This window comes from Procambarus clarkii, chromosome 72 (assembly GCF_040958095.1).
Source record: "Procambarus clarkii isolate CNS0578487 chromosome 72, FALCON_Pclarkii_2.0, whole genome shotgun sequence".
In the NCBI taxonomy this organism is placed as follows: domain Eukaryota; kingdom Metazoa; phylum Arthropoda; class Malacostraca; order Decapoda; family Cambaridae; genus Procambarus; species Procambarus clarkii.
This window is the reverse complement of record NC_091221.1, coordinates 26998145-27070233: the sequence shown is the minus strand read 5'-3', so window position 1 is coordinate 27070233 and position 72089 is coordinate 26998145. Positions and strand designations below refer to the sequence as shown.

General features: G+C 34.8%; 1 protein-coding gene and 1 pseudogene across 1 annotated transcript; one reads left to right on the top strand and one right to left on the bottom strand.

Moving 5' to 3' along the window:
• The first annotated feature begins 16762 nt into the window (after positions 1 to 16762).
• Positions 16763 to 17921, top strand: LOC138356470 (S-adenosylmethionine synthase-like; annotated as a pseudogene).
• A 17850-nt stretch (positions 17922 to 35771) lies between these two features.
• Positions 35772 to 42173, bottom strand: LOC138356469 (integumentary mucin A.1-like). The gene is made up of 2 exons (XM_069312632.1): positions 42068 to 42173; positions 35772 to 36442 (listed from the first exon to the last, which is right to left on the bottom strand). Exons 1-2 carry the CDS (start codon positions 42171 to 42173, stop codon positions 35772 to 35774), a joined length of 777 nt encoding a protein of 258 aa, XP_069168733.1.
• Between the last annotated feature and the right edge of the window lie 29916 nt (positions 42174 to 72089).

Here is a 72089-nt window from a genome sequence, read left to right as displayed (position 1 = left end):
TCGATCTCACAATCGACTTGAGAATGGTCCAGGACGGACCGAAACGTCGTCGTCCCTTCAATTTCTAGTGTGTGGTCTGGTCAACATACTTCAGCCACGTTATTGTGACTCATCGCCTGCACTGCAAGTTATTTAGAGAGCTAGTTTACTAGTGTCACAACAATTATTTCCCTGTGGCAAAGAGTCAGTTTAATAAATAATAAGGCTTAGGTGAATGTATATTATTAAACAAGCATATTTAACAATAACAATATTTTTTTTTTTTTTAAATTTCTTCAATATTTACCATGGATGTACATTTGTATGCTAAGTTAATATTTGCTAACATTAAATCGTCATGATAACGTTGAAGGTATTTTGTTCCACAGATAACTCCACTTTCATTTTCATTTTTTTCTTTTTCTGTTTCATTATTTTGAATAGTTTCCAATTTAATGTGTTTCATGTCTGAGCATATTTGAGTCAATTCTGTATGAATTCGAGCAGCTCCTATACTACGGAATGATACAAGTTTCATGGGTCCTGTGGAAAGACCACCACGTCGTCCTCGAACTGGTGCTCCGGTCAGTTCAGAAAATACAACTTCATCTGCTCGTGAAGTGTGCATCGTAGCATTTGCGCGGTGATTGGTAACACACATATATGAACCTTCATATAAACTAGCTAAAACTGGCCCATTATCTCTATTTAAATATGGTTCACCCATATAGGGATTCATAAGGATTCCAGTACAAGTTTTTCGACCCCATTGTAGATGTTCAATAACATTTTCAAAAGTGAGAGTAAAAGCTGCATCCATGTAATTCAAATTATCAAAGGTATTGCAATATAAATCTGGAGCTTGTCTTTTAAGTGAATGAGGGTTAACTAAAACATCAATGGGTACATTTGAAGAAAACATATCACCCTGACTAGCTAATTTAATGTAAGGCATATCCTGTTCACTAACTAATCGCCCAATTACACCTTTTTGTGAAGTGGGTGTTTGTAACTTATCACCTAGAGATGGTATATATGGTGACACTGTTATCAGAGAAAAACGCCAACTTTGTAGTACTGGTAAATCTACACTATCTATTTTAAAGTACCTAAATGTAATGTAATTAGGATGATGTTCTTTAAAAGCTAAAGAATATTGAGATTTCTTCAACCCTTGTTGCCGTTCAAGGGAAGGGTGGTGTGGATCATTTACTGTAACTCGGTAGTCATTTCGACTCCCTTTTCCATTCTTCGTCCCTGTGGATACTGGAACAGAATCGTCATATATAGGCTCTTTTAAATCCCCAATTTTACCATTCCAAATAAGAGCAAGAGTATTGGCATCTATGTGAATGAATTCTATTTCTCCATTTGTAAAATTAAGCAAACTATTAACTTCTTGACACTTGGGATTAACCCCTTTTAAAATTCCCAACTGAACACCACGTTGAAGTGGGGTATGCTGATCAAAATAGGTCTGACAAAAAGTTGGTTGTGCATTCTGTCCTGATCCATAATTATATCGAACAATTGATGTTTCATAAGAAACACCTGAAAATAACCCACGGTCTATACTATCTTGTTTTACTGTAATACTGTCTTCGGGATTGTGCCAGTTTACTACTGCCACCATAGGATTTTGACAAGGAATGGGTAAAAGTTTACTCATTCGAGATGTTGTGTATAATGTATGAATGTGAATATGAAAAAGGTGTAATTGTCTTTTGATGAATTTCACCTACAAAATGAGTATTGACAGAAATACCAGCATAATGACGATACGATTGCAGACTGTTACTAATTCGAGGGGGATGGGCAGCATTAGGACGGCTAATCACTCGAGCATTTGGCCCCATAATATTAGGTATTTTTTCCCGGTCATAACCAATATAGAGTAATTCAAAATCCTCTTTGAGATCACTATTTTCTTTTCTGAGAAAAATCTGAGGTTGCATTTGAGGTGGTAAATAAAAAAATGGATTAGCCTCCATTTGAAAAGTGTCTATTTCCTTAGACGTATAGAGTTGGCCATTGGGTAAAATTTTATAAGACATACGTGGCAGACTGGTGCATATCCACAGTTGATTTTTTTGTATTCTAATAATTCTATACAGGCGATGTTTAATTTCAAAATATATTGAACAAATCGGTATAAATTGTCTACTCCAAATAAACAAACATATTCCCATTGAACTAGAGGCAAATGAGGAAAAAAATGTTGAGCTGCAGAACCATTCTTGATCGAATCTAATGGGAAATTAAACAGTTTATTATGAATAATTATGTAGACATATTTAGATTCTAACTGATCAAGTTGTGAAGGATTTCCCACTTGTCTTAGTTGAGGGAGATATGTAAATAAGAATTTATCAGGTTGTGCATTACACATGCTGGTAGAGGCGATTATCACATCAGGTATCATTTCTAATATGATACCACATCGTTGAGGAGTATCAGGTGTATTGAGTAAATCAATGAAACCGACCTCACTTACCGTTATAGATTTAGGCTCTTTGGCTTTGGAATCTTTAGGCAATAATTTTTCTAATCCACATGCCACCAGACATATATTGGCATATGAATTAGATGAATAATTCCGACTAAACCGACCAATTTTATTCCATTCATTATTCCCGCTATTATTAAATGAATTACCACCATTATTTTCATTTAAATATTTATACTTGCAGAATTGCTTAATATTTTTGTTTGCGTAATACTCTCATCAATATGACCACACCGAATAGCAGTGGCTTTAACTTTCAAAGGATTAATTGCAATCATACATACTCGTGGTCCTGATAATTTTAATCTTATATCATTGTTCCCTTCATTCATATTATTATTATTATTATTATTATTGGATGTATAATTTTCCAGAATTTTAAGATTATTTTTGTTAGCATCGCTCCATTTTAATCGATAATATTCCATTAAAACTGTTAAATTTTCTTGAGAAAGTGAATAGTTAAGATCTTTCAAAATTTTAACCACCTTGTTATGGAGTAGTGTAGCATTTACTTTGCGTATAGCTAGATTTAAAAAACAATTAATAAATATTTCACCAGTTGTAAAGATTGCCATATTTCCTAAATGATTAATATCCTGGTTTATATAGGAAGAGAGAAAAGGTCATTTTTTAATCTTAGATTCTTCATAAATAATAACTGCTTTTTCTTTTCTACTAAAATGAGGACGTCGACGATCTGGCCATATTATCGACTTGATAGAACATACAGATTCACTCACAATGAAATTGCCCGGATAAACGTCAAAGGGGAAGTTTTCACATATAAGACATTTAAACGGTAAATGTGTATTTGGGGGGATTAGCCGATTACTTTGCCAGCACTTCCATTGTTCATAATCAATAGGTCTCTTAGGATCTTCTACCAACATTTGCCACATTTGACCACTTTTCATTACAGGCACTGCAAAATTATACTTGGCATAATCTGCTAGTCGCTTGTCATTATCCCATTCAGGAAGTTGTAGTCATACCCCTAGTACCAATTTGCGATCTAGATAATATTTTATAAATTGGGATTCATTACTTTTGGATTTTAGTAGATATGGTTGATTACTCAGATGAAATGTTATGCCAGGGTAAATTTTAAATAACTTTTCAAAACTATCATTTTCGATTTGAAGCTTATTGTAGAGACTGTGTCTAAGAAATAATTCTAATTCAGCATCGGCTGAATCAATGATTGAACATTTAGGACAGGGTTTAAGGTTTCCACCAGGTAAAGCCCATTGTCGATGCCGATAATTGAAAATACCTCTTGTGTTAATCATTATTATATAATAATTATATGGAAATGAAATGTAATTTATATTTTAGTTAATACAAAAAAATATATATTGTAAGTATCTTTTATCCCTGGAATTGAAATACATAGTAAATAGATTTTGTTGAGATTTTTATTACAACAAAAGTCTTAAAACGTAAATAAAATAAAAGTGTAACAATTTAACTTTAATTCGGCCTATAAACAATTATGTATTTTTTTTTTAATCGTTATGATTTGAAATATCAATGAGCCATCCTGCTATTATTTTACTAAGGATAGGTTTAATAAAAAATATAGTTAGTAAAATAATTATTCCCAAAATCCAATTATTTTCCCAAAGACTTACTAAAAATAGAATAAAAATAGTTATTATTAATATTTTTTCCATCTGATAATTTATGTATGAAGTTATTTTCTTTTCTTTTAATGATCTTATTTCTGTTTTAATAGAAGGAATTTCAGTTTCTATTACAGCATTTTCATGGTCACTTATAATTTCAGTCTCTAATAGATCTTCATTTTCTCTCAATGGTGATGAAGATTGTGTGAGATTTCTTTTTCTTGTTCGTATAGAATTTTCATGGATTAAATTGGGTGGTATACTTAGTGTGTCCAATGTCATTGTTTTCCTATTTTTTATAGTATAAAAAAAGTTACGTAGAACCCACGAGTGTGTGTACGGATGGTGTGAGTGGTGGGTAGGTAGGAAGGATACAATGAGGAAAGTAAAGTTCATTATTTAGGTAGAACCCAAACGAGTGTGTACTTGCTTCAGATAGGAGGGATGGTGTGGGTGGTGGGTAGGCAGAAGGGATACGATGAGGAAAGTTAAAGTTTATTATTTGATTATACTTCCAAAAAACTTTCTTCTAACTTTTGAATACCCAATATAATATTAACTGTTTTAAGTGGATTCGCTCGAGATTTATCTGGGCGATGTCGGCAAACCTTTATAATGTTTCTGTTGTTATTTAACAACACCTCATATATCTCACCATCATGAAAATTTTAAAATGGTAATGATGGGGATATTGATGGTTTGGATATGCTTGATTCCCCTTGAAAGAAGATGTAATAAGGTGCTAAATCATTTCTAAAAGGGCTCGTAATACTTGTAATATATTCATCCTTTCTGCAGCATTAAAAGCCGTAGAGACAATGTCTATAATGGCAACTGGTCGATAATTATGTACCATAAAGGAAGATGAATTGTTGTTTATAGAGTATAGATCAGTTTCCACTGTAAAAATGAAATCGATCAAAGAATGGAGAATATGTTGGGGTATTAAATGTGGATGTGATGTCGATAACATCAGAGGATTTGAAATAACAAAATGACTTGGGTAAAAACGTAAAATTCCATTATTACCATCCAACTTAGGGCATATATAAACAGGAGATTGATTCAAATTCTCAGACGGAGTTGGATGATGGGGAGTACTATCTTCATGAACATGTTGATACATACTAACATTTAAAGGAAGTTGAGCTTCTAATCTCCAAGAAATATACCAGTAAATTGAAGTTCCCGAAGGCGGTGATATTGTAGGTACACCCTCAGTATTCATTGTTAAAGCAGGTCCCGTCTCGCTTTGTTGTAAGTCTTCTGTTTCTAAAGTGAAAGGGAATATTTGGGTATGATCATTAGGAATGTATCGATGATATAGAACTGTTTTGGTTGAATAATCTAGGAGGTAAGTTGTTTTTATACAAAGGTCACTTCCATCAAGAAAGCTAGCCATACCTACTAACATGCTTTCCCCACTGCTATCATCACTACTATTATGTTGTATATACTGGGCATCGGAAAAAGATTCCCCTTCATCACTAATATAAACAAATTCTAATGTGAGGGAATCTAAACGAAAAACCACTTTTTTGTCGCGGAATTTCTTATATTGAATAAAATATCTATTCTGTTTTGGTTCAATAATTAGGCGATAGTCTCCAATCCGCATTTCTAAAACCCTAGATTTATATTGCATGGATAGTTCACCCAAGGGAGCTAAATGAGCTTGAATAAGTGGATGTGCAATATCCACATGTCCACATTCACGTTCTTTTACAAAATGAGTATTTTTACAAATTAAATTTTGGTCAGTATTCTGTCCTACCGTCATTATAGCCTCAAATGAAATAGAAATTTTATGAGGGGGTAGGTTACGATTAGTCTTGATACATGAATGTATAATTTCCGTAGCAGAATACAATTTACCATTGTTTTTAAACATCGAATATTTATGAGCTGCATAGGCCATTAAAATTTTATTTTGTAGAATTTCTCTACCATTTACAAAAATAGCATTTGCTAATATTTCATTGATTATTAAATTACATTTAACTTTCATTTTCGGGTTTAATTTTAATATCAATACAATTTTGAATTATCCAGTTATAGACTAGTATACTTGAATGTTTAAGACACTCTAACTGCCGTTTAATATCGTCGCTTGATGATTGATGTCTAAGAAAATATTCAAATAAAAAATATGGATAACTTTTAGAATTAACTAGCTTAGTTAAATCTTCACAGAGTTTTATTCCATAAACTTCTGTAATTGTTTTATGTATTGTTTTCAAAAGGTATTTCAAAACGGTTGAATGGAAGGAATTGAAGAGTTTGATCATATCTACAGTTTCATCGTCCTTTAATATTGGTGGTAACTGTATTTTTTGTTTTTTTGGTGATTTTGATTTCATATGTTGATTTACAATACTATCCTTAATACGATTATATTCATTATAAAGAGAAAAAATGTTTAAAACTGCTTTCCCTAAAATTTCAATTTTAATTAATTCATCCTCTTCATTTGATAATATATGTTTTTTTTTTTTTTCTTTTGGGTGATGGAACAGTTGACAATGGTACATTTTGACTTCTATTATAATAATAGTCTAATATATTATTAGTAACAGAATCCAGTAATGTATTTACAAATTTAGAGGGATCTTCTTTCATTTTTAAAACAATAAAATTACTATCAACATTTTTATCAGACCCAGAACCTAGATTACTTAATGGTTCAATCACCTCCTGAACTATGTCATCGACAAAGTCTTTACAAATTTGTTGACGTCGATTCATTGTTAAGTTTTATAAAACTAAAAAAAAAAAGAATTAATCTCCTTTTATGCCCTTCTAAAAAAAAATACTATAGAAATTTAGTTTTCTATTTACCATTCCAAATACAATTATTTAGGACAAAATTCCAATAAAACCATGATTATATATGTTCGTTGCCATTTATTTAAATTATTCAATTGTATTCGACCAAACTGCCGAATTTTATATTGCTTACTAAAATACAATATAATTAGGATGTGGAATGAAATCAGTCTCTCTATTTTTTCAAGCTCCTTCTCTCATATATTAAAAATATTTCTATCAATCTTAAAGTACTATACAAAACAGTATGTTATCATTCAAATAGCCATTGATTGAGGTGCTTATCAGAGTCAGTCCCTGAAAAATCTTCAAATCAAGTAACATGAAGAAAAACACCATAACTAAGTATTTACAATCACATATAGTTGGGAGAAGAGCTGCTTCTGTGAAGTTCGGAAAGACTGTTGTTGGACTTTACATCTTTAACTTCATCTGTTCACCAATCCCTGAAAATTAAAATAATGAATTTATGATTTTTCAAGGATTTTCGTAAACCCATGAAACAAGGAACATTCATTTTTAATAGCTTAATTTTCAACAAATTTCAAATAATAAATATATTTGGATGTCCAAAACTAAAACTAAAATACACACTTACTTACCACAACCATTTCCTTCTGATAAACTTTCTGTGTCTGAATTCCATATATCAGTGACGATGATTCTTCTTGGTTCCCTGGCGCAGGGAGAGGGTTGTACTTATCTGATTAATATTGCTGTTGTTTGATGCTTTAGGTAAGGTTGTGACGAGCTGCGATGTAAGGTTTTTGGAGAATGAAGCTGTCGATTGAAGGTGAAGATCATCATCCTCCCATTTATGAGGGGATGAAGGTGAGGCAGAATTGGTAGTTTTGTTAGAGATGGGGAAAGATCTTGGCACCTTCCCTAGCCCTCGCTCAATGATGATAACTTAGAAGATGAGAAAGAATATTTGCATTGAGCATCAGGAGTACGCTTGTGCTTGAAGAAGAAGGATGGTGGATGGTTTGTTGTCCAGGGAGGAATCATTGTGATTTAATGAAATCCATAACTATAAATAATTTTTATTATTATACTCCATATTAATACAGTTTAGAAATTATATTCCTAACTAGCTAGTTAGCAAGCTTAGTCGTTTTTTTACCATACTCGACAATATGATATATGTGTGATTGGTAAGAGGAAAATCATGACGAGTCAGGTGAACATTTTCATGACGGGTTTGTAAGAAAAAAAAAGGGTGACTGGTTGCGGACCGGACCGAGGGGTTGCTGGGCCCCGGGGTTGTCCTAATATGGCCTCAAGCAATTTGACCACCACCACCAGGACCAGGACCTTCAAGAACAATACTTCCACTACTTGGACCAGAACCTCAAAAAGCACCACCACCACCACAGCCAGGACCAGAACCACCAAGAGCATCACCATTACCGCCAGGACCAGTGCATCCAAGAGCGCCATCATCACCGCCACCAGAACTTGCGCCTCCAAGAACAACACCACTAAGGCCATCGCTGCAAGCACCAGCTTATCCATTGTAATCTGTGATAGAATGAGAGAAAGATATTCTTTATCTGTATATTTATAATGGTTTCACGAAATTAATCACAGATAGGATGGGGTGGAGAGCCAAGTGCAAGTACCATAAAAAAAAGTATCTATCTTACATTGTTAAGATGAAATTTGGGAAAATCATAGATACCACTACTCACACTATATCCACACCAGCGACAACTCCTACCAGAACCCCCATCATCATCTTCTTCTTGTAAATCATCGCTGTTGTTATTTATTTGAAAATTATGCAAGGATTTTTGGTTTCAATTATATACATTCAAACTTCCCACCTATGTCTTTATCTTCCTCAAAATGTAACATATTTTTTTTTTAAGTGATTGTTTCTTATTAAGAAAAATCTATTGTAAATGGGATATAAAAAACTATGAATAAAAAATATAGAAATATTCCTTTTGGAAAATTTAAGAGTAAATTAGAATATCGTGTATATAAATCTATATTTTATCATTTAACAAAAAAAAAACAAAAAAGTAATAATTTCAAAGTAGATATAAACAAAAGAGGACTATTAAAAATAACAAACTATTTGAAATTGATATATATTTCTCAGATTTACAATTAGGTATAGAAATTCAAGGTCCTACTCATTATATAGACATTGAACAAATTAACAGAGATTTAAAAAAAAAATGTTTAATAATATTGGGATTATTTTGTTATATGTAGGATTTAATACTGTAAAGCATGATATACTAACTTGTTTAAATATTATTACTAAAAAGATAATTAGTTAAAAAATAAGGTATGTAAATCAAATCATATATAGATTTTTCAAGGAAATCCGGCTGAGTCGGTCCATTTATCAGCTGGGCAAGTCTATTGTGATGTATATGATGACAGGATGTAAGAGATATACCCACACTGTCTTGGGCATTCTAATAAGGAACGGAGAGGAGATATGTCGGTCTGAGCTGGGTTAAGAGTTACTCCAACGCGCATCTTTAGCTAATCCTTAAAATCATCTCTTGAAGGTATTGTATGACATTTACATTATTTATATTAAAAAATCATAATCTTGTTATTTACCATTGTATTATATATAAATTTCTGAGCTTATAATATACAAAGACCTATTTTTTTTTTGGTCATTTTCAGATAATTATAAAATGATGGTGATGTTGGTGGTATTGTGGGTGTTGGTTGTTGGAACTGTATTCAGTCAATCTTCATCTAACAAACAAGATGTGGGAAGTAAATCAATCAATGAAAATGAGAAGATGTGTAAAATTCACAAAGTTTTGGCTTTGTTAATAATTATTATGTTGATATATTGGTGTTATAATAATGGTCAGATGGATAACGAAGACATGATCAATATAATATAATGTTAAGACAAATTGTCCTAGTGTTAGGTGGTTGCCTGTTTTGGGAGATATGAATCTAAGTACAACTTTGCTTGCTTAACAAACTTTTAAATAGTTTAAATGATACAACCATTTTTTGCCCCCCCCTCTATACTACTAAATTTTATAAGATAGGAATTAAATAAAGGATATTTAATTTCTATATCTCTTTTATTCGCTCTAAATAAACCTTTTCTCTATGATCCTTGTCAAATATTCTTGCATCATTTAGTATTTTTGAAGTGCTCACACATCGCATCTTGAAACGATCCCGATCTGCAGCAGCTGTGTTCCACATTTTACCATCTATTGTAGCTTTCTGATAGGCATATGCCCATACATATAAATATCGTATCGTTATATGTGGATTAAATTGAACTTCCTTTTTCATTTTTTCTTTTCTCTCCTCCATTATCCTCTATTTGACAAGTACACGTTTAGGTTCAGGTCTGAAAAGAAAACATAAATAAAGAATCACACTCCCACGATGATTGATTGATTGTGAAGAAACAAATAATATTTTAACCTAACACTTGGAGAGAGAGAGAGAGAGAGCAGGTCTAAATAAACCCTTGCTCTTCTTGTTGAGGGCAGTCACCTACTACTCAGGCAGTGTTATTGTGCTGGGGTTTTCTTTGACAAAACACATCCCAGTGAGCCATCCTCTTCTCTTCCCTTCATTGTAAATATATAAATATATAACAGGGTAGGAGAAAGAGAGAGAGTGAGAGAAAAAAAAATATATTCTCAAATGGTTATTGATCAGTTAAATAATTACAAAAACATAATGAAAAATACGTCACAAATAACTGAGTAAGTAACTATAGCCTCTCAAGTCTGTATCAGTCTAACTGGATTGGTATGTAAAAGAGTTTGTCAGGCTCTGCAAATCATTACAGGTTCGCCATACTTCATGGACACTTCATTCTGAGTAGTAAAACAACAATCACACAATCTAAAGCACATTCAACATTTAATGTTTCTTCAACCCCAACCCCATATGTATGTTGTATAATTTACTTAAGTCTATTATAAGAAAGTTAATTATTAAGTAATAAAAATATAGTATATCATATTACTATAATGTAATAAGAGTCAATGTATATATTATAAATCAGAATAATTATATAAATTAATTAATTTTGTTTTCTTTTCAGGTGGAAGTGAGATAATTCTCTTAGAGATGTCACTTGATCAAACAAAAACCCATACAACAAAAAACTTTTTTTTATGTGATGTATGTGGAAAAAAATATAGTACAATAAGAACACTAACAATCCATTTCACAACTCATACAAAGAAGACTATCCTTTTTACAATTCATACCGGTAAAACTCCAAAGTGCAGTGAATGTGAAAAAACAAAAAACAACACATTAGAGAAAAATGCTTTTCATGTGAAGTATGTAGAAAAAAATTCATTAAAAAATGCGACTTGACTAGACATATGGGAACACAGAGTAAAACGGTTAAAATGTCAATTGTGTGGGAATAGATTTAAGGATGAATATAACTTGACCCAACATTTGAAATCAATCCACATGATTCAGCCTTTGAAAACAAACAGTGGAAAAAAATATGATATATGTGGAAACAAACAGCAAATCAGTCCCAAATCTTTAAATAACTTTTTTACTTGTTTTGAATGTGGAACTGTATTTAAAAGCATAACCAGCCTGGATGAACATTTGTTGGAACAGTTTACCAAAGATATATCAGCTTTAGAATTGATAACTCCAGACATTCATTTTCAAACGTTTTTTGAAAACTAATAAGTTTATTGGAACATTGACCAAATCTTTAAACAACTTTTTTACTTGTTTTTGATGGTAACTGGCACGTCAAGGAACATATAAAAGGAGTAGAAATATTAATGAGATTATTAATTCTGTCGGAGTGAGAGTAAACACAGATATATATCTCTCCTACCCAAACTTCTTTTCTATTACCACCACATTTTCTTGGCTTATATCATATCAGAAGAGCAATACGTAAACTTGTTAAGGTTCATTTTGGATCTACACTAGCTGCTGGATATGACTTGTACAGGTATAGTTGGAATTTACTTTTTTTTTTTTTAATTTATGACTTATTTATATTTAAATATATTTTAATTACCATATATATTTAAATATATTTTAATTAACAATCTACCTTTTGCTTCAGTGCTGCCAACGATGTTACTGTGCCAGCACAAGGAAAAGGTGTAATCAAGATAGATATTCAAGTAAAAGTACCAGAAGGTTGTTATGAAGAATAGCTCCACGATCTGGTCTTGCTTTTTTTTTTTTTAATCACATTGATGTTAGAGGTGGTGTCATTGATGGTGAAATGTTTCTGTGGTTCTCTTCAATCATTCTAAAGTTAATGTGAAAAAGAGAGATCGAATTTCACAACTAATTTGTGAACGAATATTTTTTCCTGATTTGTTAGAGGAAGTTTAGGACATTGAGCATACCAAATGCCCCTGTGCCACATATCGTTTATTTTTTTTTAATCAACAGAAATTAGTAGTAGTAGTAGTAGTCAAACAACTAACTAAATATACAGTGTGAATTAGTGATTCTCAACGATTACAGTGATAAGAGTGAGTAACTTGTGTGTTGAAGAAATGACTGAGGCGGTCTGCCTAAGGAGGCAGTTGTTATTTCCTAAAACATGCCTACTGAACTTCAATGAAAAGGTGGTGTGGACTGTACGTTTAGCTATGGAGTATTCAGATTTCAAACCAGTGTTCCAGGAGGGTCAGGGTCTTCATCAGCCATATATCACAGTTGGAACAGAAGAGGCCGTTAAACATTTAACTACAGATGGCTTTCAGAATATTGTGATGGTTGTTCCAGAAGAAGGTATTTTCACAAAGGTCATACTTTTCAAATATCCAACTTACTTGGATCCCGATCATCTCCTTTACAATGATAGTGTTGTTTGGGTAAAGAGAAACATTGTTCATTTTAAAAAACAAAGTCAGGTTATAGCTTTAATAAAAGGTGAGGCTCCTAAAAAAATTTTGTACAAGGACTTGGCTATAGAAAAGTTTCAAAATACAAAGAGAAGCCAAAATTATGTCTGAAGTGTTATTATTGGGGGCATTTGGTTTGGAAATGTCAGTACGACCCCAGGTGTAAGTACTGTGGTAATAAACATGACTCTAAAGAGTGTACAAAGAAACAAAAATTTCCATTTTGTTGTAACTGTCGAGGTAAGCATACTCCTTGGTCTTATCTATGCCCCATGAAGCCTACAAATGCTGTTGCAGGGGGGTGGTATTCTGCCAGCTAAAGGGAAACAAACTAGCTAGGCCCACACAACTGCAACAAATATTAACAAGGCTCAGATTGAAAGTCCTAAAGTCCGTAGTATATAAATGTAACCTAATTACTACTATTATATTGAATTTTTTGTAGTAACTTTACTAAACTAATCTATGCCTTTGAGATATATATGTATGTATGTAAGCATCTTTCCCATTCAAAACAACATATAATTAACAAATTACAATGTTCGATAATTAAAGAAGGATAATTGGATTAATAAAAGAAAACAAATTAAAATAAATATTTTTTTTATATATATATTTTATTTATAGAGGGATATAAAAGATGATGTTCTCCTGTTCAATTCACTTGACACAGATGTTAGTAGCATATTATATACCTTAGGCAAAAGTTTATGTTGTGACCACCGGGCACACTGATTACCACTGTCGACATGAACAATTTGAGAAAGAATGAGTCAAATAAAAGAAGAAGGTGGTTATCAGTCAGACGAGATATGAAGCCAATCTTCATAGACAGGATGAATGACTGGTTCAGGGAATACCAAATCCCAGAAGATATTGATACATTTGTTGATGACCTTAATCACCAAATTGAAAGTTGTCTTAGAATTCAGCGCCGTATGACTCGGCGAAGACCCCCTCAGAAGAAAATGCCTCTAGACAAAGATCCACAGAGTAAAGCTGAAGAATTAATTCACATGTGGAGTAAGGCAGCATCCTCCTCCTCCCTCTCAACGGAAATCGTCATGGAACAACTCCTGCTACACAATGACAGAAGAATCAGAATAGCGAGAGCACAGTCTAGTGAGGACGAATATGGAGAACCTATCACAGCCCAGGAAGTAAGGGCGGCTGTTAAGAGAGGTAAAATTGCAGCACCTGGTGAGGATGGCATTACCTACGACATACTTAATGCACTGTGTGAATTGTCTGGGAATCCACTACTCCTATTGTTTAACAAATCATTCCTAAATGGAGTTCTGCCCACACAATGGAAACACGCCAAAATTGTTCCCATACCACAACCCAGTGACCCTAGCAATTACAGACCTATCAGTCTCGTGTCATGTACTTGCAAGATGCTGGAAAAGATCATCCTAAAACGACTGTTGCACAAAATAGGTAGGTTTGGGGAAGGAGTCAATGGATATGTCAAAGGACGGAGCACAGCCAATTGTATAATTAATTACCTGGTTAATGACACGGCTAGGTACTCTGTATTTGTTGACATAAAAGGAGCCTTCGACAAAGCCCAGGGAATTGCGATCCTGGACGAGCTTGTATGTATGGGTGTCAAGGGGAGACTCATGAAATGGATTGAAGACTACCTCACAGGGAGGAAAGCTAAGGTCTACTTCAATGGAGCAATCTCAAGAACAATGAATATGGAACTCGGGACCCCCCAAGGAGGAGTCTTAAGCCCTACACTATTCAATGTACTTATGAATGCAATTGCCAATATTGATTTTCCTGAAGGAACACAACTAGTGGGATATGCAGATGATGTCCTAATACAAGCTCCCACCTTTGATAAAATAAAACAGGCCATTGAACTCCTTGGAAGGAAATGTATTGAGCTCGGTTTCACTCTCTCCACAAACAAGACAAAAGCATACTCCCATCACAAGCGGAGAGAAAATGAAGAACTGCAAATTAATGGTGTAACACTTGAATGAGTTGACCACTATCGGTACCTTGGCGTCATTGTCGGCTCAAACAAGGGAAAGAAAGAGGAGCTCAATCAAATCATAGGAACATGCAAAAGTCGACTCAGGGAACTGAAACTGAAAGCTATGACTTGGAATGATGGCCATGGAGCCTATATTGCTGTACCTAAAATGATGTACACAAACTATGTACGCTCCGTCATTGACAATGCAGCACCTGTTTTATGTACTTATTCACAAAGCGATATGAATAGGCTAGAAAGCATACAGGATGAAGCCATTTCAATCATTCTTGGAGTTCCAAAGAAAAAAGCTGCTGAAATGTCCAATCTACAAAAAGAGTTATCCCTTCCCAGTATTAAAGAAAGAATTGTGGAACTGAATGCTAAGCTTGCAATTAGGATTGCCAGAGATCCCCATTATAATGACATGGCTAAAAAAAAATTGAGCTCTGTGCTACTTTCAGGGGGAAACAAGAGAAGCAAAAAATGGCATCACAGAGCAGTCTGCTACCTTGAAGATCTTCACCTACTTCAACAAGCTCATGAGCTCATGCCTGTAGAAAGATTACCTCCCTGGGTGGATCCCCTAAATGACTCGTGCAGGATTATCATCAATGATATGGTAAAGAAAAACAACAACATGGTACCCCAAGAAATAAGCCACAAGTATTTTAAGGAAATTTATAATGAAGCTGGAGATGAACTAGATCAAATCTTCACTGATGGGTCATCTAATCCTATTAATGGCCGGGCGGGTGCAGCATACACGGTAATTAAGAAGGATGATGTATTTTTTCCACCAAAAAATGAGGAAAAAGCGCGCATTGAGAACTATACCTCTTCAACACAAGCAGAGTTAACTGCCATTGCTATGGCGTTAAGGTATATTATTGAACAGAATACTACTGGTGCAGTGATTTGCACCGAATTGAGAGCAGCACTGCAAAGCCTAAATAAAGATCAGGACGAGAATCTTTCAATAGTCGCTGAAATTAAGAGAGTTGTGAAGGTACTAACCAACCAGGGAAGAGTTGTCAAGTTCCTGTGGATTCCCTCCCTTGTTGGAATCTATGGAAATGAACGCGCAGATGTGTTGGCAGCTGAAGGCGCTGAGGGAGACCATATTGAATACTTCATACCCAAGACTCTTCTAGAAATTAGAAGTATTATTAGGGAACATCATCGTCATCTCAATCATTATGAACCAAAAAAAAGAGAATGTGGTGGTTGCGGGAGAGAATTAATAATAGAGAAAAAACATCTTGGATACAAATGTCCACACGTACAGCAGCTTTTTGTTAACAACATATAATAAGGATGATTTATAATGTATCTTATCTACCATTTGACAGAGGCTGTTTACCTTGGAGACCGGTTGGAAATATATGAATTGAATTTCAAATCTTATTGTTCCTTCTATTACATTTTTATATATGACAATTATATAACTATAATAAATACTTCTATAATTATTGACACAATATTATTATCCCTTTAACCAGATGGAATTATTATGTTCATTAGGAGTTAAGGATTACAGGTTACCAAATTATACATTCACTCTTCCAATTAGAATGAGTAATAATGGTTTTTTTAATGGTTTATAATCATTTCAAAATAAAATAAATGATCCATATTCTTTTTTGACCCACAGTTTTGTTATAAGACAGAGCAGCTGCACACTTGCTTTACAGTTGCTCAGTTGCTCTCTCTCCACGTGACCAGGTTAGCGTTCTCTCTCTCTCTCTCTCTCTCTCTCTCTCTCTCTCTCTCTCTCTCTCTCTCTCTCTCTCTCTCTCTCTCTCTCTCTCTCTCTCTCTCTCTCTCTCTTCACACAACTAGGTCAATGTTTTTAATAATATTCCTTTACATAACGGATTTTTATTTAGTTAAAATCTAGTCAAGGAAACCTGGTCCAAAATTCAAGAGTACTTAGAAGTAACATTTTTGTTCCCCAGGATAGTGCGCTGAGAGCATGGATGGAGATCATGAGACGTTCCTCTTCACCAGTGAGAGCGTAGGCGAAGGCCACCCCGACAAAATTTGCGATCAGATCAGCGACGCAGTGCTTGATGCCCATCTTAGCCAGGACCCTGACGCCAAAGTTGCTTGTGAAACGTGCACCAAAACTGGTATGATCCTGATCTGTGGGGAGATTACGTTAATTATCAACAAATTGTGCATGATATTGTTAAGAAAATTGGTTTTGATGATTCACGAAAGGGCTTTGACTACAAGACCTGCAATATTCTTCTGGCCCTGGAGCAAAAGTGTGCGGAGATTGCTAATGGTGTACACTTTGGGCGCAGTGATGACAACATTGGTTCAGGGGACCAGGGACTGATGTTTGGTTATGCCACTGATGAGACCGATGAGTGCATGCCCTTAACTATTATGCTGGCACACCGTCTCAATCAGAAGATTGCAGAGCTGCAAAGAGATGGGACGTTCTGGTGGGCGCGACCTGACTGTAAAACTCAAGCCACATGCCAGTATTCCTTCGATCAAGGAGCTGTTATTCCCAAAAGAGTGAACACTGTTGTCGCTTCTGTACAGCACTCGGAGCAAATTACTGTCGAAGCTTTGCGTGACGAGGTTATAGAGAAGGTCATCAAGGTCATTATTCCTGAAAAATATATAGATACTCAAACGAAATACCACATCAACCCTTGCGGAGAATTCATCATATCATGGGTGGACCTCAAGGTAACGCTGGGCTAACTGGTAGGAAAATCATCGTCGACACTTACGGTGGGTGGGGCGCTCACGGCGGGGGAGCGTTCTCTGGCAAAGATTACACAAAGATTGACCGCTCAGCGGCATATGCCGCCCGATGGGTTGCCAAGTCACTGGTGAAAAACAAATTATGCAGACGCTGTTTGGTTCAGGTATCTTACGCCATTAGTGTTGTGCACCCCATAAGCATCAGCATCTTCCACTATGGCACCTCACAGTACACATCAAAACAGCTTCTGAAGATTGTTAACCACAACTTTGATCTACGACTAGGACATATTGTCAAGGAGCTGGGCTTAAAGAGACCAATTTACAGTGATACCTCGTGTTATGGACATTTTGGACGGCAACAGTTCTCTTGGGAGCAGCCCAAGAAGTTGACCATCCCTGAATTTTAGAGTCAAATAATTTTTAAGGATGACTATGGCCAGTTTGCTGATATAGACAAGTATTGTTCGGTGGGAACCTTTAATTTTATATTCAATTGATAATTTTATATACTTTTTTGACGTTTTATATACCAGAGTATATAAAATCTCCGGGCCTTTTATATATCAGAGTAAATAAAATTAAAATGACTCTATAAGACCAGCGTCTGGGTCAAGATAAATACGTTTTCTTCCTTTAAACTGAATCCAGTTTTTTTTATCTTTTTTTCGGTGGGGCTGTGGTCCTCCTCCTCCAACTGTTTGTGTTTCTTCTCCTCCAACTGTTTGTGGTTCTTCTCCTCCTCCTCCTTCTCCTCCAACTGTTTGTGGTTCTTCTCCTCCTCCTCCTTCTCCTCCAACTGTTTGTGGTTCTTCTCCTCCTCCTCCTCAAAGAGAAGGAGGAGGCAAATTATGAGGGTTTAGGCAAATTATGAGGGTTTATAGACCAGTTCATCTGTTCCTGTAATCATAGTAAGTACTGTTCCTGAGTGTAGTCGTATACCAAAAACAAATTTATTTACCATACCATTTGATTTTTTATTAAATAAAAAAATAATGGGAGATGTTATTACTGAATCACAAGTTAAAATTTTAGTTGGTAAATATTTTATTGATATATTAAATTATTCAATTAATCTTTATAATTATAATATAAAGCATATTTATTTGCCAATGTTTGATATGTTAGATAGTGAATTTAATAATATTATATCAGTTATGTTTGACACATATATAGTTATATGTCAAAATATTGGGTTTTTAATAATAAATGGAAAATGGGATCATTACCGATGTGAATTTATTCTTGATTTTATTCGAAGACAATTCAGTTATTATTTATACAAACTCCTAAAAAGAATTCATATTATCAAATTATACATTATTCTCTTAGAAAATACGTTACGATATCAAAGATGGGCTCTTATGGAATCTATTTGGACTATACAAGGAAAAATACCTTATTCTCTAATTAGAAAACCTATATTGAATGAAAGATGTATTAAACCCATTCTTCTGTCCCATACCGATATATATGACCTAAAAGATAATTTAAGTAATGTATATAATCGATCACCTACTGTAAAATATGTAAATGAAGTAACAAGAATTGTTATTTATAATTTGTATAATTTACTTATGAAAAAATTTAAATGTGTAAATTGGTTAGAGACTATTCTTCTCTGTTCTCTCCCCAAACAAAATCTTAAAAGATTAAACTGCCTTCCTAAAACAAAATCTGAAAACAATTTAGAATGTTTAGGGGATATTCTTCGAACTATTGATCTTCATATATATAAAGATGGGGAAGTCTATATATATATAAGAAACATCGCTAATTTATGTATGTGTGTGTTGTATGGTGTGGAAATAATCTAAATATTTTTTTTTTCTTTTGTCTACAGGATGTTTAAATAAGAATAGACTTATTGATTGGCTTCCATCATCATCATCATCATTATCATCATGATGTTGCTGTTAGAAGATTTCATTTGGCAACCACTTTCATATGAAATTCAACTGTATTTAGATGATGTTTATAGTACACACATATTTAACCTGTGGAGAGTTCTTTGTGGTCTTTTTTGGTATTATTCAGGGCTTAGAGAAGTGAATTTTGTTGCACTTGTTTTTTGCCTAATATGTGAAAGAAACAGAGAAGTTTGCAGGAAGCAAGTTCAATATATGGTTATATATTTCTGCTTAGGAATTGGTATATGTACTATAGATGACACAAATGTCTTATTTCTAGTAGCATGTTTAATGATTACTTATTTTATGTGGAAATTAATCTATGGAGTACATGGTTATTATATGGTTTTAAGTATGGGATTAATGTTACTCCTTTTTTTATATGAACTGTTATCAGGTTATATTAACTTTATTTTATTTAATTATTCTATTTTACAGTACATATATCATAATAATCAAAGAATTTCCTGAAGGCAACCAAACAGATTTATTTCATGGTGCATTTTTACATTTAATAGTGTTAATGATACACCCAAAGAAAAAGAAATCCTCTCTACCTAAGTTAGTAAATATTGAAGTTGATTTAGATCACATTCTGTTGCAAGATCTTTCAGTTGCACAAATTCCATTCTGGGGACATCATATAAATAATAAATTTTCACCTCAATTCCACCCTGAACTACCAAGAGATGGTTATCCACGTTCATCTTTCTTTTCTGAAGATGAACGATTATCTTGGCAAGGTGAGATTGCTTATTTCCAGCCGAAATCTACTGTCTTAAATTGTGCATCAAAAATAAGATTAGAACATCTTCAAAATATTTGTAATCATGCTAACGATTGTTATTGGCAAGAGCACATTTTTATTTTTGGAAAGCATATACTTACCAAAAAGGAATTTGATGAAATAATGAGTTTTATAAACCCAAAGGACACTGTGGTGTCTATTTATGCTCGTGGTGGATGGGTTGAGAGTTTTTTGCTGGATCGAGGTGTGAGCATTATTCCAACAGAAAACACAGAAAGATTAGAGTATATAACTGCAGTTAAATGGTTACCAAACGGGTATATTAGGCATATAGTTAAAGAAACTTGTATTAATAAAGAATATTCAAATGCCAATATACTTATAATCAATGAACCAATTGGGAATTTTTATATGACTATCGTTAGTATACTTAAAAGTTTCAAAGGACGACTAGTGATAATGTTTGGTTCCAACTTTCCTATGGTTATTAAAAGTGTTTTAAATGAATAATACATTCATGTACAAACATCTAGTGTGCCCATTTTTATTAGGTCTACTGTTCATTTTTATATGAGAATAGACAATATCATATGATTATTGGAGTTGTTATTGTGTGGAAATATATAATGAGAATTGATGACATTAATAATAGTTTTGATTTTTAAAATTATGCACCCACAAAAAATTCCTGGCTTGTACTAATGTGAGGTTTAATTTAAGGTAAATAGGTTAATAAAGGATGATTCTGACTTTAATTATATACAGTTATAATTACCCACAACATCTCAATGGTAATAATGATTTAAGTAAAGCCAGTGACAAGTCAGTCAGTCAGGCAGAACAAGCACAGCCAGTGACAAGTCAGTCAGGCAGAACAAGCACACCCAATGACAAGTCAGGCAGAACAAGCACAGCCAGTGAAAAGTCTGGGCTAAGTTTTTATAATTGCTTTGTAAAGCACGTTTCAAGGATATTTTCATCAATATATATCAAAGGTTAGAAGAGCTTTAATTAAAAATTAGGTAACTGTTACTTTAAGCACTGTAATCTGAATGAAGTTCATCTTGTGGGTGAGCTGATAGATAATTTATTACCAAAGTTTTCTTAAGACCTCTATCCTTAACAACTTTCCAAGTGGTTTTTTTAAAGCTGGTCTCCTTATTTCTTTTCGCCTGATGCTCTTTCAACTGCTGTACTTCGTCCCGTAGGTAATTTAATTCTGTCCTCAGAGCTTCAACTAAAACCAATAGTTCAATCATTAAAACATCCATAATGTATAATAAATAGCTTTAAAACGGAGGAGCTTTGGCCAGCACACTCTCTCAGTCTAGGATGGAAGTAAATGTTCCTCGAAAAAAAGGTTTCATTTTATTCTTTTGTAACAAAAAAACTTATTATATTCTCGAAACTCCACTACACCCAGCTTCTACATTCGAAGGACTATACAGCTCTATTTTTGCTGCATATGGTAAAAATATTTCATACTATTATAGTTGCACTTGAGCTTGAGCTAGCAGATTCCAATTCTTTAGTAGATACATTACTATAAATTTGTTAATTTGTACTAAAAAATATATACAGTACATGGTTTAACTGCACAATGCATCCTGTAATTCAAATTATTCTTTTATTTATTTATAAATCCTACTGACAATGAAGAAAATTTTACTTTCCATGTCTATAAATTTAACAATCAAAACTAACTAAATTTTAACAACTATTTTTCTTATTTTTGAGGATGATGATGATGATGATGATGATGATAATGATGAGGAGGAGACTGACAAAGTCAATGGGGTTGGAGGTTCTTCAGATAATATTGGGAATGATTGTTTTATAGTTTGTATAACCAAATATTTTATTCGCTTTGCAGAAAGTTCTTCCTCCTTTTTCTCTTTCTCTTCCTTCTTCTTCTTCTTTTCTTCCTTTTTTTTCTTTTCTTCCTTCTTTTTCTTTTTCCTTTTTCCCCTTCCTTGTTATTTTCTCATCTTGGTTTGAAAGAGATAATAAACTCACTTCCCTTGTTATTTTCTCATCTTGGTTTGAAAGAGATAATAAACCCAAAGTGGATGATGAATTTCCAGATGTGGATCCTGCTCCTGGGATAGATGGTGACACTGTTGGTGGCAATGAATGTACATGCTTTAAATTTCCATCAGCATGTATCTGAGGTACATTGTAGCTTGTATTTGTATTTGAAAGCTGTTGATCTTTAGATACCAATAATTGGTTTTGTTGTTGTTGTTGTTGTTGTGGTTGATTAACATATACATCTTCATTCAAATCTGAACTTGAAATTGTATTTAGAGATAAACCCAAAGTGGGTAATGGATTTCCTGCTCCTGAGGTAGATGGTGACACTGTTGAATCAAGGAATGTCAATGAATGTTCATGATATAAATTTACATCATCTACCGGAGGTGCATTGTAATAGGTATTTGAAAACTGTTGATGTTCGTGTACCAATAATTGTTGTTGTTGTTGTTGTTGATTAACATATGCATCTTCATTCAAACCTGAACTTGATATTGTAATTTCAGGAAACGACAGTTGTTGATAATCATTATTAATTGATTCACCTGTTTTACAATATTTTTCAATTATATAAGTCAGATCTGTTTCTTTTTCTTCTTCTTCTTCAATTTGTATGTTAGGTTGATGATAATTACACTTCAAATTGGCTGCTGGTAAATTGGTGGTTTCTGATATTAGTTGATAATTTGAGCTTGAAGTAGATGGCAAATAAATGTTGTTATTTTTTTCTCCTCCTCTTGTAGTGTTAGTTTCTGAGGAACAGAGGACATCAATGAAATCAGGAATTTGATCCAAAATATATTCTTCTCTATGTTGTTGCTGTTGTTGTTGTTGTTGAACATGATGAACTCCATTTTCCTGAGTTTTGTTTGCAAATCTTTTAAATGTTGTTTTATTCTTCTTCACCTTATTTTCCAAAACTGATTCTTCATCATCAGATTCCAGAGCAGCAGGAGCAGCAACAGCAGTGGCAACGATGGTGGTCAGGGTAGTACTAGTAGTATTAGTGGTGGTGGTGGCACTAGTGGTGGTGGTGGTGGTGGTAGTAGTAGTAGTAGTAGTAGTAGTAGTAGTAGTAGTAGTAGTAGTAGTAGTAGTAGTAGTAGAAGTAGCAGATTTATCTAAATCTTTGTTTGTCAATGACCCTAAATTCTTCCTTATTGCCTGTATCATGCTCATTATTATCTTCTTTACTGTTATCACTACCACCATCATCATCATTATTATTACTATTACTACTACTACTACTACTACTACCACCGCCACCACCACCACTACTACTACTACTACCACCGCCACCACCTACTGTTACTGCCTCTACTGCTGCTGCTGCTGCCTCTTCTGATGCTGATTCTTCTGCTGCTGCTGCTGCTGCTGCCTCTTCTGATGCTGATGTCTTTTCTGTTGCCACTTCTACTTCTGCTGTTTCTTCTTTTTCTATCATCTTCATTATCCTTATCATCATTATCATTATTTATCTCCAGTAATAATAATGATGTAGTTGCTGATTCAGTAATGTTAGTAGTAGTTTTAGCCTTGTGTTTTTTTTTTAATTTTCTCTCCTGATACAACTTGATAGGATGATGATGATGATGGGCTTGTTGGATTTTTTTCTAATCTTTATGACTGAGGGAAGAATATTTTCATTTTCTTCGATTTTGAATAAATTCCTGATTTGTATACCTAAAAAGTAGTCTTCTAAAACTTCCCGTTTATCTTGATGTATAAAACCAGATGAAATTATTTTTTGTAGGATAATTCCAGATAATCTATTCTTATCTATATCACAATTCCTATACTGAAATTGGCTCTTAATTATGTAATTTAAACTTTCCAGTATTATTTTAAAAGATTCTGTCAAATTCATATTCTTTGTAGAACATTTGGGTTTCACTTCATTCTTATGTAACTCGATTATCTTCAGTATATTATTTCTATACTTTGGAAGTGGGAATTTTACTTCACAGCAGTTACATTCCATAATTGGAATTATTTCATTCTTCAATCTAAACCCTTCATGTATGAAAGTTTGTTTATTTCTTGATATTTGAGTCTTTAAATTTTCATACTTGGTTTTAAATAAAAAGGCTGACTCTTCAAAAGATTTATCATCATCATCATCATTATCATTATCATCATCATCATCATCACCATTATCATCATCATCATCATCATTATTATGCTTATGTTTTTTTTTCATTGCCTTTATTATATATAATATTTCATTAATTTTATCTAATGTAGTTGGATATACTACAAATGGTGCTCTCTTACACTCATGATCTATTATTTTCTGGAATGATATAAATATGGCATTACATTTTATGCAAATGTAACAACCATTGTTATTATCCATGTAAGAAAATGTGGATAATTTTTCCAACTGATCATTAGTTATCCATATTTTATATTTTTGTTTATCTTCCAATTCTGGATAGGATGGGGAGATAAATTTTTTTATTCTCTTATGGTATTCTTGAACATAAGTCAGTGTTCTTATACTAGAGTACAGATGAGTCCCCTTTAATATAAAATATTTAGGGAGACCATCATAGAGTTGTTGTTCTGATGTAAAAGTAGTTGGTGCCTCCTTAGGGAGATGATCTCGACGATTCACGTTGTTCTTAATTGGAGCCATTGAAAACAATAAAGCAGAAGAATCCCACAGGCTGGAGAATCATGCGTGTGTATACAGCTGGCATTGAGACAAGCTGTAGCTGGTTAGATACATCTTCCAAATCGGCATTTACAGTAGTTTCTAGATTGTGCAGTGTGCTCACAGAGTAAATCCGAATCCTAAAACAAAGAAAAAAGTGTCACTTTTTATTTTATTCGTTTAACATAAAGATAAAATAATAGTATATTATGCTTGTTTAACTTTTTTTAAAAATATATAAACGATGTTTTTTTCATATGAATTAAGCCTAAACTTAAAAAATAAAGTACCTGAAATTAATAAATTTAAACAAATATATTTAGGTCTAGATAATAATAAAAAAGTTCAAAGGTTAGTTGTAAAAACCATGGAATATGGTTTTTTAACTAATTTAATGAAACATGAAAATATTGGGATTTGGCCACACAACCAGAAGAAAACTCTAATCACTAATTGGAAAGTTAGAGAGGCTAGAAACTTACTAAGAGCAATAGAATATTTAAATTTCATTAGAGGTCATAAAAAGATTAAGGAAGAGATAGTAGGAGATAAGGATATGTACACTTTATTAGGTTTAACTTGTGTTTTAAATTTACACAAAATATTAATGAGAGGATTGTTATCACCCGAAAAATGTGGTTATGTAAGTACCAATATACACTGTACAAAGATTAGTAATAACACAAGTGTCAAGGGTTTGTATGTATATCCACATATCCATTCAATTCAGGATGGAGAAAATCGTATTTTGGCTATTTTGGACAATTACAATTCTACATTGACCCAAAAAATATTCAGTTTTAGGGCCAGAGGAAGAATTTGAATGGATTTTTAAATTAATTTCATGGTTTATCCTAGAAATGCTTACTCTCCATCCTTTTTCAGATGGAAATGGTCGTTTGACATGTCTTTTAGTCAATTATATATTGTCAACATTAATGCTACTTCCAACATCTATCATGGAGAATTTAGAATGGGCTATTATCCATGATCGAAAACTAAATACAAAAAAACAACGCCCACCTCTTAACATACTCAAATTGGTAATTGAAAGTGTCTTGTTCAATTGGGGAATGTATTTTTATCTGTTATATGTGGTCAGAAAAAAATAATAAAACTTTATATTATATTTATATGTTTAATTCTTTATTCAATAATATTAAATTACATTTATAAGAAAAATATGAGTAATAATCCAAAGAAAGACTCTAATTTAATATTAATGTCACACCCTCCATATGAAAAGATTACAAGACAGATGGATTGTACTATTAACAATATAGCATGCCAGAAAAATGAAGACTGTCAAACATTTTGCTCTTCTTCTTTAGGAGTTACTTGCATTAATAGTGTTTGTAATTATGACACTGATCATAAATGTTTAAATGGAGGATTTCCTATTAATTATGTTGGGGAAACAAATTTAATAGCCACCATATGTGCTTGTGTGGATAATGGACACTATATCGGTGAGCAATGTCAATACCAAAATTCCTTTCGACCAACGTCTCACAAAAGCTTCCCTATTAGCTAAAGACGGACGTATATTATTTTAAAGTAAAAAAAAAAAAAGATTGTACCATCTATAAGTATACTACAATTTCACTATGTTGCTCTTTAACCCCTTAACTGCGTTGCCTCCAAATGTGACACCCCCGCAGTGCGCAGGAAATAAATTCTCTGGAAAAATTTTTTTTTTCTTTTTAAAGTGTCAAAAACCCTTCCCTCAGTATGGGTATGTAAAAAAAAAGTCGAAATTGTACTTACTTTGGCTGCTATGGGGTCCGGAAGTTGGGGCGTGACGTCATCATTCCCCGTGCGCCCGTGCCGTGAGCTCTCGGGGGCGGTGGGGCGCTCGGGGCGGGGCGCGCGAGTTGCCGCGAATATATTTTCGTTCATTTTTTGCGCACCTTTCCAAATACATTTTCATTGTTTTTATGTGCCAATCCAATGTATAATGAACACGTACACTATAATATCGCAGTACAACATCCGTACTGTCCGTAGACACTGTGTTACGTGCATGAAACTTGTGTACACATATGCAGCACATATTTACTATGTATCATGCTAATTTGTGTATATATACAATCTATTTACACACTATACACTGTCACACACTATATACATTCACTATCAACACATTCAGAACACCGTGTAGCAGCTGCTTCGTATGGGCCAATAGCAGCTGCCTCGTATGGGCCAATAGCAGCTGCCTCGTATGGGCCAATAGCAGCTACCTCGTATGGGCCAATAGCAGCTGCCTCGTATGGGCCAATAGCAGCTGCCTCGTATGGGCCAATAGCAGCTGCCTCGTATGGGCCAACAGCAGCTGCCTCGTATGGGCCAACAGCAGCTGCCTCGTATGAGCCAACAGCAGCTGCCTCGTATGGGCCAACAGCAGCTGCCTCGTATGGGCCAACAGCAGCTGCCTCGTATGGGCCAACAGCAGCTGCCTCGTATGGGCCAACAGCAGCTGCCTCGTATGGGCCAACAGCAGCTGCCTCGTATGGGCCAATAGCAGCTGCCTCGTATGGGCCAATAGCAGCTGCCTCGTATGGGCCAATAGGAGCATTTGGCCATGAACACATTCAGAACACCTCGAGTGAGAGCAGCCACACCCAGCCTGTCTCCCTCACTCCAACATCTTACTCGCCAACATTGCTCCTCCCACCATATTGTTATAGTTCTTATTACACATGTTCTATATACCTATCTACATGTTTTATTTACCAGAACTATGCAAGTAAGCCAGTATTGTGTCCAAACAGTACAGTGGCCACCATACACTGCATGAAAAATCACACAGCAGACGACGCTACGATTACGTCACCTCCCTCACCAAAATAGCTCCTCTCAACATTCTTCTGTTGCTGTTCTTACACTATATACACACACTATATATACCCATGTACATATGTGTTGCCCATAGCGAACCACTAAGCTAGTATGGTGAGCAAAACAAGAGTGGCAGCCACACACACAATGAGGCTACCTCAATTCTCGCCCTCCCTCCCTCATCAAAATTCCTCCTTCCACAATACTACGCACAACGCTAATTATAACCACATTCCTGCTATTATCACAATCCTGGTCACTAATTCCTGTAAATGAATAATTGACCACACGTTTATTTTGAAAACGAACCTAAAAAATCATTTGAAGATTCCTAGATGAACGAAATAATGCTGTGGTGCTGTGGCTAGCGCTGTGAACATCGTGAACAGCATTGAATCACTGATATTTGAACATTGTACCCAGTCATTATCACACTCAGGCTCTAATATAACACTATCATAGCTAAATAATACAAGTTATATATATATTTTGACATTATTAGGCGATGCTGTGGTCACATGCTGAACAGCAGTGCTGTGCGCTCATGCTGCGAGCGCCAGCCTTGGTTGCTCACACACTACTGAGGCTCCCACACCCGGGAATGTGGACCACGATTTTTTTTAAAGATGGCGTCTGTTTACAAGAGCCCTGAGGAAGCTGATGTGAACCCCATGTAGCCGCGGGAGTTTTGAATGGAACGTGAAAAATACAAATACCCGGAGGCGCGTTGCGCAAACCAGACGTGAGCCTGCAGGCGCGTTGCGCAGTTTAAGGGTTAAAATGAATGATCGATATTATACTTATCCACTTATTCAAAATTATGATCCGTTAAAACGAACTTATCAAGACTCACATATCAATCCCAATACTGGGACTTTTAATAAAATAACTCGTGATCTTCAAACTATAAGTTGTACTTCATCAAGAAAAAATAAGACGAGTTTATATGGTTTTGGATCACTAACAGATATGTGTGGGAAAAGAGAAATTGATTTGATTTTATTAAGAAATGGAACAGTTCATCATTTATATCGTAGATTTTGAGAGACAAACACTATAAGTGGTTCCCATGTCATACGTCTACCTAGTTTAGATTATATACATTTTATCTTGGATGTTGATTTAAAAAAAAATTGTACTCTTGAATCTTTTCGTTTATCGACAGCTGAGTACCTAGAATATCTAACACTTAAACAATCAGGGTCATCGTTACAATTAACAACATCCATTGTTGATGGACAGATCTATTATAATACAAATTATGTCATATATGAACTTGTTTCTCATATTGTTTATTATTTAGGTCTAGACTGGCTACCAATTTATATTTTAGGTAAATCACAAACGTTTACTCAAGGATTTCATCTTGAAATACCCCACCTAACTCTTTCCTATTATGATTTTGCCCTAATGTCCAATTCATGCAAAGAACTCTTACCTACCCTCGTAGATATTACTACCAATTATAGTATTTTTGGCTCTCAAAAAATTCAACTGCAAACACCTTTAAACGAAATGGACTGCACTTATTTACCATATGCGGTTTTCCACAAAAATAATATTTACGATATGTCAAACTCACCACCCTCATATATTTTATCAAGTATGGGTGAAGTTTTTGACTTATTTAATATCTGTAAATATCATGAACCTTCATCCATTAGAGGATTCCCAACTATTATCGGGTTGGATGATGATACATATGCTCTGGATGTTTTTCAGAAAAATGTTCAAACATTTATGTAAAGCAAAGAAAATATTGATGACGCCGAAAATTATTTTACTATATATGAAAATTATGATAATTCTGGGGAGAGAGATGAAGAAAAAATACCAGATATAACAGAAGATTTTTTCATGTTTTCCAATGTTAACAATATTATCAATAAAATTATAGTGGGTTTATTTTTTGTTACACTTAGTAAGGAATATAAACTTTCTTTATATAAATCTCTTCATTTTCAAGAACAACAAGAAGAAGAGAATAACTAACTCCTAATTATACTTGAAAAATATCCAAATAGTTTTATACATATTAACGAAATTCCACATTACCTGATTCTTCTTACAAATGAAAATGACAATGACGCTGAGGCAAACTTTGACTACGATAAAATACAAATGACAGCAAATCGTATTGAAAAAGTGTTTACAGTTCAACCTTTAAGGCAAACATCTATTCGCGGAACAGTTGCCAGTAGCAATACCAGTCGAGATACTAATTCTTTCTTGAAACGAATTCAGCCATTTACCATTGAACATATAACCCGTTTATGTTTGCAGAGTAAACAACTTCTTCACACTGTCTTGTATCTTTTAGCATTGTTATATGTTAAAAAGACCCGTCAAAAGTCCCTGGGAATGACACTTCCTGACTACAATTATTTTATAGCCCAAATAATTAGAGATTTAAATTTTAATCACTTAGATACTGGACCACTTTATGAAATCATCTATCTTCTTAACCGATATCAGGAACACCAGCAAGTAAAAGAAGAATTAGAAGATTGGATAATTTTGTGTCTTCTAAATCTTCTAATTGTTAGTGATGTGGTATCAATGAAAGAAGCTTTTGATCTAGTAGAAAAAATTGATTCTCAAAGATTGGATTTTGTCATGAATATAAATGTGGAAGAGTTTGACAGTGACACTTATCGGGTAGTACCATCAGCTAATAGTAATTCACGTCCTACTAAAATTCCTCGGATTATAATAGCTTTTTCTTTCCTACAGAATTTTGGTATAACGGAATATAACAATTTTTTAGCTATATATAAACCTATTATATGTGATAAGAATTCGCGCCAGATTAATGTTTGGGAGAATACTACTAAGAAGTGGTCAGTAGCTAATAATCACATTAATTCTTCTTTACTAGCACCAGACCTAGCTTACATTGCACGTCAAATTATTTTAATTGATAGCATACTACAACAACAACAACCACAATTACTGGAAAATGAAATGTTTCTTTCACTTACCTTACCACCAACACCATTACAATCCAACAGCAACTTATTACCACCTCCTCCTCCGTTGTCGCCTTCTCCATCAATAACCTCATCTTCTACTTCATCGAATTCAAACTCAAACCTTCCTTCTCCTTCAGCCAAAGGTAGAGCCAAAAAAAAAAAAAAACTACTGATTCTACAAATAATAATAATAATAATAATAATAATAATAATTACAAGAAGCGAAGTCTTATTCAGAATAGTCTTCTAAATTCTATAAAGAGTTTTTATGCAAACATGAAAATCTTGGATATACCTCGATATTTTATTGCTTCTTCTCAATGTTATATCATCAGCGGCAGTAGCAGTAGTGAGATGAACCAAATTTTTTATATCCTACCACTTCCCCTGTACAAATCATCAAATAATACAAATTCTGATACAAGACCAACTATTTATGATTGGAGTGAAGTATTGAAACTATTAGATCACATACCAAAATGTACCTTTTTTATGCAGCAATGTAATCCAATATTAAAAGATATTCTACATTACGAAAGCGAAAAAAAGAAATATTATAAGAAGTTGATAGTTGAAGAGAAACATAAAATTCTCTTACTTAGTCGTGAACAATATTATATAAACTTTATAGATCGATTTTGGAATGATGGTATGAATAGATTAGCTCAACTTGTCAAATATTATGTGCTAAAACATATGGTTACTTCTTTAGAATCACTAAACCAAGTTTCAGAAAATATTAATATAGAAAATAAATATCAAGATCTTCTTAATAGACTCATTGAAGAACGCCGTCATGGGATAAAAAATCGTAAAATTCTAATCAAAGAAAGTATTTACCATCTAGATGCTATTTTAAAAGAAAATCTAAAGGTAAATGGATGGTTTATACGAAAAGATGATGTTGGTGAACCAGTGAAACCTAATTGTAATTGTCAATTAGTTGATATTTTGTTAACACTAGCACAGATCTTTTGCTATGATGCAACTACTATGATTTATTTTTTTTCACTAATAGTAAAAGCATGCCATCGACAAAATGACAAGTGAAGTGGATAACTTTGGGTATAGGAGATTTAAATTCAGGAAAAACTGCTTTATTAAATACTCTTACTCTAACTCTTGGTGATTTGACAGGTATTCTCTCAGTACATACAGCTCATAAGGGTCTCCAACAACGGAGCCATGTTTTAGGAAGAGGTGGAAAAATGGTTAGAATGTGGTACATGGATGAACTGAGTACGACTAAAACCCTTAATTCTCTGTTTTTAATGCAATTGATCGGTCATGCCCCAATGTGGATTCGTCAAAACTATATGGATGGGGATACATATAATTTAGCAACACCTATTTTTTTGTTTGGCAACAATTGCCCAACTTTTAGCGAATATGACTCAGCCTTGATGCAACGACTTCGTTTCATTTCATTCCGTGCGCGGTTTGATTCTGAAGTGCCTACGTCATTTCAATATTCAATTTTTCCCCAATTTCATCTCATGACTGATGATCGAAAGAAAAAGCGTCTGACTGAAGGAATGATGGCACTCTTTATTCATGCTAACTGTCATGATAAACTCAATTCGCCCTGGTTTGTATCAATGAACCGGACTGTTAACTTTCTCACACTCCCAATTAACATTATGGAGGCAACTGAGTTATATTCACCAGAACGTGGAATTGTAGCCCAAATAATGGAACATCGTCTATCAGTTCTTTTGCGTAGTTTCCCCAAGGCCCTTAAAAATATTTCATTGGCAGATGCTCATCTTTTTTTTGAAAACGTATACCAGGTATCATTGGTACCAATAAACAGCAATCGTTTGGCAAATATTCCACAATCCCATTTACCAATTAATGAACCAACTATTAGTATCATAGAGGGAATTTGTGAACAAAATTGTGAAATAAATGATAGAAATCTTGCCAGATTAACTCAAAATTAAATTAAACAGGTACTAAAAAAAAAAAAAGTACATATACTCTATATTTATATGTGTGTGTGAAATGAAAATATACTGAAAACCATATAATGTTTTCTTCACCTGGAAATAATAAATCGTCCCCTAAACAACAAATTGAAACAGAATCTCCAAAAAATGGAGAAAACAATAAAAACAAACATAACAAATTAGAAAACCTTTTCAATGATATTAAAAAACAAATAAAACAGAAGATTTATTTTTTTTTAATTTGGATGATTCGACTTTATTAAATTTAGAAAGTGTATGTAAAATTATTAAAAAATAATTTTTTTTTATAAAATATATAAAAATAAATAGTATAAAATAAATGTCCAGTTCAACTAGGAGTCAATTAATTGTTTTTAATTTCCAAAATCGTAATGGAAAATAAAAATATTTCCAAATAAGAATTTCAAAAACATATTCAACTGGTAATTTTAATAAAAAGTTTTTCCCACTGTTAACAGTAAAACAAGAAATACCACTAAGATTGTTAATTCATTACTATATTTCACTTAATATATTTACAGGAGAGGGATTAGGATCAGTAAAAAAGGGGGAATGAATTATGGATTAATTAGGAGATTCAAAAGAGCCAAAGTAAGAGAAGATAGAAACAGTCCAACAAAAGATGATGAAATTCATAGAAATGTCATACAAGATAATATTGAAGATGAAGTAGACGAGATCAGTGGTCCTGTTCCATCTAATGGAAATAAATCTTCTTATGGTCTACTCCAGAAGGGTGGAATAAATGCCCCCTCGCATAGAATTCTCAATTCTTCTTCTCGTCCAAGGGGTATTCAAAACAATGGTACTTATATTTTCCCTCAATCGGAATCCAATAAAAATAACTTTATAGTTAGAAAAATATATCAAATCGCTGGATTGGGCTTTCCAGGATTCAAACTGAAATTTAATACTCGTTTCTTTGACATGAAAACTTTAAAACAATATTTGTCTAAATACATTGAACAAATACCTAAAAATGAAGGTTTTTCGTTAGAATATAAATACATAATATTATATATTAGAATGTTAACAAATTTATGGACATTTTTAATGGTAAAACAAGACCGGAAGGATCAAAAGTTAATTTATAAATATCTTAATAATGAAATTGGTAAGTTAAGAAAACATATTCAATTTAACAATAAAAAGTATATAGATAATAATAGTTTATACATGGTAAATTTTTTGAAAAAGCAAACATGTATAGTAGTGAATTATTTTACAAATTTGTTAGAAAATTGACGGACACTGTAATTTGTGATCATGATATCAAAGAGATCAATTCTAGAGATGCCACTAAATTACACTTCAAATTACTTACTGTGTTTGATTCACTAACTGCTGCTACACATCAACAGGCAGTAGTAAGTTTACAGAAATATATTTTGTACAGTGCATTAGACTATGATAATGCATCTTCCCAAAAATGAATACTAATAATATTAAGTATAATTTCAGATATGCTAAGATCAATAGAGAGACTTGTGAAATTAATGACACTGATATCCATAGAAATATGGGTGATGATGATGATGAAGATTCTGATAATAATGTTGATGTTGATGGTAGTGGGGATACCCAAGGTCCCTTAGTAATTTTAAAATGTCGAAAAATTAGAAGGAAAGATAAATAAACTTTACTTATTATTTCCTCAAAGTTGAAGAGAATTAGTGACCCTTGCTCTTGGACCAGTGCCAGGGGCAGATGGGTGAGGGATGGATGACTGATGATGGGTAAAGAGTGATAATTGTATGTATGACCTGGGTATGGTTTTCCGGTATTCCATGATAATTTAAGTTTTTTTTTATTCCTAAAATGAATATATATTGTAACCTTACATACTATATATTAGGTAAACGGTTTATTCAAAACAATATTATTTCAAGACATGGCTAGCAATACAGATCAGATAACAATTAAAATTTTAGATTTATCACCTGACATGATACAATTTAAAATAGAAAACATAAATTTAGCTCTAGTAAATGGATTGCGACGGATTTTTATAGCTGAGACTCCTACTATAGCCATTGATTGGGTTCAAATTAAAAAAAATACAACTATATTAAGTGATGAGTTCATTATTCCTCGTCTAGGTCTAATTCCAATACCTTCAGATGAATTCATTAATAAATTAAAGATTCCATGGAAATGTCAATGTATTAATTTTTGTACGAAATGTGCAGTAGAATTTATTTTGGATGTTAAATGTCGTGAAGACAAACAATACCTAATAACAACATCTGATATAATACCATCTTTTCATAAAGAAATCCTAATTCCTTTGGTTAAACTTAATAATGGACAAGAATTATGCTTAAAAGCATATGCTACCAAGGGGATTGGTAAAAACCACGCCAAATGGAATCCGACAATTAATATAGATTTTGATTGCTGTAACAACACTTCTTCTTATTTTCTGGAAGATTGTAATAAACGGAAACAATTTTATTTCAATATTCAAAGTTCAGGTGCATTAAAGCCTGAAAATATTATGCTAATAGGCCTCGAAACTTTAAAAAACAAATTAACCTTCTTATTGGATAAATTTATATGTTAATACTGTAAATAGAATACCAGACCGGGGTGTGTGTGTGTGTGTGTGCACAAAAAAAAAAATGGAATAATAAATGATCAAATATTTATTTTGCTTTTAATCATTCAATAAATGCATTAAGACAGAAATTATTGAGCAAGAAATAGATTAGAAAAATTTTGTTTTTATTAAATCATATTTCGTTTTAACCTGATTAGAGTGGTTTAATACTATATTTTCATTTAATGTATAAGAGAAGTTATTATAAATCCAAATGAAAAGTACTAAACTTATCAAAAAAATAGGAATTATAATAATAATAATAAGAACAGTCGAATTGATATTGATTGTTTCTTGTGTGTCATTTGGTGTTGTTGAGTCAGTGGTTTCTTCTGTAGGAGTTTCTTCTGTTGTTTCTAAAGTTGACTGGCTTTCTTCGGTTGTTAATGGGGTAGTTGCCTTAATAATTATTGTTTCTTCTGTTGAGACAACTGTATATGTTTTCGTCACTGTATCATTTTCCCATGGTGGTGGTGTTGTGGCCTTGGCCGGTCTTTCTGATGATGTTGTTACCTGGCTTTCTTCTGTTGTCGCTAAATTTTCAGGGGTAAAAATAGTAGAAACTGATGATGATGATGAAATTGACGGGCTTTCTGAGCTATTTTGAGGGGTAGTGCTATCTCCTCATCAGTATCATTGGTTGTTGTTGTTGTTGATGATGTTAAGGGAGGAGTAGTTTCTGTCTCCTCATCTGCCTTTTTAGTTGTGATAATATCATGAGGAGGAGGAACAGAAGGAGGAGGAGTAGTTTCTATCTCCTCATCTGTATAATAATTTTCTGATGATGTTGTTGCCTGGCTTTCTTCAGAATCAATATCATTGGTTGTTGTTGTTGTCATTGTTGTTGAGGAATGTGAGTTGCTAATAAGATTAGTAATATTTGCCTTTTTAGTTGTGACAGTATCATGAGGAGGAAGAAGAGAAGGAGGAGGAGTAGTTTCTGTCTCCTCATCTGTATAATAATTTTCTATTGATGTTGTTACCTGGCTTTCTTCAGAATCAATATCATTGGTTGTTGTTGTTGTTGTTGTTGCTGAGGGAGGAGTAGTTTCTGTCTCCTCATAGTAATAATAATTTTCTGATGATGTTGTTGCCTGGCTTTCTTCAGAATCAATATAATTTGTTGTTGTTGTTGTCGAGGGAGGAGTAGTTTCTGTCTCCTCATAGTTATAATAATTTTCTGATGATGTTGTTGCCTGGCTTTCTTGAGGGGTAGATACTGTCTCCTCATCAGTATCATTGGTTGTTGTTGTTGTCTCCTCATCAGTATCATTGGTTGTTGTTGTTGTTGTTGCTGTCTCCTCATCAGTATCATTGGTTGTTGTTGTTGTCGGGGGAGGAGTAGTTTCTGTCTCCTCATCTGTATAATAATTTTCTGATGATGTTGTTGCCTGGCTTTCTTGAGGGGTAGATACTGTCTCCTCATCAGTATCATTGGTTGTTGTTGTTGTTGTTTCCTCATCAGTATCATTGGTTGTTGTTGTTGTCGAGGGAGGAGTAGTTTCTGTCTCCTCATCTGTATAATAATTTTCTGATGATGTTGTTGCCTGGCTTTCTTGAGGGGTAGATACTGTCTCCTCATCAGTATCATTGGTTGTTGTGGTTGTTGTTGTTGTTGTTGTCGAGGGAGGAGTAGTTTCTGTTTCCTCATCTGTATAATAATTTTCTGATGATGTTGTTACCTGGCTTTCTTGAGGGGTAGATGCTGTCTCCTCATCAGTATCATTGGTTGTTGTTGTGGGCACGCCGCGCCGCTCGAGAACACGCCCACGCAGCCTAGCGTCTACCGAAGGGACGGAGATACGCCGGTCCGAGCTCGGTTCAGAACAGTTGGTCCGACAGAGCGGACGTCCCCGACCTTCACCTCGCCCAGTCTCCTCATAGTTATAATAATTTTCTGATGATATTGTTGCCTGGCTTTCTTCAGAATCAGTATCATTGGTTGTTGTTGTTGTTGTTGTTGTTGTTAAGGGTGGAGTAGTTTCTATCTCCTCATCTGAAGTTGACGGGCTTTCTTGAGGGGTGGATGCTGTCTCCTCATCAGTATCATTTTCTGTTGATATTACTACCAGTCTTGGTTTGGCTGTTGTTGAGTTGCTAATAAGAGGTTTAGTTATCTTTTTCTTTTTAGTTGTTGTTGTGTTGTAAGCTGCTCTCTCATTTTCTGAAGTTACCATTAGTGAGACAAATGTAGATGTTTTCGTCACTGTATCATTTTCCCATGATGTTAGAGGGACTGTTGATGTTTTCTCATTTTCATCCGTTACAAAGTGGGAAGATGTAATTGGTGTAGTTGTGTTTTTCTTTTGGGACCACATACAACTTTTGGTAAATCCAACTATTAATATGAGTATTAGCACATTCATTTTCTTTTAGTGTCAGGAAAAGGTTGATATGTGAATCGATCAAAATTCACAGAAGAAATGAAATAAATTTGCTGTGATTTACTATATTTATATGGCCCACTTGGAAAATCGAGCACAAGACACTGCCAGGGTAGCAGGCGCAAACCCCGTTAACAGCACTAGCCTGTGCGAGAGAGACACACACACACGTCCGCTCTCTCCGGGAGGCAGCGTGCCACTGTAAAGAAAAGGAGCCGGAGGATCTTTTTTTATCCCCTCTCTCCATGGTGTAGGTGCCGGAAGCACTCAACTATCTTTTAATACAAAATCGTGTTTGCTCCCAGTATGTGATTTACCAACAAATTTCAGAAGAATTTCACAAAATTTTTAGGCAAATTTCCTTACAAATGGTGATTTACTAAAAAAAAAAAAAAAAAAAAATAGAATTTAGTTTTGTTAAAAAAAAATATAGCATATTGGAATAATACAAAAATCTATTAATTTCTTTTAATAATTTTTAGTTTTACATTATCATTTTTAATGTATAATTTCTTATTAGAACATATTAAGGAAATTTAATGCTGCTTCCTCTTGATTTTCATAATTAATACAATTCTCCTCTTCATTTAATTCTCCGACTAAAGGAGCTACTATTTTACTATCTTCCACATCTAAATTACACTTCTCTGCCTCTTTAAAAACGTCCTCATTAACTTTTTTCTCAATTTTTATTCGTTTGAATGGTGGTTCTTCTGCTGTGACACTTCCATTACATATAGGTTCTTCTGCCTGAACTTCATCTATTACTTTAGAAATAATATCTTTATATTTGGGCATTAGTTTCTTCCTAATGCTATTATTAGTTAAAAGAATTTGTTTAATTGCATCAGAGGCTTGATTTCGCATATTGTTAGCTGGGACATCTGAATAAAAAACAGAATCTAAATTACGTAGATACAGAATTATTTTGTTATTAAAAACTCCCATTTCAGATAAACCAAATGAAATTAAAGCATTAACAGGACACGGGGATTCTCTAATTTCAACAAAGGTTTCACTTGAGTAAGGGATTCGGTTACGACCAATCCCATATATTTTAGAATTTTTGATGTAAACATTTCCTAGCGGCGAACCCATGTAAACTTCATCTTCTTTAGGGTTGGCCACAAAAGGACAAAATTGAACACCTAAATTTATACGTTGACGCAAACACTCGTTCTGAAATTGTGGCTGTTTTTGTATAAGTATTTCATTACATTTTAAAGAACATTGTTTATCTTTATGACCATCTATATACATTGACGCACTCCAGATTTTACCCTGGGAAGGTTTATCAATTTTTAATGCCTCAGCTATTGGTTGGATTAGATTTTCTTCAAATATTTTCTGAATATCTTCACCAAATTCAATATTTCCAATCTTATTAGGTACTAAGGCAAATTTTGTTCCTCCCGAAACTATAAAACATTTGACCTCCAACAACTTAACGGTTAAGCTAGTAAAATAATCATTGTTAATTCTATAATATTTCATGTTGTTTTGGTTATTTGCCTTGATTTTTTCTTCAAATACAGAACTACAGAGTTTTTCATATTGTTCTTTAAATTTAGTTAATTTCTCTAAAATATTGTTTTTATTCAACTCTCTTAAATTTTCGATGGTTATCAATTTTTTGTGAATATTGGGTGGCTCATTGCGAAGTATATAATAATTCGAACTTGAAGCTTTGTTCAGCATTTCTGCAATAATTTCCATAACCTCTTCATCTTCGTTGATGAAGTTGAGGGTGCTATAATACTTTTCTTCAGTTTGAAGTTGAGGGGGAGGAGGGTGAGATTGATAAATTCCATCTGTAGTCATTGGTTGGTGATATATTGAGGTTGCATTTTTTGCCTGAATTATTGGTTGTTGTTGCTGCTGGTGGATAGGTAGTAGAAGGTAAATATTGACCATAATATCCTGAGGTATTCATTGTATGAAAGAGTCCAATTGATATAATGAGTTATGGGCTTTTGATATCCGAATTATATACTGACTGACTTTAAAAAAATAAATATATATATATATATATATATATATATATATATATATATATATATATATATATATATATATATATATATATATATATATATATATATATATATATATATATATAAATAAATAAATAAATAAATATGTTTATTCAGGTAAGGTATATACATACAAGTGATGTTACATTAATGGATTGATATATAGATAGAGCTAGTACATACAATGCCTAAAGCCACTATTACGCAATTAGGGCAAGAAAAACATTAATATCTAGAACTTAATACTAATTGAGCATAAAGAATAAAAAGTGTTGAGAACAAATACAAATAAAGATAAAAAAAAAGGGGGAACATGACTGAAAAAGCAGCACAAATAACAATAGGTTGACAAACAGTGTTGATTAAAAAAAAGAAAATAACAGACATGGGTTGACAATAGAGGAGTGAGGTAGGTTACAGGGAATTTATTAGGTAGTGTTTAGTTTTATCTTAAACTGGTTGAGAGAGGCACAGTCTTTAACATGGTTGGGAAGGTCATTCCACATTCTGGGCCCCTTGATTTGTAGAGCATTTCTAGTTTGATTAAGTCGTACTCTAGGAATATCAAAACTGTATTTATTTCTGGTGTGGTGCTCATGGGTTCTGTTACAACCTCCTATGAAGCTTTTGAGATCAGGATTGGCATTATAGTTTAGCGTTTTATATATGTATAATACACATGAGAGAATGTGCAGTGACTTAATGTCTAACATATTCAGAGATTTGAGTAGGGGTACCGAGTGATGTCTGGGGCCAGAGTTGGATATTGTTCTAATAGCAGCTTTGTGTTGGGTAATTGTTACGGCCCTCTCGGGACGCAACGGGGTTCTTACTCTGATGTTGTTAGAGGAAGTTGTATCCGGCCCCAAGCCAGTAGTGGCTTTCAAGGGATGAGATCCGTGACGCAAGTAACTTAAAGGGGAAGGGAAATAAAGTCAAGAACTTAATATAATATATTGACCACCACCAATAAATAATATATAAAAAGATTACACGGGGGGAGGGGTATTAACACTGTACACAAACGTCTTCTCCTGAAGACTCTGGATCCAGGCTCTCGGTGCTAAGTCTTCGGTGCTTTCGTGGCCTCACAACGAATCCGTTGAGAAGCTGAGCCTACCCTGGCCACAGGTCAGCCAAAACACAGGTCCACTGGGGGCACCGCCGTGGAGGCCGTCAACCACAAGTCCAGCAGGTCTGCTGGCAGGTTCCGGATCAGCAACGCTGGTCAGGCCACTCCACGGGCGATATTAAGGTAATGCCCTAGACAGGAGCCTCGTGTGATACCACAAATCACTCTCCTGTCCTCAATACCCCAGTGGATATTCGTCTCCAGCAGTTAGTCCCGGGTAATCCTTCTACTGCCACTCCACTGGCTGGGTAACACCACAGTGTTCTTCCGGGGGACGACTTCACAGCTGCTGCAGCAAAGCACAAGGTATGGAGACGGCTGCCTTGGGTAGACTGACTCAACTTCCAACACAGCAGTCCCAGGTCGACTCTGTAAGCAGACACGTCATCAATAACAGGGACACTAAAACACCTCACTTACGGGCTCAGGCACAAACGCCTGACGTATCCACTCCATAGATGGTGCTGTCGTCGGAGCACCACCTCACTAGAGGTCAGCAGCAGCGGTGTTGAGCGCTGAACAGGACTGGAAACTGGCCCTTGTGGCCAGTACACTCCGTCCTCACCAGGTGTCATCGTCCATTTGGTGGGGGTTTCGGGAGCTGACCCACAGATGGCGCGGTCGTCACTGCTCCGTGCTCGGACGCTGGATCCGGGTTCGTAACACCTCCCCACCAAAGGGAATTTGGTTTGGGGTTCTATAAAAGAGAAGACAAACCAAATTAGTACGGGGACACAACTCCAAATGGACTCATGTACACTGTAAGCTGGAGTGATGAGGCTGTCTTGTCCACAGAATTGTTCAACTGGACAACTCTTGCACAAAGGGAACTTGAAGATAGAAGGCAATGTCCTGCCTGGCGTAATCTTCCACGTCTCCACTGCGATGTCAAGCAGGGGCATCATCTCACCTCTCTCGAGTAAGAATCGGTGTAGACACGATGAGGGGCGACTCGACACTTCCCTTCCGTGGCACCGATGATGGCTGATCACAGACGGCATTTCTGGTACCGGTTCGGTAGTCCTTCAGGGAGACAGGAACCTGGAATACAGGGGTCGGATCATTTAGAGTCACAGCGACAGTTAAATCAGTACTCACAGCATACGCCTCTACTAGGCTCACACCTAGTTCCAACGGGGCTGTTCGTACATCGAAAATGGCATTCGCTCTGCCACCGTCAGGTCGACCAACGTTCCGTATAACGCTGTATTGAGGCTCAGCAATCACGCGGGGGGTGTCAACCTGTCGGAAACAGTCACTCACATTATCACATCTCGTACCTCCTGTATCTACCATCACTTTCCAGGTCCCTCCTTTGCCTGCAACACTTGCAGTGCAAATTTCCAATCCCTGGGAACTCTTCACGATGTTCACGGGAGCCATCATCCTTCGGGTCGTCCACTGATCCTTACCGAGATCACACACGAAAATAAAACAAAATACTGCTAGGAAACATTTGGTCACCTGAGGGATTAGCTTCCTGAGCCTGTCATGCCCATAACCGGCTATATCCACTAGCCTGGTTTGGACCAAAGAGGGCACTAGACCTTTCGAACACACCTCACATACCTCTGACGTCTGGGGAATCTCTGGCCGGTTCAATGAACGCTGTACCTTGCCATACTGCAAGTACACATCCGCCTTCGCTCCAGACTCGTTGGTATCCGTGGGTGATTGCACACAAGGCCTCTCTTCCTGCTCAGTTACCTCTGTTATCGTAACCGCATGTTCCACATCGGGAGAAGAATCAGGAGACACTGTTAGAATACTGTCGATCTGCGGGTGAGAGGACAATTTAAATATGTTTAAATCCGGGTCTCTTTTTACCTGGACATTACCACGGCCCGTCGTTACCTCAGACCTTGCTGTTCTGGCTGACTCGTCCGCGACCTTGGGAAGATTGATGCTCCAATCTGTCACCAAGTCGTTGGCTAGTAGCACGTCAATCCCAGCCACAGGGAGGGTATCGACTACTGCCAACGCACATGTGCCGCTGAAGTAAGGCGAGTCGAGATGTACTGGCACTAAGGGGGCGATGTACTGCATCCTAGGAAACCCAACCAGGACAACCTGTTGTCTCCCGTCCACACTTACTCCCTCGGGTAACGAGCTTCTCACGATCAGGGACTGGGCTGCTCCACTATCTCTGAGCACTACAACTGATCTACCAGTGTATTCACTCGTTACATACCCGCTTGAAGTGTGAGGGGCAAACAAACTTGGTCCTTCCTGCGTCGCCGTCGACTGGCTTCCTGCTGGTGGTGTCACACAGCTCATCATCATCACCTCCCGACGTGCGCCGCCACCTCTTCTGCCTCGGCACATAGCAGCTACATGCCCTTTTTGCCCACAAGTCCAGCACACCATATTCCTCCTCGGGCTCCGGTGTTTCGGACTGCTAGGACTGGTCCTTCGAGGGCTACTTGGGGGCGTCTTCTTAGCGCTTCGTGGGACGGGAGTCTCGTCTTCGTCCTGAGGTTTGTCAAACCGGCGTTGGTAACGCCTTGGGACGTACTTAGCAGATGGCCTATGAGTCAGGATGTACTCTTCAGCCATGGTGGCTGCCGCACTCAAGGTCTCTACCTGCTGTTCCTCTAAGTACGTCTTCAGGTCTCCAGACAAACAATCCTTGAAGTCCTCTAGCAGTATAAGCTGCTCGAGGACTTCTTTGGTCTCCACCTTCCGAGAGGCACACCACTCCTGAAAAAGTCGCTCCTTGATTGTGGCGAATTCGGTGAATGTGTGCTCTGAGGTCTTTTTCAGGTTTCGGAACTTCTGCCTGTATGCCTCAGGTACCAATTGGTATGCCATGAGCACAACCTTCTTCACCTTGTCATAATCGCTGGAGTCGTCAAGGGATAACGTGGAGTAAGCGATTTGGGCCTTCCCAGTCAAGACTGACTATCATGATGGCCGAATTCTCCCTTGGCCACTCCAAAGAGGCAGCGACTTTCTCGAAGGCTGCAAAAAACTTCGAAACTTCCCTCTCATTGAATTTGGGGACCATTTTGATGTTTCTTACCGGATCGAAACCGCTGGTGTCCGTTGTTGGCCTCCGACCACCGCCTAATCGCAATACTTCTAGTTCATGTTGTCTCTCTCTTTCCTCTCTGTCTCGTTCTTCTCTTTCTCTTTCTCGTTCTTCTCTCTCTCGTTTCTCTTCTCTTTCTCATTCTTCTCTTTCTTCTCTTTCTCTTTCTCGTTTCTCTTCTCTTTCTTCTCTTTCTCGTTTCTCTTCTCTTTCTCGGTCTTCTCTTTCTCGTTTCTCTTCTCTTTCTCGTTCTTCTCTTTCTCGTTTCTCTTCTCTTTCTCTTTCTGCTTTCCTTTCTTCTAATTCTAAACGCCTCATCGCCATTTCCTTATCTTTCATCTCCATTTCTTTATCTTTTAATTCTCGTTCTAATTCTAACTTCTTCCACTCTATCTCGCGATTTATTTCTAGGGCACGCATTTTGACTGTAAGGAAGCTAATATTAAGCTCACCTGCATCACTGTCAATGTCACTGCCCTTATCTTCCTTTTCTGTGGAAGCTATTTCCTCACCTTCCTTTATACTAGGAGGCTCGCCTTCCTGTTTCTCCTCTGCCTTCAAGTGCCGGTGAACCTTGGACAAGATCTCCACACAGGAATCACTGGCACGGATCTTGATCTCCAGGTAGGCGCTCACTAGTACAAGCTCTGGTTTGCTCAGATATTTTAATCTGGCAAGACAGTCCTCTCTGTTCAGAAAAGCCTGAACATCGTCCAGATCATCGATGGTAGCTTTTTCTGCCATTGTCACAGATGGAACACTTAGCACTTAACACACCGCTTACACGTTAACACTTAACGCACCGAGCACTGTTCTACGTCAATATTGCACTTTATCGCACCTGGCGCTTCACTTGCCAATATTGCACGTAATTACTTCGGGCACTGCACTACCCAATATTGCAGTGAATCACAGCGAACACTTCGCTCTACAATATTGCACTGAATCACGACGAGCACCGCACTACACAATATTGCACTTAATCGCTTAATCACAGCGAGCACCGCACTGCACAATATCGCACTTAGTCACTCTTGAGCACCGCACAGGACGTATAACGTCACAATCATCACACACAGGGGGAATTATATACAGGGATTACGCCACTTCACCACCCCTGTCAAACATACTTAACAAGGGGTCGGATCCCGCTGGGGATGCCAATTATGTTATGGCCCTCTCGGGACGCAACGGGGTTCTTACTCTGATGTTGTTAGAGGAAGTTGTATCCGGCCCCAAGCCAGTAGTGGCTTTCAAGGGATGAGATCCGTGACGCAAGTAACTTAAAGGGGAAGGGAAATAAAGTCAAGAACTTAATATAATATATTGACCACCACCAATAAATAATATATAAAAAGATTACACGGGGGGAGGGGTATTAACACTGTACACAAACGTCTTCTCCTGAAGACTCTGGATCCAGGCTCTCGGTGCTAAGTCTTCGGTGCTTTCGTGGCCTCACAACGAATCCGTTGAGAAGCTGAGCCTACCCTGGCCACAGGTCAGCCAAAACACAGGTCCACTGGGGGCACCGCCGTGGAGGCCGTCAACCACAAGTCCAGCAGGTCTGCTGGCAGGTTCCGGATCAGCAATGCTGGTTAGGCCACTCCACGGGCGATATTAGGGTAACGCCCTAGACAGGAGCCTCGTGTGATACCACAAATCACTCTCCTGTCCTCAATACCCCAGTGGATAATCGTCTCCAGCAGTCGGTCCCGGGGAATCCTTCTACTGCCACTCCACTGGCTGGGTAACACCACAGTGTTCTTCCGGGGGACGACTTCACAGCTGCTGCAGCAAAGCACAAGGTATGGAGACGGCTGCCTTGGGTAGACTGACTCAACTTCCAACACAGCAGTCCCAGGTCGACTCTGTAAGCAGACACGTCATCAATAACAGGGACACTAAAACACCTCACTTACAGGCTCAGGCACAAATGCCTGACGTATCCACTCCATAGATGGCGCTGTCGTTGGAGCACCACCTCACCAGAGGTCAGCAGCGGTGGTGTTGAGCGCTGAACAGAACTGGAAACTGGCCCTTGTGGCCAGTACACTCCGTCCTCACCTGGTGTCGTCGTCCATTTGGTGGGGGTTTCGGGAGCTGACCCACAGATGGCGCGGTCGTCATTGCTCCGTGCTCGGACGCTGGATCCGGGTTCGTAACAGTAATTAGAGGACGTAAGTGATTTTGGGTAGTAGAACCCCAAGCACAAATACCATAGTTGAGATATGGATAGATAAGGGAGTAATAGAGAGTCACCAGGGCAGGGCGTGGTACATAATATCTGATCTTAGAAAGAATGCCCACAGTTTTTGAAACTTTTTTTATATATTTAGAATGTGTCCCTGGAAATTCAGCTTGTGGTCAATGAGAATGCCAAGGAATTTGCCATCTAATTTGTTACAAATTTGGGTATTGTTTATTTTGAGATTTATTTGACTAGAGGATTTATTGCCAAACAGAATACAGAAAGTTTTGTCAATGTTAAGGGTGAGTTTGTTGGCAGTTAGCCAAAGATGGACTTTATTTAGCTCAGTATTTACTGTGGCATTTAGAGCAAGAGGGTCAGGACTGGAGTAAATGAAGGTTGTGTCGTCAGCAAATAGAAATGGTTTGAGGTGTTGGGAGGCATTTGGAAGGTCATTAATGTAGATGAGAAAGAGGAGAGGGCCAAGTATGCTGCCCTGAGGAACACCAATGTTGATGGGTAGGGTGGGAGAAATTGTATTATTCACAGAAACATATTGGAGCCTGTCAGTAAGGTAGGATTCGAGGTATTGTAGGGAGTGTCCTCTGACTCCATAATGATGTAATTTAAGAAGAAGGTTTTGGTGGTTGACAGTATCAAAAGCTTTACGCAGGTCCACAAATAACCAAACAGGGAACTCCTTTTTATCAAGAGCTGTATGAATCGAGTTAAGCATACTAATAAGTGCATCGTTAGTGCTTTTTTTGGGTCTGAAGCCATATTGGCAAGGGCTAAGTATATTGAGTTTGGCTAGATATGAGTAAAGCTGCTTATAGATTAGTTTTTCAAAAATTTTTGACAAGTTTGGCAGGATTGATATAGGTCTGTAGTTGTTAACATCTGTGGGATCACCACATTTGTGGACAGGCGTTACTCTCGCTTTTTTTAGAATATCAGGAAAGATTTGGAGTTCAAGTGACTTGTTGAAGAGCAAAGCAATAGCAGGGGCTAAAGATCTGGAGGCTTTTTTGTAAATTAAAGTTGGTATGTCCTCAAGGGCACCAGACTTGGTTTTAGGGGAAAGGATTATTTCATTGACGTCAGTGGAGTTAATAGGCTTTAGGTACAGAGACTGTGGATAGTTACCTGTAAGATAGTCCTTAATGTCAGTACTGGAAGATGGAATATCATTTGCAAGGGATGAACCAATGGAAGAGAAGAACCTATTGAACTCAATGGCAGAATCAGAGGCTGAAAGCTGACCAACGTTATTAGACAGGAGAGTCGGTTTGTTATTTAAAGATATATGTTATTTAAAGATATATATATATATATATATATATATATATATATATATATATATATATATATATATATATATATATATATATATATATATATTTTAATAAAATGTATAATATGAATTTTCTGCCAATGTGTCTCGCCTTATGGCGACAAATGGTAATATAATTAACCACCGATCATCATCATTATCTATCTTATTTTGTTTATTTTCCATAATTATATCATACATATCACACTCCAAACTATAAACAAAAATAAAAAAGGCTAACATCTCTTCGAAACAGTTAGAATTTAATGTGAATAAAATGTCTGTATTATTAATATTGCTACTATTCACCATTGAGATCGTTGGTACCAAATGTGTCATTTTGCTTACATTACCAGAAAGAAAATGTGATATATTTTTTAAATTGCTAAATTTTCGACATTGAGAATCAGAATCTAGAGTCACCCACATTTTTCTTTAGGTCTTATCATAATGAAAAGTTGTACGTAAAATAAAATTACATTCATAATTTTTTTTCTTATTCTTATTCTTATTCTTATTATTATTATTATTATTATTAGTAGTAGTAGTAGTACTATACCACCATTTATGTTTTCTAGTCAAAGACGACATATAAAATTTTGAATTTTCTAAACACTCGTAATGAAATGAGGGCCATATTGAAGTTATTTCAATGCAAGGAATATTTAACAAAAGCTTACACGCACTCAGATTACAAACTCTATAACCATGTGCAACATGTTTTTCATTGAGCTGATATCTTTCATTTTTTTGATAATCCAAGCTTAACTTTTCTATACTCTATTGAGACGCATTTTCTGAATCAGCAGTCTGAATAAGGGCATTAACAGTTTGGCCTATATCAGAAATTAATCCCATTAAACGATTAATTATTTGTATTTGGGATCTATATGTAATAGCTGGACATAGACACACACTCTTGGGTAAAGTTAAAGCCCTTGGTACTAATGATACCATTGTATAGTATGAAATATGAGTACCACCTTCTGCTGTTATTGTACCTGGATGAAGTTGCTCAATTTTAGTTCCCAAGCAATAATGAATGCAACTAGTTGATTTATACATATGAAGAAGTCGAATTTTAATGGTACTCAAAAAGCGCTGGTGGTTGATCTCATCATCATTTTGATTTATTATTTGATTAAACCATTGTGTTACTTCATTTCTAATATTCTTAAAAATGTGAGCTGGGTCATTGTCCCGTAAAATCATAGAACATGTTGCAATAAATTTGTTAAGTCACGATGATTACTAAGGTTGATACGTTTTTTATAACCACTGATTTTACATTTATTGCCAACTTGTCTTTCTTGTATAGCCATATAATGTTTTTTTTTTATTAGCACTAGAACACCAAATGGATTTTCGAAAGCTAGTTTGAGATAACATGTAGAAGTATATCTTGTCTGAGATTAGTATTATAACGATTAGCCAATTCATCTCCAGTTCCTGCCGAACGAGATACCTTCAGAAATAATGAATCAGTGTCGCCATATAAAACTGTCGCTCCAATTCCATTTTCATCTTTAGTATAAAAATGTTGAGCCCGATTAAGATGATACCGACCATAACCAGTAACCATGCATGGGACCAGTTCATCTGCGAGTAGTTTAATGGCCGCCATTGCCCCATAAATAGAATTTACCATAATCTTAAGGGCGTTAGCTTGAGTGGTCATTCCTAATTTTTTCATAATACCTCGTTCATTTACTAATTTTTAACATATCTGACGTAATGGTGATTGAGTGTATGGTTTTCCTTCTTGGACTTTAACACTCACATAAGCAAAATAAGGATCTTCATCCATAATAAGTATATGAAATAAATTTTCATCAACTTCTGGGAGTTGACAACATGAAATTCAAGTCACGAACCCTTGATTTAAATTATAGTCAATAATTAAACTAGGATATAATGAACAAAAATCAAAAACAAATATTGAATGAGTATTAGAAGCTAAATGTACTCCAATTTTGGGTTCAAGAACTTCAGCGCCTTTGTAAGTGTTTTTTCTACCTGAATCCAAATGATCCTTTTGTTCGATGGAATGTCTAGCGTATCGATTTTGTGGAAGAATACGACCTATTTCCCATTGAGATTGTGAATAACAGTTTACCTTATTAATGAGATGTTCGTCAATAGGAGCCGTATAAATTGAATTAAGTAAATTTATAAGGTAACGTCTCACAATAGCTGTAGAACTGGCACCAAGACAATGGTATGGGTCAAGGTCGCCCATACGAGATAAACCCATTGTAATTCTAATAGTATTAAGGTGCCCATTCAATTGAGTGACCAGATCCACATCTACAGTACAATAATCTAGAAAATTTAAAAAAAAAAAAACTATCCGGTTCCTCTCTATTGTCTTCTAAATTTTTATACATTTTATTTATAGCTACAATATTATAATCTACTTTATTGCGGCCCATTATAGCTTCTGCACAAGCATCTAAACTATCAGAAGGTGGTTCAAGAAACTTACCAACTGGAAATTTTTTTTACGGCAAATCATAACATCTACATCTAAAATCCAAGGTGGAGTCATATGGGGTACGGTTCTCATATCACAATATGACCTTAAAGTGTAAGTGTGGAAAAATAAATGTCCAGGTAAAAGACCATGAAATAGTGCTCGTTTGAAGAGGAATGGATGGTCGTATCCATCAGTGTTATAACCAGTAGCGAAAATATGTTGAGGTTTGCTTAGTAACTCCAAAGATCGAGAAAGAGTCTGTTTTTCTGAAGAATATAATTCAACATAGATCGAAATTCCTTGTTTAGTTATCATGGATAATTCTCTATTTTTGTTTTGAGAATTTGGATAATATACAACCAAAAGGGTATTTATGTCACTTAATTCAGTTGGATATTGGGCATTCATTACAGTTGCTGTCTGAAAAGAAGTAGCAACTAACCTATCATATGAACTATCCCCTAGAGGAATGGCACCAGTTAAATCATGCCGACTAGTTTCTATACCAAATGAGAGGATCCGATATGGTGGAAAAAAGTTGTCGATATCCCCACTCACAAAAACAAGTTGATTGTCATGTACTTTAAATAAACCCCTAGATTGAAATTTTGGATTGTGTCGTCGTTCACAGTCAAAATAACATTGGTATGAATTAAAATATTTACCCATAGCATTAATACCAAATGGATGATAGTTATATTTTAGAAAGTTAAAGAGATCCATACACCTACGATAACCTTTACAAAAAACGCGAGCGGCATAACCTCAATATTTTTCCAATGAGGCTTCGCCCATAATCAAATGACCATTCTGGCTATGTTCAGCTTCAAGAGTATAATAACCTATCAGCCCACAATTGTACAAAAATATCATAGAACGATCAAATAGTTCACGTTGCTGTGTAACTAAAACTAAGTGATCAAAATTTGATGTATCAAAAATTACTCGTATAGGGTCTTGTGGTACTATATTTTCACGATTTAAACCACTATCTTGAATTTGACTTTGAGGTACTGGAATCCCATAAAATTCTTGTTCTTCGACATTCCATGAATATATCCATTCATATTCTAGCATGGATAATTCAACTAGTTTGGGTTTCATATTTAAGTTTACAAGAAGAGAAAGGTAGAAGAAGGATAAATATACTGTCATATATTTTTTTAATTTTTTTTTTTTGTATTATAATACTACAATATTCTTCTGCCATATAAATATAACCCAATTAGTTTTTTTTATATAGTGAAACATTTTACATTTGTTTAATCAATTTCATCATTACTTAACTTGATGATAACACTTTCAAATAGTACAGTCAACATTTTTAGTTTGTCACTATTTAATGAATTTGCATGCTTATGAAGTATATCTGTTATTCTAATGAATGATATTGATTTATTGTCAGTCATTAAATAATCCTTAACCCATTTATTGTTATCTGGAGAGAGATTTGGAAAAATAATATGGATATAAAATGTATTTGAACAGAGTGTTATTTGGTAAAAAACATCTAATTCTTTATAATCTAATTCTTTATCGTTTTCTATAAACAAAATTTCTAGATCAATATCAGTTGTTTGCTTATCATGATCTTTCTTTTTCAACTTTTTTTTTGTTTTTTGTTTTTTTCTTCTTCTTCTGCAAATCCATTATAAACGCCAAATGGGACAGTCAAGAGTTATTTAATCTCTGCATAATGAACAACACACCATCTTTAACTGTAAAAAAAAAAGGGAAATTACCATAATTTATTAGAAAAATTGACTATTTCATAATGAAAGTATATCATTTCAGAGATAAATGAGGCAAAAAAAAAAAGTACAGTTCAATAATTTGAAAATTAAATTTAATTAATTAACACTTTTCTGAGAACTTCACTTGGATTTACGGGAAGATTTATTTAAGCGCTTGTCGGATCACGACGTACATTTACGGACTGTGTTATAGTGGGTATATACTACTCGATCGACTTGGGGTTTGTATGAATATGTTTGCTATTAAATTTCTTGTTTTCTCTAATAGGCACAGTGCCTATTTGAGAAAACGGTAATGTATTGTAACTTGGAGGAGAGACTATTGAATTGGTGACACAACGAGGGTAATCGCGCACTCCACACACTCTTGTGTTGGCCGCGATCATGATTCTACATTTATATCCATATGTCTGTGTAGAGAATTTTATTCCAAACACTATACAAACCAAAAAAAAAACCGGTGTGATATAAGTATAAACTTGAAAAACATGAGCAAAGTAAAAAAAATTTTTACGCTCATGGGTACAATCACAACAGTGTCGTCGCTGCTGAAATCACGGCTAACGCTTCGCCCAGTTCCCACACTCGTGCGGAACAGAATTATACATTGATAGGCATATGTCTGGGTGGGGAATTTTATTGCGAGTTCAGTGATATCAAAATAAGCGCTGTAGGATGACTGTGAGGCTGGTAACAAACGAAAGAGTATGAACATTTACTGTCTGTTTGGGTGTCACGGCGAGTCATCTTCGTGTTTATTTACTTCGTGGTGGGAGAGCAAATGCTTTGGTGATATTCACTTTTTTGTGCACTAAAGTGTTTTAAGCCTTTAATAATCAAATATATGACAAAAGGATAATAATAATAATAATAATAATAATACAACTTTAATCTTACTGTGAATCCTCCAGAAGTAGGACGACCAGTATGTTGCTTATTGAGTGGTCAAAAGATAGATGGATACTGAATGTGTTGTGGAGCGGTGGGTGTGTGTGGCTGGGAGCAGGTTGAGCACGATGTGGATGAGGCACACTGGAGCCACAAACTGAAGGTCTGACAGAGGGCTCTGGGTGCTACTCTCCCGGTGGAGAGAAGTGGTGGGGTGGGGGGGGGGGTGAGCTCTTAATTTATATGACATTATGTCTCATTGTTCGTTGTTGCTAGTGAGAAAGCAAATGTTTTTCATTATTTTGGGAGTTGACTCCTTTCCCTTTACCCATTTAATCAACCAATATAGATTTCTGAGCCTACTGGGTTTTATTTATCATATCTACATTTAAACTGTGTATGAAGTCAATTTATAAACTACCACCACATCCCAAATAATTTAAAATCTTAAAGCTGCTTGGTGACCAAGTGGACTTTGTGGATACGTTCATGGCCCGACTCAATGACGAGGACACAGTGGAGAGTCTACCATTACCTCCTGCCACATCTGCCCAAGGCATGGGTACCACCTTTAGTGAACTACAAAAGGCTGACCCTAGTCTTGTAGAATGTCACATGTCATATGACTTAGCTCTCTCTAAAGAGGAAATTGAGGATGCAGCCACTGGTTATTACTACATTGATCAGATTTTGAGCTTCAGGATGGCAATAATGAGGTGGAATGTAAGCTGTTAGCTAAAAATATTAATGACCTAGTTCCATTTGATAGAATTAAATTTAATATCAATGTGGAAAGTGATTAGTAATAAGAAGGAAAAGAGGACGAGGATAAGGAGGGAAAGGATGAGAAGTCAGGATTGTGTTGGGACCTTCAGTGAGTGGTCAACACTTGATTAGTGTAAAACAGCTAATAATAATGTAATGATGTAAATTGTCATTTCCAAAAATCTCAGTGCTGAATCTGTATTTTATATATATATATATATATATATATATATATATATATATATATATATATATATATATATATATATATATATATATATATATATATATATATTTATATATATATATATATAATAAGAAACCAAGACTATTTTTTTCTAAATATGAGCTTCAAAAAGGGAGGAAGATATGATGGATTTTTTCTACTTAATAATTTAATAAAGTCTCAAGCAATTACAGCCCCTTCTATTCTACAATTTGCTGCTGCCAATTATGGTTTAGATGATTGTCTAGGTACTCGACAGCTTTAAGAAAAATGACAAGGATTTGGTGGAAACAAATGTATAGAAAAATTTAATCTAGGAAAATACATATACCAGTCTTATCAAGAGGTCAATGAATTGGTAATTAAATTCGGCATTGGTTTAAACTATTATTTTAACTTTAATAATAATAATGATAATAGGGTAAATCAGCAACAAATGATTGCCATATATGCTGAAACCCAGAAAGAATGGCTTATTGCAGCTCTTGGATGCCTTAGACAACGGGCAATTGTCGTCAGTCTTCCAACAAAGTTGCCCCCCAAAACAATTATCAATTCTCTTTTGGAAACAGAAATTTGAATTATTATTACCTCTTGTGGACCATTATTAGCTAAACTCCAAAAGGAAATTTTACCTACTTGTCCTCAAATAGATTATGTCATTATCTTAGATGATCATATCAATAAAATAGGACCAACAGTTTCACCATATATAAAACGAGTGACAATTTTAACATAATTTCATATTATAGTTTAATATTTGCCGGCAAAGAAAATGAGGATATATGTAAGGATAACATTAAATATATTGATGAGAGTGATGTGGCATTTATCATGTATACCTGTGGTACTATTGACGAACCTAAAGGAGTGAAGTTAACTCATAGTAATATTTTCTCTGCGGTATCAGCATTTTGTATTCGTGCTGATTATCGACAATTGGGGAACTTATACTTAGCATATCTTCCATTGGCTTATGTCACATAATTAATAATTGAATTATCTTCTATTGCTATGAATATTACAATTGCCTATTCCTCACCCTCTACATTAACTAACAAAAGTCCGCAGATCTTGGAAGGATGTCATGGGGATTTTATTGAAGCTCAACCTACTTGTGTTTTTTTGTATCCTCTATGTTAAAATATATAATGAATGGAATTACAAAAAATAATTATTCAATTTGGGATCATATAGCCTTTGAAAAAAAATTTAAACTGAAATGGATTGCTCATGTTTGGGATAAATATATTTTACGGAAAATATGTGAGCAGTTTTTTGGTAATCGATTGATGACAGTTATCATTGGAGGTGATTTAATTTCAAAAGAGTCATACCAAAAGCTTCGAACGCTATTCAATTGTTCAGTAATAATAGGGTATGATACCACAGAAACTACGGCTTGTATTACTAGCAGCAACAAAAGTGATGATGTATTACATTGTGGTGATCCTAATTATAGAGTAAAACTATCATTAATTGATTAGATTGAAGGAGATTTTAAAACGACAGATAAGCCGCATCCTAGAGGGGAAGTTGTAGTGAGTGGTCCTATGGTGGCCCGAGAATATTCAAGGGTTACTGGAAAAGGAGATGATGGTGGAGAATTTTTCTTATCCAAAAGAGGTATTTGGAGTTTTAAAACTGGTGATATTGGGGAGATTAATTGTGAATCAGGAATGTTACGCATAATTGATCGTAAAATAAATTTCCAGAGATTAAAGAATGGCGAATATGTAAGTTTAGGTGAGATCGAATCTCACCTAAAGACTCGCCCTCTAATTGATAATGTATGTGTTTATGTTTATCCAAATTCTAATATAATCTTAGCTTTAATTGTGCCATCGCCTCCTATGATTATAAAGATGAGTACCCATTTAAATATTCATTCGTCAGATGTAAGGGTACTTTGTCGACATTCCTGTATAATTAAAACCATTTTAAATGAGATTAGGGCTTATGGTAGGAAATATGGAATTTGTCATTTACCTTCAGCAGTGTATCTCTGTCAATTTCCGTGGACTCCAGAATCTGGTTTGGTTTCCTTAACATATAAAAATTAGGCGGCATGTCATTTTCAAATATTATGAGGAAAAATTGAAAGCCATGTATGTGGCCCTTTTAAAATAAAAAACATAAGAGGGAATTTTAATGATTGATTATCCTCCTCCTCGTAATCTTAATACCAAGTGGAGGGTTGAATCCTTTTGAATATTATAATCACTTATAGTGTGTTGATAATCTAACTGTTTCCCGGAAAATAACAACCTCTGTTGATCTGGTGGTATACCTTCTTTATCTTGAATTTTGTTTTTTACACTTTGAATAGATTCATTAGACTCCACATCTACTGTTATTGATTTTCCAGATAAAATTTTTACAAATATTTGCATTTTGGTAATTTGTTTATTTATATATATATATATATATATATATATATATATATATATATATATATATATATATATATATATATATATATATATATATATATATATATATATATATATATATATATATATATATATATATATATATTAGTATATTTTGGTAGCAGTCTTTCCTGTAGACATATATTATTAAATATGACCGAAAAAGTAAGATTAATAATTCTAACAGATGTCAGACATCTGCAGGAGCTGAAGGAGGCATTTGAGCAGAGTTCCGTGCTGCGTTTCACTTACGAGACGGAAAAGGATGGGAAGCTGCCTTTTCTAGATGTAACAGTCATGGAAAAGGGCGGAGGTTTCCACACTGCAGTCTACACAAAGGAAACAAACATAGGAATGTGCCTAAATGCCAACAGCGACTGCCCTGACAGGTACAAGAGGAGTGTTGTTAACGCATACGTCGACCGTGCTCTCAGCCACAGCTCAGAATGGAAGCAAGTCGACGAAGAACTCTGTAGGGTAAGGCAGGTTCTAGTCAATAACGGCTTCTCCAATGGTTTCATCGAAGACATCATAAGAAGGAAAGTGAAAAGCCATGCAACCTCCGAAGAGACAACTAACACAACACCTATACCCCCTATTAGACTATTTTACAGGAACTTCTTTTCCACAGCTCATAAAACAGAGGAAAGGGTCCTGAAAGATATTGTTAATAGAAACGTTATCCCTACAGACAAAAATCAGAGGATACAACTGACGATTTACTATAAAACCAGAAAAACGGCCAGCCTACTCATGAGAAACTCTCCAGACACGAAACAGAACGCTTTAAAAGAGACTAACGTCGTCTATGCCTTCAAATGCCCACTTGGGGACTGTAAGCTCCAAAAAACCCAGTATATAGGCAAGACAACAACATCTCTTTCTAGGCGTTTAACGATGCATAAACAACAGGGCTCCATTAAGGAACATATAATCTCTTCCCATAACCAAACCATCGCCAGAGAAATCCTAGTAAACAACACAGAAATCATCGATAGATACAGCGATAGCAGGCGGCTTGACGTTTGCGAGGCACTACACATCAAGAAGTCAACACCAGCAATCAACAGCCAATTATTGCACAACTATATTCTACCCACCTCAAGACTCTGCTCCAATATAGAAGCATCAAGAAATATGGACCAATAGGCTTTCAACAAACACTTCTATTCAATACCCATTGTTACTTTTCTGTCTTGTGTTGATACTTTTAATACCCTATTAATATCCTCTAGTGTTCTGTCTTGTGTTAATGCCACATCATCCTTCCCACCTCACTCAAATGTAATGCCACATCACCCTTCCCACCTCACTCAAATGTAGATATAAAATCAGGGAAACGCAAGTTCTAATCAGTTGTGTATTTGTGAAGTCTTTGAAAATGTAATAAGTTTTACGAAACGCGCCCGTGTCGCGTCAGACTAGAAATAAAAATGAATTTTGGAGAAGTGATTTTTGATTTACCTCCAACAGTGAAGCATAATGTACGAAAGATTGAGAAAATTCGTGTTAGAATTATTAATCTTACTTTTTCGGTCATATTTAATAATATATATATATATATATATATATATATATATATATATATATATATATATATATATATATATATATGTATATATATATATATATATATATATATATATATATATATATATATATATATATATATATATATATATATGCGAACAAGCCTGAATGGTCCCCAGGACATATGCAACTGAAAACTCACACCCCAGAAGTGACTCGAACCCATACTCCCAGAAGCAACGCAACTGGTATGTACAAGACGCCTTAATCCACTTGACCATCACGACCGGACAAAATGAGGTGATAGCCGAGGCTATTTGAACCACCCCACCGCCGGCACTCGGATAGTTATCTTGGGCATAGCATTTTACCAAATCACCTCATTCTTTGGGGCAACACGTGAGGAACACAAATGCGAACAAGCCTGAATGGTCCCCAGGACATATGCAACTGAAAACTCACACCCCAGAAGTGACTCGAACCCATACTCCCAGAAGCAACGCAACTGGTATGTACAAGACGCCTTAATCCACTTGACCATCACGACCGGACAAAATGAGGTGATAGCCGAGGCTATTTGAACCACCCCACCGCCGGCACTCGGATAGTTATCTTGGGCATAGCATTTTACCAAATCACCTCATTCTTTGGGGCAACACGTGAGGCTTGTTCGCATTTGTGTTCCTCACGTGTTGCCCCAAAGAATGAGGTGATTTGGTAAAATGCTATGCCCAAGATAACTATCCGAGTGCCGGCGGTGGGGTGGTTCAAATAGCCTCGGCTATCACCTCATTTTGTCCGGTCGTGATGGTCAAGTGGATTAAGGCGTCTTGTACATACCAGTTGCGTTGCTTCTGGGAGTATGGGTTCGAGTCACTTCTGGGGTGTGAGTTTTCAGTTGCATATGTCCTGGGGACCATTCAGGCTTGTTCGCATTTGTGTTCCTCACGTGTTGCCCCAAAGAATGAGGTGATTTGGTAAAATGCTATGCCCAAGATAACTATCCGAGTGCCGGCGGTGGGGTGGTTCAAATAGCCTCGGCTATCACCTCATTTTGTCCGGTCGTGATGGTCAAGTGGATTAAGGCGTCTTGTACATACCAGTTGCGTTGCTTCTGGGAGTATGGGTTCGAGTCACTTCTGGGGTGTGAGTTTTCAGTTGCATGTGTCCTGGGGACCATTCAGGCTTGTTCGCATTTGTGTTCCTCACGTGTTGCCCCAAAGAATGAGGTGATTTGGTAAAATGCTATGCCCAAGATAACTATCCGAGTGCCAGCGGTGGGGTGGTTCAAATAGCCTCGGCTATCACCTCATTTTGTCCGGTCGTGATGGTCAAGTGGATTAAGGCGTCTTGTACATACCAGTTGCGTTGCTTCTGGGAGTATGGGTTCGAGTCACTTCTGGGGTGTGAGTTTTCAGTTATATATATATATATATATATATATATATATATATATATATATATATATATATATATATATATATATATATATATATATATATATATTTTTTAATAATAATATATAATTTTATAATAATAAAAAATATGAATGTTGAACATAACTCTTATGATTATAAAGGATATCTCAATAAATTAGAAGAGTTAAAAATATACCAATTAAAGTTAACTTATTACTTATTTGATCAAACTAGAATATTATGTTATAATATTACTATTGAACTGTAAAACATGATTAAATATAAAAAAAAATACAAATTATAACAAGTAATATTTATGAACATAATCAATTTAGATTTCTTGTGTATCTAATTAAACATAATAGGATTCCTGTTCAACTTGCATCGAGTGATGAAGTATTTTCACATATTCAAAATAAAAATAAACATGATAATGAAACTTCTATAATTATGACTGAAAAATCTTATCATCATCTTATAGTTATGAAACATATTATTTTAAAATTATTTAAATTTGAAACAGATCTTTATTATTATATATATGTTTTGTATTCCAAATTATTATTTATTATAAGTGGTATGGAAAATTATACGAAAATATTTAATTTTTGTATTCTAAATAATTAATGTTGTTATCCCATCTTCTACTTTTTAATATACTTTTCAATCCTTTTTTAGTATTTTTTTTATTTTTGGGTATAAAATAAATAGTTTTTAGAGGGCTTCTGCTTTAGTTTGTTTTACTCACTCTATTATTTAAAATTTGAGCTATTTTGTTCTTTTTAGGTTGATTTGACCTTAAACTCAAATTTGTTGGACTATTATTCCTACTGCTACTACCACTGCTACCACTACTACTACTACTACTACTACTACTACTATTTTGACGTATTTTTTTCATATTTATATTTCCATGATTTTTATTGCTTGTTATACTACTTTTTTTGCTTCTACTTTTATTTCTATTTATATTTTTACTTCTACTTCCATTTGTACTTGTACTTCTACTTTTACTTTTACTACTTTTACTTCTAATTCTACTCCTACTTTTATTTTTACTACTTTTACTTCTACTACTTTTATTTTTACTACTTTTACTTGTACTACTTTTACTTCTACTTCTACTTTTTTTGTTAAAAATTTTATTGTTTTTCGCCAACATTATTTCTCTATTTTTTGTATAGAAATATTTATAATTAGTTAAAATATTCTTTAATATATCAGAAGGATTATCTTTGATTAATTTATAGGGAAAAGATCTTATTAGGTGATGATTATTTTTATATTTATTAGGTAAGTAAGCTACCATTGCCGTTATTTTATTAGATACAATATCTGTTTTTTTATGTAAAGATATCACAAGTTCATAATGTAAATGAGTAAGATCTTTAGTTTCTATAATATGTATATTATTTGTATTTTTATACTAAGGTTCAATGACTCTGTTAATTAATTTACTGATATGCATTGGACTGTAAAAAGGTGTGTATATGTCAAGTATTCCAGGTTCAATTATTGGTTGGTCCTCATTATAAAAACAATTATTTATAAGGTTGATGTATAATACTGTTCTTCATTATATTAGTGTCTTGTGTTTTTGCATGAGAAGAGTATGCCATAAATTTGTAAGAAGAGAAAAGTAAATTAATTTCGAATCAAAACGTTGTAGTAATTTGTAAGATTGAGGCGCCTTTTGTTTTAATATTTTAATAAACATTTCTGGATCATAGTTAATTGTATGATAACCAATTAAATTTGAGGCTGGTTTAGTAGTTAAACCAGCGATATAATATATTTGTTGGATGAAAATTTCAGAAGTGTGCTCACTCCAAAATTCAACTTGATGATTACTAATACTAACCTCATCTATATTTTTTGTTAATGAGTACATTATATAAATTAATCGATTGAGAGCTAACCTACAAGATGATTCCGATAAACCTGGATATAAATCATCAATATAAGTATTATTTTGGTTGAATGTCATAGTTAACAAAATATTTTCTGAAGAATTATTATTAATTTGGTATATATATTTCAGTGATGTAGTCATTATGCTTATTATTTTTTATTACAATAAAAAAAAGCACCCCATAATCAAAATAATATGTAAACTAATTTTCCAATATCTACTACCTCTACTTATATCCCAACAATTATAGGTGGATGTGATGAAATTGATTAAATGAAAACGGGATTTACATAATAGATATTTTGCATGTATATGGATTAAAGGTTAACTTGTTTAAATTGTTATAAAAAACTTGTTCTCCCTTAACTTCATTACTTTCATTTTGAGACTCCTTCCAATGATTTGGTGGTATATATGCCAGATAATATTGAATTTCATACATATGAATATCAGTTTTTATAATATCATTAAATTTTTGTAATAGGGAAAAATGAAGTTCTATCGCTTCTTCCTTAGACATTTTACTAACATTACAATTTAAGTGTTTCATATTTCTTACTTCATCTAAATATTTGGCAAAATTTTCTGGTGTATATATTGGTGATTTTTCAACACAAAAACCTACTTTATAAATATTTTTACATGTTGCTTTCATTATTTTACTTAATTTTCCAATTTTATCAATAAGATTATTTCTAAGAGCATTTTGCCACTCATTATCTTTTTGTACAGTTAAAAATGTCCATAAATTAGTTAGTAATTTTATATAAATGAATATATTTTTATTTTCACTGTTTCTAGAAGCTGATTTATTAATTTTTTCAATATATTGTGCACAATAATTTGAAAGAATACCATTATCTGAAACATGAGCTGGATTTATTTTCCATTTAAGATTTCTACCGATTCCTCCCAGGACAACAATGTCATATATTTTTCGGATAATGAGCAAATCTCCACAAAACGACGTGGGAAAATGATAGGAGCCATCAGCTTGATAACATGAACCACGGGATCTGGGTTCATAATTGGTATTTATAATAATATACATTAATAATGTAATATACTGGTGAATTAACAATCTTAATGGTAAAGTTTTACAATTTACAAATGTGAAGAATTTCTTGTTAAATGTAATGTGATTTATATTTTCAGATACTATTACCTTATATTTACACTCTTTTACCACATCATTCATCGTCATAGAATATTTAAATGGAAATAATATACGTTTGTTATATCCAATATCCGAAGATGATCTCCTTCTAGTGTCTGGGCCTGGTGAGGTTTCCCGTGTTCGTTGACAGGTGTTGGTTCGGTTTGACTTTGATTTTTTGGGAGTTGAAGTTGTAAAATCTTCCAGTGAATCATCATCATCCTGTGTCGTGCTGGTTCGATTTAGCTTTGACTTTTTTGTCTTTGGAGTAGAAGTTGAAGTTGAGGGGTTATTCAATTCTTCCAGTTCCAGTGAGGTATCCAAATCATCATCATCCTGTGTCGTGCTGGTTCGATTTAGCTTTGATTTTTTTGTCTTTGGAGTAGAAGTTGAAGTTGAGGGGTTATTCAATTCTTCCAGTTCCAGTGAAGTATCCGAATCATCTTCCTCCATCTCTTCTGTATCACTTAAAACTGGATTTTGATTTGACATAATTGTATCTATTTTTTTATAATATACTAAAATTTTATTTGATAATGTACTTGGTTCCAGCCAAAAAAAAAAAATCGTCTATGTTATACATGATACATTTTTGGGAGGAAGAAAGGGAATGGGGTGGGGTACTTCAAATAGTATTTTGGGGTTACCAGGAGTAGGGGAAGAGGTTCAACAATCTCATCTCATCCTGATATTTGGCATAGGTACATGACTGCTTTCCTTCATTTTGTTCTATTATTTAGATTTTTTTGTATCATACCCTTTATAGAAATTTGAATATGATTCAAGTTTATTAAAAAATAATATGATAATTTTACCATCATTAAAAAAAAAAAGAGAGGAGGATAATTGATATTTTTGAAGGAAGGAAAGAAGAGAACGAACTGTAGTAGTATATAATGGTCTATTGGGATTATATGAAAATGGTGGTTCCTTCTCCAGTTTCTCCTTTTTTTTCCTCCACCTCTTCTACCATATCCATATCTTCAGACCCCTCTACCTTAATTTTCAATTTAATATTTTTAAATATAATGTTCCTTGTCTCAATTTTAAATTCCACTTCATTGTTACCTTCTTGAAGTTCAAGTTTCATTACCACAAATGGCGGTAATGAATCTTCTTCCATTGGGAAATCATATTTTGAAAATCCCTGTATAAATAAATCTTGACTGGCTGCATGGGTACATGATATCCAGAGTCTATTCATGTAAATTGATTTGGATTCATTTTGTGATCTTACTCGTATTGATTCTATATGATTATTTAACTGGACATCTCGTATTTCACTCAAATCAGTAACGTCAACACTATCTGAAATATTCCATGGAAATATTAAAACAATTGGGTTTTTGGAATAATATCCTTTATCATATACACAATTTTGCAATATTTTATTTATGTGAAAAGATTCACTATTATGCCAATATTTGTAAGCATTATTATAATTAATAAGAAAGGTATTAAAAGGTTTTACTATGGTATTTTCAATTTCAAATTTATTCTTAAGATTATATGATAATGGTAATGTAGGAACAATGAAAAAACCTGATATTATTCTTATATCTTCCTCAATAAAAGGGAAGAATAGTGATTCTAAAATTGATTTCCTGATGTTGTATTGTTTCCCTGTTTGAGTCATAGAGAATTGTACCATTTCCTGAGGCACAGAATTTTCTATTTGACTAATTGAAGAAGATTGTAATAGGCCTTGAGGAATTTCTTTGCCTCCTCCTTCACTTCCTCTACCACCTGCATCTATTCCTTTGCCTCCTCCTCCTTCACTTCCTCTTCCACCTGCATCTATTCCTTTGCCTCCTCCTCCTTCACTTCCTCTTCCACCTGCATCTGTTCCTTTGCCGCCACCTCCTCCTCCATCTGCATCTGTTCCTTTGCCGCCACCTCCTCCTCCTCCTCCTTCACTTCCTCTTCCATCTGCATCTGTTCCTCCTCCTCCTTCACTTCCTCTTCCATCTGCATCTGTTCCTTTGCCGCCACCTCCTCCTCCTCCTCGTCCTTCACTTCCTCTTCCATCTGCATCTGTTCCTCCTCCTCCTCCTCCTTCAATTCCTCTTCCATCTGCATCTGTTCCTTCACCTCCTCCTCCTCCTCCTTCACTTCCTCTACCACCTGCAAACTGTTCTTTCACCTCCTCCTTCTTCACTGCCACTTACACTTCCACCTGCTGCATCTATTCCTTCGTCTCTTCCTCTTTCTCCTCTTTTACATAAATAAATAATTATTATAACTGTTATAAAGAATAATATTATTATTAAAAATACAGTCATTGCTTATTGTTTTTTATTTAGGATAATTCATAAAAAAAAAACTTTTTTCAAAATACTCCACCTCATATCTAAATTAAAGAAATAAAATTGTTCCGCGCAGCTGAGTTGACAGCACACTGGATCGAAATCCCGGGCGCCCGCGAGAAACATTAAGCAGAGTTTCTTTCACCCTGATGCCCCTGATTCCTAGTAGTAATTAGGTACCTAGGAGTTAATCAGCTGTCACTAGTGGCTTGGTCTATCTAGGATCGGGCAACTGGAACACTAAATAGCCCGAAATCATCTCAATATAACCTCAAGATATTCCCGTTACCAGGGTCATGTACAAATTATCATTAAACATTAATATTGTTTTGAGAGAAATACAAAAAATGGAAAAGCAGCAGCAGCAGCAGTGTCTTTTCAATTATAAACTGTTTTTTGATAATAAAAGGAACGTAAAATTTCCAGCCATTTTATGTTTACCAACATTTATATTATATACGTTTTCAATAATCTTAGATTATTACATTCAAGCTCTAAACCCTTCTTATCAAACCAACTCATCAACTATTCAGTCCGCCAATAATATCTTAATTTCATCCTTTTTATATACACTTCAAACAGTCGTCAATATGGTGGTTTATGTAGATGATGAAGATGGTGATGATGACAGAGATAATAATGGTATCCAACTAAAAATCCCAAGGAACTTCATAATATTTTCTTATTCGAGGCCCAGTCTATTATTAACAGTAAAATTAAGAATAATAATAAATATAAAATTAAGCCTTCATTCTTTGCTTTAGAAACCTATATAATAAATGATATCAGTCGCTTAAAATATTTACAACAACTTTTTCAGACAAACTTTCGCATTAATGGAGTTTCAAATTTGGTAGATCTTCTGAATAAACTAGAAGCTGATGGGGCAGTACCTCTTGTTGAAGGCGAATTATCTTTCATTTCAACAGCAACATCTAAATTTCCACCCGGTTCATTGCATTATACGACAGCTACCACAAAAACATATCCTTTGCCTCAGCGTATGGGTACAAAATTTTGGGGCCCATTTTATTGGCGAATATTCCACACACTGGCCAAATATAGCCAGAAAGATGATCGGTTTAGAAAAGATTCCAACATAGCATATGTTATAAATAGCTATCCTAGCCTGTTGCCCATTATTGTTCCATGTCCACAATGTCGACAACATTATTACATTAATATTCGTCCCAGTAAGCTGTCTGATAATTTATGCCAGTTGGAAAATTCAACTCCCAACGATATATATTCTCATATTCATAACAGTGTTACAGAGAATTTAATTCCTCTAAAATAATTGATACAATAGATCTTAGGTCAGCATTCATTAGGAGTATTTTGTCTAAACAAGATGTGGTTGATGTCTCTGTTCTAACATACATTACATTAGTGTTAGCTTTTGTATAAAAAGATACAAAGGAAGAGGATTCTGAAGAGTCTTTTTTGCTGCTACTGTTGTCAGTAACCACAATAAATATATATGTTTTTTGAAGACTGGGCCGGTTAATTTCATTTTCAAATTGTTCGACTAGCCGCCTGATATTTAGAGGTGAACTATTATAATGAGGTACATTTAGTAACTCTTCGTCTTCATTGTATCCATTTGCATTACCATGCGTCACATAAATAACAAGAAAGGAATTGGTATATATTGGTAGTTTGGGTGGAAGTATCTCTAACATCTCTAATAGATCATCATAAGTGCCATTATTCTCATTACTTTTTGATGGTAAATAGAGAAGCTGATAATTAAGACTTTTTTAAATAGTTTCAATATTCTTCATTATTGCCAGTTTTCTATGTTTAAATATACTATCAACAACAACACCAGCATAACAACCATCTGGAGGAGGTTGATATAGTGATGTAATCTGTCCTATGTCTATTTTGTTCTTCAACATGTTGAATGAAATGGTAAGATATATATATATATACATTAGGAAAAAAAAATGTTATATTTTTTTTATTATATTATGGTGGTTATAGTTATAATTTTATAATTCATATAGTTTATACAATTTTTTTAATATTCTATTTTAAGTTTCCAAGGGAATTATGATGGTGATCAAAATAGAACAATGATATGAGATATATAGTGCTTGAAATTTTTCTTCTTCTTCTTTTTCTTCTTTTCCATCATCATCTGTTCTATTACCACAATTTTTTTTTTTTGGGGGGGGGGGGGGTGGATAAAGTTGGAGTTGGTGGTGGTTGTTGTGGTGGTGGTGGTGGCAGTAATTTAAGTGCCTAAGGAAATGATGGTGATGGTGAAGATGGAGGTGTGTTAATAACTTTTTCTGATGAACATAATGGATCTTGGATAAGGTTAGCATCTGTTTTTGCTGTGGATGTTGATGGAGATATAAATGCTTGCGATTCTTCTTCTTCTACTGATAACTCTGAAGCCGAAATTTCTTTTCCTTTTCCTTCATCAGGTTCCATTACTACAACTTTGGGAATGGGTATATTTGGAATTGATACTTGTAGTGGTGGCAATGTTTTTTTTATAAAACTTAATCAAAATACTTTCACATTTGTCCATTTTTTTATCTTCATGCCCTACAATGATGTGGTATTTACTTTCTTCTCTTTGACTTTCTTTAAATACATGAAAAGTTTCATCCACTTTTTGGATAATTTCTTCCTTGGTTTTAAGTTTCCTATTACCTGAATTGTATGTAATTAAATATTTTTCGTCTTCCTGTTCTTCATTAATAATCATTAAATTACGATATAGAGCATTAGGAGATTGTGATTTCCTTTTGCGTGATTGTTTCTTGTTAGTTAATTCAACCACTTCAGGTTGATTAGCAATTGCTGCTATGTCCATAACTGATGCTGAAGCTTTAGTTTGAGTGGGATTCTTCCTAACCATTGTAAGGTTTGGGAGTCAGAGAATAAATAATATCAGAAGGAAGGGTACTGTACTTTATATAGGAACGCGATGTATCATTTTTTCATAAATACTAACACTCTTTCATTATAATGACCTCTTACAAATGGTTAATGCCTATTAGGGGATATAAAAATACATCATTAAATATCGAAAAAGCTTTCATGGGTAAAAAAGTTTCCTAATTGGGACAAAAACAACAATCATATTATACAATAAAACCCTTAACAATTTCATTAGAAACTTATGATGACATTGTATTAAATATTTGCAACATTAAATCCAAATCTACTAATTTTGAAAGCAACATAAAAGGAAAACAAAATATTGAAAATGAAAATATATCGTATAAGTATATACGAATATCTAAATTAACAAACCAACTGGTTAAGACAGATCTAAAATATTTCATAGCATTTAGTCAGTCAATCTGTCCTAGTTGTTACTTTGTAAATTGTGAAATTTGTATTGATCGAAATAAATTTAAACGTTACATGAGTAATTATAAAGTTTTAACTAGAAACTTGAATGATAGTTATCCTCGTTTTATAAAGTGCTCTCAATGTCATTAAATTTTCAAACCCCATGAAGAATTATTATCAAGTGTATTCCCAAATGCAAATTCAGTCCAGGGTCTTTCTAATGCTATTTTTCGTTATCTTAAAGTGAGAAACCGTATTTTTCGTCCAACAACAGGTGGATGGCAATGTACAGCGTGCCAAACAAAATATGAACATTCATATGCTGAATTTAGAATTTACCTTAATCATATTTGGCAAGGAAATAGCTCATCAAAAGCAGATAATAATAACACTCATGATAAATTCCTCTTTAGAAACCCAAGAATATTATTTGAGCGACTTACAACCCAGTCACAAATTGAATTAAGAAATGATCCTAATGAACTTAATTATAGTGTGCATATAAAGTTATCGAATGGAATTCACCGGTTAATTCCACCTTTAGCCTTCCTTATGAATCATCAATGATCATTGCCGTTTTACAAAAAACTTATTTCAGATCCTAGTGTAAATATGAGTAAAGTTAAAACGAGTTATGGATCAGTGTTGAGTCGAATGAAAAGTGGTAAATTTTCTTCTATACGTCAACATGGACACAATAAACGATACATTGGTTCAGCCCGCGTCATTATTACCCCCTGTAATGAACTTGAACCAGATGAATGTATTCTTCCTATTAGTGTATGGAGACGACTAAATTGTCCACGTTATGTTCTTGCCCACCGTTATCCTACACTTGATGAAAGAAATTTTACCTTGCATCGGGTGAAAGCTTTTTGGATCTATCCAGTCATGGCTATCCCCACTAGCATTGTGCATGGTAATCATGCCGACTTCGATGGTGATGCCATGCAAGTTATTCCAGTAAGTCATAATGTAGCTTCTGAAGCTGAAGCCGTTATTTTTTTCCATCCTCGTACGAATTTTGTCTTACCAGGTAGTCTACGTTTAGCTTTTGATCATGTTGAAATTTTAATGTTATATTACCTATATGGTCTTAATAGAAATGAAATTCATGGAGCTCTGTATCGTTTAGCTATAACTGAATCTTCCTCGAGAGCATATGATATATTCATTCATCTTAGAAAGATTTGTCATAAAATAACTAAAACTCAAAAAGTTTTTTCGATATCTTATAATGATTTGCTACAGTTTATTCGTCAACCTACACCATCCTATGTTGATTTTGTTGAAAAAATATTTCCTAGTGTAAGTAATAATAATACTATAAAATGTATGATTCAGTCTGAATCATCTCGTTTTTCAATCGATCATTTATGGCAGATTGTCGGCAAAATAAATGAACGAGCTCATCAAAGTTTTCTTGAAGGAATGAACCGTCAAAGCTTTATTAAAATGGCCCAACTGTCACGTGATGCATCTAATAAAGACATAGCTCTATATGGATATGCTACTATTGTATTGTACTTGTTTACTTATTTGTGGTTATGATGGTTGAATTTATACACCACGTGGAATTCTCGCTGCTGACTGTCTGGAAGATATTTTATAATTTAGTTTAATTTTAGTGGAAGAAAAGAAAAGAAAAGAAAAGAAGAACAAGAGAGAGAGAGCGAGAGAGAGAGAGTGAATGAGAAAGAGAGAGAGAAAGAGAAAGAGAGTGAATGAGAAAGAGAGAGAGAAAGAGAGAGAGTGAATGAGAGAGAGAGAGAGTGAATGAGAAAGAGAGAGTGAATGAGAGAGTGAATGAGAAAGAGAGAGAGAGTGAATGAGAGAGAGAGAGTGAGAGAGAGAGGAGGACTCAAATAGAAAACGGGATTCAATGAGATGATGACAGTTTCCTGTCAGGCTATATACAAGACAGAGCCCCTCCACACATTCTTCACAGTTGCTCTCCACACGCGACCAGGTCAGTGTTCTCATTTCCTTACCATAACAGATTTTATATATATATATATATATATATATATATATATATATATATATATATATATATATATATATATATATATATATATATTTATATATATATACATATATATATATATATATATATATATATATATATATAATAACAGACTGTGATATATATCAATGTGTGTTTTTTTTTTTACAGTGAAACTGTGGGTATGGGTTGTTAATGTCATCCCAATATTTTTGTGCTTGTGAATTATTTTTAAATTTGTGTTTTAATCTTTTAATAGTGACGAAAATATATCTTTGTTTCCCTTAAAAAAGTCGATTAATGCTGTAATGATAATGTGACGGTACTGTGGTAATTCTCCAAATTCGGAACTATTTAATATCGCCACCGTAATGAGATGAGGTGGAATATTTTGTATATAATCATAAAAACATACAAATATACGGTGTGACAATAATCTCCTTCAAGAGATTGAGCCTGCTCTTCCCTCCACAATTACATCGTTACAACTATATAAAACTACTATGGAAGAAATGTCCAACAACGACAACAACACCAGCAAGGTTTGCCAGAGTGCAAAACGTATGCAGCCAGGGACACCTGCTCAGACTCAAACCGCCAAACTACCTGTCTTGCTACCGGCTCCTCTGATTGGTCGCCGGTCGGGCTGCAACTGCACTCCACCCCCCCATACTACTTGATGTCTGGGGCCGCCACGACCTCAGTCCTCAGAATATTCCGTGCTTTCACAGTTAACACTTCTCCCTGCTAGACGTAAGCTTTAGCGTACGTATACTGAGAGAGGTGACAGCTTAAAGCCAATATTCCAGCACCTTTCATATACTTGTATATTGCACTTCTTGTTATTTTGTCTTAACGTAACTTTTCATTGTGTCATTTAATTATTCTTATTATTTTGATTGATTGATTTTATTATACGAATTTGTTTGTCCATTTTATTCATGTTTTATTTCTTTAACGTAATTAAAATTCCATTGTTAAAATTTACTTGTGTTTTGTGTGTCTTCTCCTTACCTTACCACAGACGAAGTTCCAGATTTTCTATTTTTTTTTAATACTATGTGACGAGGCCATACCCCTAGCTTTGAACAGCCGAACACCAACGCGTTACCGTCACATATTATATGGGGGCCTGTCCTAGGAGCTTCACTCAGGTACTGGTGTCAAGTGGTAATTTATGGTAAGCGTATTTAACTTTGTTAACGTAGCTTTTACTATTTTTCATATTCAATTTCATTTTTTATAAGGTGCGGTGTATTGTGCATTACGAGAGTAACATATGGTGAAGGTGAGACAACTTTGGATTACGTGGTGACTGTAGGCCTCAGTCATACTCTTAATTGGTCATCTCTCCCTCCGTGTTATTACTCGTGTTTACCATCTTTGTCCCTTGGATATTTCTCATTTTGACAGATCATCATATTGGTACCCTGGTACTGTGGTCTGCCCCGGGTCAAGAGTACCCAATCTTCTGCAATCTGACTGTAGGAGGACAAAGAGGGCCATAGTTCCTCTAGCTCGAACTGTAGTTGCTGAATTGGGACCTCAGCAGCAGTTCTCGTCACCAGTTGACACCTTGCACCCCTACACGTCAGTCAGAGATGATGATACATACAATGGTAGGGAATTAGCTTACTTTTTCAGAGCACAAAAGTTCGCTAATTCTGTAAGTATCATATTAAATTCAGTAGGAAAAATGTCCTATAGAGACTTGGCAAGGTATACCTACATCCTTGGACTACCAATTTTACTTTTGAGACAATTAACTGTTTCATTTGTTTTCGAAACTCTGTTTCATTTGTTAGTAGGATTTTCTTGCCCTTATCCTCTTACATGAGTACCGGGTACAAGATTTCCTGCGCCCTTGATTTAATTTAATCATTTAACATCTTTTACTTAACTTTAATTGTTAAAGATCTCACAGGATAGGTACCAGTTGCCACGTTGTCCTGTTTCTGACATTCACTATTGAATATTCGTGTTACATTTATTTGCTAATTTCACCATGTTTCGTCTCCAAGCTTTCCGTGCAAATCCAGCAGGTGAAATAGGGACTTTAAGTCGTGCCAAGAAGACTGAATTACAAACTCTTGCACATGAGTATCAACTAGAAGTTCCCTACCAAGCCAACAAAAACGACCTACACAACCTGTTGCTGGATTACTATTTAGAGCAAGGTAAGATAGACTCTGAAACTCATGAAACTTACTATATTGCAGAAAAAACTGATTTGGCAACGATGAAACTCAAATTGGAACTGGCTAAGATTGAGCGTGAGCAGCAAAGGGAAGCAGCTGCCATAAGAAGGGACGAACAAGAACGCGAAGCTGCCTTGAGGAGAGACGAACAAGAACACGAAGCTGCCTTGAGGAGAGAAGAACACGAACGTGAGGTCGCATTACTCCGTGAACGTGAACGAGTACAGCTTGAAACCAAACAACGCGAGTTGGAAATACAACGCGAACATGACAAGCAACAAGCGACTCTGGCTCTAGAGTGTCGTCAACGCGAAATCGCCTTGGAAACTTCACACTTCACTCAACGCCAGCAAGCTACTGCCAATC

What these genes read in the sequence shown, in the direction of transcription:
- LOC138356469 (XM_069312632.1), bottom strand. Translation starts at nt 42,173, where the DNA reads ATGATGGCTCCCGTGAACATCGTGAAGAGTTCCCAGGGATTGGAAATT. An exon ending in AGTGATGGTAGATACAGGAG is followed by an intron (nt 36,443 to 42,067) that starts GTACGAGATGTG and finishes CTACCCCTCAAG; the next exon opens with AAAGCCAGGCAACAACATCA.